General features: G+C 32.7%; 9 protein-coding genes across 16 annotated transcripts; 6 read left to right on the forward strand and 3 right to left on the reverse strand.

Annotated features, from left to right (window-relative positions):
- The first annotated feature begins 3,499 nt into the window (after positions 1-3,499).
- On the forward strand, positions 3,500-8,734 carry LOC105782168 (serine/threonine-protein kinase Nek2). Its single transcript, XM_012606710.2, has 15 exons — positions 3,500-3,734; positions 4,766-4,872; positions 4,980-5,046; positions 5,203-5,268; positions 5,442-5,488; positions 5,571-5,616; positions 5,786-5,866; positions 5,968-6,010; positions 6,096-6,145; positions 6,230-6,311; positions 6,424-6,473; positions 6,727-6,800; positions 6,964-7,015; positions 7,257-7,700; positions 7,849-8,734. The coding sequence occupies exons 2-15, from the start codon at positions 4,787-4,789 to the stop codon at positions 8,518-8,520; spliced, it is 1,860 nt and encodes a 619-aa protein (XP_012462164.2). The 5' UTR covers positions 3,500-3,734; positions 4,766-4,786; the 3' UTR covers positions 8,521-8,734.
- Positions 8,735-9,272: 538 nt separating this feature from the next.
- Positions 9,273-11,386, forward strand: LOC105782175 (protein IQ-DOMAIN 19). Its single transcript, XM_012606718.2, has 3 exons — positions 9,273-10,168; positions 10,244-10,483; positions 10,582-11,386. The coding sequence occupies exons 1-3, from the start codon at positions 9,776-9,778 to the stop codon at positions 11,077-11,079; spliced, it is 1,131 nt and encodes a 376-aa protein (XP_012462172.2). The 5' UTR covers positions 9,273-9,775; the 3' UTR covers positions 11,080-11,386.
- A 1,398-nt stretch (positions 11,387-12,784) lies between these two features.
- LOC105782171 (serine hydroxymethyltransferase 6) lies at positions 12,785-15,375 on the reverse strand. Of its 4 annotated transcripts, none has more exons than XR_001129735.2 (4): positions 15,026-15,375; positions 14,485-14,869; positions 14,266-14,372; positions 12,785-13,334 (listed from the first exon to the last, which is right to left on the reverse strand). XR_001129735.2 is itself a non-coding variant. In XM_012606716.2 (4 exons), the coding sequence occupies exons 2-4, from the start codon at positions 14,809-14,811 to the stop codon at positions 13,304-13,306; spliced, it is 444 nt and encodes a 147-aa protein (XP_012462170.1). In that variant the 5' UTR covers positions 14,812-14,928; positions 15,026-15,364; the 3' UTR covers positions 12,785-13,303. The 4 variants fall into 4 exon arrangements, 2 of the variants coding, with proteins under 2 accessions (XP_012462170.1, XP_012462169.1); XR_001129734.2 differs by having other exon boundaries at positions 14,470-14,869; positions 15,026-15,374; XM_012606716.2 differs by having other exon boundaries at positions 14,506-14,928; positions 15,026-15,364.
- Positions 15,376-15,509: 134 nt separating this feature from the next.
- Positions 15,510-21,224, forward strand: LOC105782169 (zeta-carotene desaturase, chloroplastic/chromoplastic). The gene is made up of 14 exons (XM_012606713.2): positions 15,510-15,958; positions 16,424-16,548; positions 16,763-16,897; positions 17,131-17,203; positions 17,347-17,420; positions 17,635-17,739; positions 17,852-18,096; positions 18,217-18,304; positions 18,428-18,470; positions 18,565-18,721; positions 18,850-18,978; positions 19,202-19,274; positions 19,743-19,907; positions 20,928-21,224. Exons 1-14 carry the CDS (start codon positions 15,838-15,840, stop codon positions 21,093-21,095), a joined length of 1,701 nt encoding a protein of 566 aa, XP_012462167.1. The 5' UTR covers positions 15,510-15,837; the 3' UTR covers positions 21,096-21,224.
- A 524-nt stretch (positions 21,225-21,748) lies between these two features.
- LOC105782170 (60S ribosomal protein L2, mitochondrial) lies at positions 21,749-22,994 on the reverse strand. Its single transcript, XM_012606714.2, has 2 exons — positions 22,794-22,994; positions 21,749-22,499 (listed from the first exon to the last, which is right to left on the reverse strand). Exons 1-2 carry the CDS (start codon positions 22,885-22,887, stop codon positions 21,982-21,984), a joined length of 612 nt encoding a protein of 203 aa, XP_012462168.1. The 5' UTR covers positions 22,888-22,994; the 3' UTR covers positions 21,749-21,981.
- Positions 22,995-23,156: 162 nt separating this feature from the next.
- LOC105782174 (40S ribosomal protein S24-1) lies at positions 23,157-25,123 on the forward strand. The gene is made up of 5 exons (XM_012606717.2): positions 23,157-23,324; positions 23,701-23,742; positions 23,846-24,016; positions 24,645-24,731; positions 24,833-25,123. Exons 1-5 carry the CDS (start codon positions 23,253-23,255, stop codon positions 24,863-24,865), a joined length of 405 nt encoding a protein of 134 aa, XP_012462171.1. The 5' UTR covers positions 23,157-23,252; the 3' UTR covers positions 24,866-25,123.
- Positions 25,124-28,618: 3,495 nt separating this feature from the next.
- On the reverse strand, positions 28,619-41,379 carry LOC105782167 (protein transport protein Sec24-like At4g32640). Of its 2 annotated transcripts, none has more exons than XM_052626125.1 (25): positions 41,238-41,379; positions 40,026-40,806; positions 39,145-39,366; positions 38,894-38,968; positions 38,681-38,779; positions 37,677-37,788; positions 37,226-37,353; positions 35,634-35,690; positions 34,896-34,976; positions 34,368-34,445; positions 34,084-34,176; positions 33,698-33,752; positions 33,068-33,144; positions 32,910-32,981; positions 32,692-32,775; positions 32,278-32,397; positions 32,111-32,179; positions 31,889-31,966; positions 31,626-31,764; positions 31,250-31,414; positions 30,861-31,012; positions 30,572-30,751; positions 29,745-29,833; positions 29,470-29,501; positions 28,619-29,003 (listed from the first exon to the last, which is right to left on the reverse strand). In XM_052626125.1, exons 2-25 carry the CDS (start codon positions 40,776-40,778, stop codon positions 28,894-28,896), a joined length of 3,120 nt encoding a protein of 1,039 aa, XP_052482085.1. In that variant the 5' UTR covers positions 40,779-40,806; positions 41,238-41,379; the 3' UTR covers positions 28,619-28,893. The 2 variants fall into 2 exon arrangements, with proteins under 2 accessions (XP_052482085.1, XP_052482084.1); XM_052626124.1 differs by having other exon boundaries at positions 35,634-35,753.
- A 13,518-nt stretch (positions 41,380-54,897) lies between these two features.
- On the forward strand, positions 54,898-58,098 carry LOC105782794 (bifunctional L-3-cyanoalanine synthase/cysteine synthase D1). 4 transcript variants are annotated; one of them, XM_012607786.2, is made up of 11 exons: positions 54,901-55,174; positions 55,294-55,374; positions 55,471-55,580; positions 55,695-55,752; positions 56,101-56,364; positions 56,443-56,580; positions 56,675-56,726; positions 56,828-56,907; positions 57,324-57,383; positions 57,479-57,559; positions 57,780-58,098. In XM_012607786.2, the coding sequence occupies exons 2-11, from the start codon at positions 55,336-55,338 to the stop codon at positions 57,867-57,869; spliced, it is 972 nt and encodes a 323-aa protein (XP_012463240.2). In that variant the 5' UTR covers positions 54,901-55,174; positions 55,294-55,335; the 3' UTR covers positions 57,870-58,098. The 4 variants fall into 4 exon arrangements, with proteins under 4 accessions (XP_052482041.1, XP_052482039.1, XP_012463240.2 ...); XM_052626081.1 differs by lacking the exon at positions 56,675-56,726 and having other exon boundaries at positions 54,898-55,208; positions 56,773-56,907; XM_052626079.1 differs by lacking the exon at positions 56,675-56,726 and having other exon boundaries at positions 54,898-55,174; positions 56,773-56,907.
- A 4,946-nt stretch (positions 58,099-63,044) lies between these two features.
- On the forward strand, positions 63,045-64,143 carry LOC105782795 (bifunctional L-3-cyanoalanine synthase/cysteine synthase D2-like). The gene is made up of 3 exons (XM_052626082.1): positions 63,045-63,386; positions 63,476-63,585; positions 63,686-64,143. The coding sequence occupies exons 1-3, from the start codon at positions 63,348-63,350 to the stop codon at positions 63,813-63,815; spliced, it is 279 nt and encodes a 92-aa protein (XP_052482042.1). The 5' UTR covers positions 63,045-63,347; the 3' UTR covers positions 63,816-64,143.
- The last annotated feature ends 4,934 nt before the right edge of the window (positions 64,144-69,077 follow it).

Here is a 69,077-nt window from a genome sequence, read left to right on the forward strand (position 1 = left end):
TAGACGAAAAACAAAGGGTATTTTAATAATTTAAATGGAGGGAAAAAACTCGCCGGATAATATGCATCGTGATTGCAGATCAAGCGAAACAGGTTGTGGCCCCACCTTGTCCCCTTTTGTCGGTCTATACTCTTCCTCCACTTAAGTATTTGTAAATTAAAAATATATATCTTATATCAAATCGCTCCATTCTATCCAAATCTCCAAATTTTGATTTAATAAATTTGAAAATTTTAATTTTATTTATAAAATTAATAATTATATTAATCCATTTAAATCCAATTTACACTTAATTAATTTGAATAACTTGAATTTTATTAATAATGATATCACTAATTTTAGTAAAATTTAAAAGTATATTAGGAGTTTGATTTTATTAAAAAATCACCAAACATATGTTTCATTTATTAATTATTATTGTATATTTTTAATTATCAATGAATTCTTAAAGAAAATATAAGAGTCCAAATTTTTATTTTTCAAGGTATTTATAAAAGTGAGTTTAGTAATTAATCATTCACATTCTGTAGGCCCATTAAGAGATTAGATACTGATTATAAGTTTTAAAACTGCTTCATATTCAGGGCGAAGACCGAACTCTCAATCATTGATTAATATAGAAGAGGCTCTTATCATCTCACCGAACTCTTGTAATTTTCCAACCTAAATTATTTGAGGGTAAACTAGGTAAATTAACTATTTAATTTAATACTTATAATAATTAACTCATAGTTACTGAATTTTAATGTGTTATGGTAACTTATTTCCCATGAATAGGATAATATTTTATTAAAATGGTAACATTCGTCAATAATTAATGTTATATGCAGAGTTGAAACATCTGCATATCATTTCATCAAAAACTCAATAATATTTTATTAGGTCTTGTTTGTTTAGTTTATAAAAAAATTAAATATTTATTATTTTCCCACACCTTTAATAATCTGATAATAAGAATTATTTAATGGAATTCTTCTAAGAAAGTGTGTAAATGGTAAGTAAAAATGAGTCATTTATTATCTAATGAATAATATTTTTATCTATTTTATTTCCTTTAATATCAAATAAACTTCTAGAATTATATTTGATTTTCTTTAAATGTTTCTAAAACAAGGATAAAATGTTAAATAAAAATTAATAATTTGAAATTTATTTTATTAAATATTTTAAAATAATATATTAAACATTTAATTTTTCAAACACTTAAATTTTTAATTTATCAAATAGCACATTTGATGAATATTTTTAATTTAAGTTTAATTTGATGAGAATTATAAATAAATAAATAGTTAAAAATACTAAAATAGATATATATATTAATTTTTAAAATGTATCCAAGCACAAAAATAGTGAGAGAGAATGAACTGCATAGAGTGGAAGCCTATTTTCAAAACAATTTCTCGCATCACTCCTAAAATATTAATTATTACATTATTTCGTTTGATATTATGAACCAATCAGACACTTAGATAATGATGAAAATAATCTTAAGTAGTATTCAAAAAGCCACTTAATAATTGGATTTAGGCATAACTGCTAGTAATTAGACAATGCTGACATATTTGGATAACCATTGTAATTGATGGATCACATCAAATTTGATGTAATTGGAGAACTCCAATTACACTTTCCAGTTCTCAAGGTAAGGTGAGAATTGAAGTAATTATGCAGGTAACTACACTCAAATCTAGTTTTTAAAAAAATATTTTTATACAAATTATAAAAAATTATATTACAAGTATAAACACGTATGAGTATTTGGGATGGTTTAACAAAAAAATTTATATTATAAATCCTTAAAAATTGTGTTATAAAAATATTTTGTGTATTTTATAAAATTATCACAAAACGATATATTATTTAAATCTCAAAAATTTCTAAAATTATGACTAAAAAATTATTATAAAAATAATTTTCATGCTATAAAAATATTATAATATATTTATTTATAAAAGGTTCTGACAAAGAAGTATAAACATAACTTATTTATGAGTCCATGTTATATATTATAAAACAATATAACTAATCATAAAAAATGTTCTAATTTTGTTATCTTAACTTATTTACAAAAAAATAACTTTATTGAGTTATGGCAAAACTTTATATTATTTATAATAAATGTTGTGAATTTTTTAAACAATTTATAAAACTTTTTACGAAAATTATATATTATTTTTACTTAATTTAAAATTATAAAAATATATAACCTAAGTGTTTTTGAAATTGAGTTTTATAATTAAAACTATAGACCATTTGGATTGTGAACTAAAATATTGTAAGGTCAATGCTAATTATGTAAACAAAAAAAAGACTTTCTTACACCATATCGCAAGGTACGCCATTTGAGAGAATGATGCACACAAACATCATAAATAACTCACAAACTTTTTAATTTGAGATATTCTAGGTTTCAAAATGTGATTTGAGAAAACATTTGTTGATGTAAAATATATTTCTCATATTAACATCGCCTTAGTATAACACAAAAATAAGGTTTGATTGTACTAACATATTGCATATTTCATGATTTCAATTATAGATGGAATTGAAATGATCCATACTTCAAATTGTATATAGAAGAAAGATATATGGATAATATTAATTATACAAATTCAAATTCAGATAATGATAAAATCGGTCAAGGACCAATAAATAATGATAAGGAGCACATATGCATTAGAACAATCGAATAAAGTTGTATATGATGTTCATTTTTCTTACTATTTTATTTGTAATTATATTATCAACTACTTTTTAGACTAACAATGATGATTTGATTTTAATTTTGTTACTTATTTAGAAATTATTTTTACCCTACCAATAATTTTTATAGTAATGATTAATATTTTTAAAAATATAAATTATGCAATCTAGCGTGATTACAATTTATACCACCAAACATGACCTAAAAAATTACGATGTAACTACACTATGTCACTGACATACGTTAAGAGAATTACAATTCAATAAGTAGTAGTTACTAACACTTTTATTTTGTAAATTATATCATTTCAAGAACATTTTTGTCATTACATCTCTTTTATATAGAAAAATAGAATTATAAATACATACAATAACAAGGCAAAACCTAAACAACAAACATAACTAGTGCAACTTGAACCTAAGCCACATCTAAGGCAATAAACATCCTTAACCATCAAGCTATCACGTGAGGTTATTTATCACATAATTTTTTATTATAAAATAATACACTGATACACTGATAATATTATAAAATAATAAACGAATTAATCTTAACCACGTTAACTAAAACCGCTAACGAATCTTTAAGTAATAATCTGATAATTTTTAATTTTACAGGAGAAATTTAAAAACTGACATATGACTTGTTTTTATTATTATTCAATATCAATTAAAAATATATTAGTGTATTAAATACTCTATTAATGTGTTAAATAATTATTTTTCATATTAATTAAAAAGTAATATATTGCGGTCCAATCCAACTCTTTAATCCCTCGCTTACAATTTTTTTTTGTCATTTTCTTCCTTGAGGAAAAAAAAAAACCAACCCAATGGAGAAACAGCTGCAACAATCAGCAGCTTCCTTTGCTTCTTCATCTCCACCTTGTTCTTCTTCTCATATTTGGTTCTTCTGTAAACACTGTCTTTTTTCTTTAGCTTCAGCTCAAATGGTTAGGTCCACATCTTTCTTTTCATTGTGATCTCTTTGGATCAACAATCTATATACCCTTTACTGCTATCACTCTCAGGTGCATTCAACATTCTTTTTTTCTCTTCTGAATCTTTAGATTTCCTTTTTCCTTTTCTGAATCTCTATTTCACTGTTCAACATTTTCCAAGTTCGTTGCTTTCTTGATTCTTGGTCAAGAAAATTGGGTTCTTGGTGATGCATTGTAATTGTTATTCCTTTATTTTTCTTCTTGGTGTTTTCAACCTAATGTGCATTTTATCTAAAGTTTTGGGCTTTTTGCTTGTTTAGTAAATAAAAATGTTGATTTTTTAAGCTGATAACTATGTGGTGTATAAATTATAACAACTACTTTAATCAGATATTTCTTTTCTAATTTCTTTTCACTGTTCCATTTTTCTCTTCTATTCTGATGTTCCTATAAATAGAAAGGTTTTAAAGCTTAGTACAATTAAAAATGGTTGCTGTGCTGAGCTATCAATTCATGATTTTGACTAAACAAAATAATTTAACTTGATGGGTTGTAGAAAAAAAAAGGGTTTAAAAATTGCAAGATGCTGACATTTTAATCTTTACTGTACCGTGAAATTTAAAACTTTCTAACATTGTTGTCTGAAATATTTTTGAACCATTGCTTATATTAGCCCTCTTTTCTGTCTGTCATATGGTGAATGTTGATTTTCATTTTTGTTCAATTGTTGAATTGGTTTTTCCAATTCTAAAAAGCTGGAATCTTTTTCTTTTTCAATGTATAAATTCTTTGTTTCTTATTTTGTCTATGTTTCATCTATGTTTTGTTGTTAGCGGTTAACTTCTAAGAGTATGCATTCAAGTAACTGGACAGATAGTGTAGCATATCCCTTTGCATCTCCTATGTTACTTGACTTGAGTGTCGGATCCAGATATGTTCCAATTTTATTTTATTTTCCACTTATTTGGAGGATCCTTAGAGGGTCATATCCGATACCTATGTTTACTCTAGCACTTCAAGCAAAATGAAGAGTCTGAGCAAGATACTGCATCTCTATAATTTTGGAATGATTCATGGATATCTAATGTGCTGACTTCTTTTTTGGTCAAATCCGGAAAAAGGAAGTCGAATACATCTACCACATGGAGCAGTATGAGGTACTAGAGCAAATTGGGAAGGGAGCTTTTGGTTCAGCTCTTCTAGTGAGGCATAAGCATGAAAAGAAGAAGTAAGACTGCGAATAAGACACATTGCCTTATGTCAATTAGAGTTCCTTGATTGACTCATCTTATGTCAATTGATTTATCCTTTTCTCTTTTCTTTGGGAATGATAAGGTATGTGCTTAAAAAAATCCGTCTTGCTCGCCAGACCGATAGGTCAAGAAGATCTGCTCATCAGGAGGTTTGTAATTCCCTGATAGGTCTTTTTACTTCCTTATTTTCTTTATGCTTCTTTTATGATCTCTAGTGTTGCTGATTGTAGGCCAACTGCTTGTTTCTCTGGTATGAACTTAGTTTTAATCAATCTATAGACTAACATTTCATGTGGTTCATGTAGATGGAGCTTATTTCTAAAATTCGAAACCCATTCATTGTGGAGTACAAAGATTCCTGGGTAGAAAAGGTATGTTTTATTTTCACTATTTCCTGTAATATCTGCTCTGCTTGGCGGTTTCATTTTGCACTTTCTTTTTATTGTCTCTCATGTTATATACCTCTTGCTGATTTGTCCATATCATCTGAATCTTTGCAGTGATCTATGGGCTAACATGGGTTCTCGTTTGTCTTTGTTTTCAGGGTTGTTATGTGTGCATTATTATAGGTTATTGTGAAGGAGGAGACATGTAAGTTCCTTTTCTTGCTGATATCGAGATATATTTCTGTAAGTTGTTATCAAATCATAATACTATTTTCCTTATAAACCAGGGCTGAAGCAATAAAGAAAGCAAATGGCAAGCTTTTCTCAGAGGAGGTTTGGTTTTTTTTCTTTTCCCTTTCTTTTCATTTTAATTTTTCAACTCGTCTTCCAGTAATTTCTCATTTCCTCTTATGTCGAAGTTTATTGTTATTTTAATCTCTTAGACAACTTTTATTTTCTAACAATTGCAAGTCCAAATTTTATTGTATCGAAACATGTTTAGAAACTGTGCAAGTGGCTAGTTCAACTCCTGATGGCTCTTGACTATTTGCACGTGAATCATATTCTTCATCGTGATGTCAAGGTTAGTGGCATGATGTTGTTCTCATCCTGAATGTATTACAATCTTCTGTAATGCACCGAGTTGCTTTCTACTGATAATATTTTATTTGATCCGTTTTTCAGTGTTCAAACATCTTCTTGACAAAAGACCAAGACATTCGTCTCGGTGAGTGATTTTACTGTTTTCCATTTAGTTCCTTGAAAGAGTTAGAATTTCTCCTCATAAAGATGAGAGTAAAACACTTATGCAGGTGATTTTGGACTTGCTAAAATTTTGACTTCCGATGATCTCACATCCTCTGTAAGTACTTACATACAATAAATTAAGGTCTCTTGATTTTGTTAATCATGATTCTATATCATTAATCAATGCTGTTTTCTTCAGGTTGTTGGGACTCCGAGCTATATGTGTCCTGAGCTTCTGGCTGACATACCCTATGGTTCTAAGTCGGATATCTGGTCATTAGGTAAACATGCTCCCACACAAAAGAGCACTCGCCTTTGTCTGTCAATCTCTATAGAATTCCAAGATTTTAATCTTTATATGTGTTTAAATGACTTAAAAAATATATTTTCCAGGATGCTGTATATATGAAATGACTTCTCTCAAGCCTGCATTTAAAGCGTTTGTGAGTTTTTTTACCCTATCCTTTTTACTTCATAACAATTTGCAGCTTGTTGCATATAAATCTTTTAGGTTCTATTATTGCACATAATCTTGAGTCTTGACATTTTGTTGCATCATGAGCTTTTAGGTATAATTAATACTTTGACATCAGGATGTATTTCTCCTTCAGGAAACTTCGTTTAATGTTTAGTAATCATTTTCCGGTTTCATGTATTGTTTTCCTTTTCCTAATAAACTTAAATCATCTCGAGCAGGATATGCTGGCACTGATAAACAAGATCAATAAATCAATAGTTGCTCCACTTCCAACGAAATATTCTGGGGCCTTGTAAGCTCGTTTTCCTTCCATGACTGGTGTCATTGTACTTTATTTCTTCTTGTTAAGGGGTAGCATAATAATTGGTTTTTGCCTTGTGAATTTCGTTTTCTAATATGCGCATTTTAGAATGATGGGTTATGTTGGTCTAACTATTTCTTGATTTCCATTTCAGTCGTGGTCTTGTTAAAAGCATGCTGCGCAAGAATCCTGAACTCAGGCCAAGTGTATTTATAACTCTCCTCTAGTCTATGTCTTTTATGTTAATACAGAGCATCTATATGAGTTGCCTATAATGTGCTCAAATGTAAATTCATACATAAATGATTTTAGAATTGGATAGAACGAAACTACAGTTGTTTTAGTTGCCATACTGTGCTTTGTGCCTGGTTTTGGGGCATTCATTCATTTGCATGTGCACATTTCTGCAATTTATGATCTTTCTGATCATCATATCCGTTGTAACAGGCTGAGGAACTGCTCAGACACCCACACCTTCAGCCATATGTTCTCAAGGTTCAAATTAAAATCAATAATCCGAGAAGGAACTCTTTACCTGTGAATTGGCCAGAAACCAATATAAAGAAAACTAGATTTTCGGATCCAGTAGAAGTCCGCTTCTCTGGTTACAGGGAGAGGCGTCAGTCGTACAGTAATGATCGGACATTGAATCCGAGCATTTCTGGAGCTGAGCAAGATTCGGTTTGCTCTACCAAAGGAATACATCATGCTGTACCGGGTTATTTAAATCAAAGATTAGAGGATTTGTCTGTTGATAGCAGCCAAGGAACAGTCATTTGCAAGCCAATTACTTCAAAACTTTCTAGTATCACCAAGACTCCAAGAAGTTCTTTGGCAAAAGCTTCTGTAACTGCCAAGAGAAAGACAGAGCCAACAAAGAATCGTGACTCTGTAAGTTCCTTAGAGCTCTTCTCCTTCCTCCCTTTCCCCCGCCTTTTCCTTTCTCAGACTTGTGTTCAACACATTCCTCGAGATTGCTAATAATAACCTTTTTCTAGTTTCAAAAGCTGCGGTTTTACTGTTTATCTTGTGCCGACAGTTTCCTGGTTCTCGCACTCCGATTAAAAAACCTCTTCCAGCAACTCGAAGGACATCCTTGCCACTACCAACAAGAACTACAGTACGAGAATCAGCTTCTATGTCTAAAGCTGGTATTCTTCACCTCATACAATCACCGGACGTTTCAGTTAATGCTCCTCGAATTGATAAGATAGCTGAATTCCCATTAGCCTCGTATGAAGATGCATTCTTCCCCATCCACAAAACTTCATCAATATCTGCACAGGGCTCCTCTGGCTCACCGCAATTTGTTGATCGTTCAATCACAAAAGACAAATGTACTGTTCAAACAAGTGATCGAGCATCCATCAAGCCCTGTTTCACTGATGCATGGCAGGGAATTCAACGCAGCATGTTTAAAGCTGATGGAGAGAATGCGACCGATTCCTCCGATCAGAATGCCACTGCTGGGGCATCAAGCCGTACCTCATCAGACACACAGAGATGGAGATTTGACCCTTCATCGTTCCAGCAACGTGCTGAGGCATTGGAAGGGTTGCTTGAATTTAGTGCAAGGTTGCTGCAGCAAGAGAGGTATGATGAGCTTGGGGTGCTACTAAAGCCGTTCGGACCAGGTAAGGCCTCCCCTAGAGAAACTGCTATCTGGTTGACTAAGAGCTTTAAGGAGAATACCGGTAAACCAGAGGATTAATAATGGTGAACCCTGTGGTCTGTATTATTATCTGTAGCCAAAAACATGTATCAAATTTTTAGAGTCCGGTCCAGGCTTATCTGATTTTAGGCATTGATTCATATTGAGAGAACCTTAGCAATTAGGCATTTTGGTTTTCAAGTGAATGCTAATTGTTAGTTCTAGGTTGTAGTTCCGTTATTTTCTTCGAAATGGATGATGAACATTTCTTCCACGGTTCTACCTATCGACTTTTTATTTATATTCATGACGGATACGAAAAATGGATGATCTTGATGCTGAAACTGGTATCTTTGTTCCTGTACCGAAATAGAACTTCCGGTTTTCGCTTATCATAGCCATCTCAACCAAGATGAGAAAATATAAAAGAGTTACTTTGTGGTGATAAGAAACTGCCCAGGGCTCCATTCCAACCGTTACACAGCCTAACCCAACCACCGGACCATCCTCACTACCCGTCAAATCACCCATCTCAGACACCTCCAAATACTAGTTCACATTATTCCATTCAAGAGGCTCAGCAGAAGGGGGTTTGCAAAGGCTAATGAACAACAGTAAGGAAAAATGAATTTGAACACAGCAAGATTTGTTTGATTGGACATCAAACCATTGAAAGATAATAAATTTTTTAAATCTTGAATTGCTCTTAATTTAAGTCAAACTTAGTTTTTCCTTGGCAGGTAAATGCTTTTCTATGTTGTTCTGGTTTTTTGTTCTTGGTTTTATCCTTTACATTCGACACTCGTATTTGACATGATTACGGAGGTTTTGACTCCTCCAAATACATGGAAAAAAAAATAGACCATACTCGTATCTGATACTTAAACTTGAGTCTAAACAATTATGTCCAAGATAATCTTGTACCACCAAGCTTAGTACTGTTGGAAAATATTTCACTCCAAGCTACAATTTACATCAAATGATTCCAGATTTAGTCTACTTGAGGGCCCATTACTTTAAAGAAACAGAAGTTTAGAAGTTAAGAAAACACTATTAAGTGAAAATGAAACTTTGCAAGAAATCTTCAAGGGAGTGGCAAATGGCTTCACCAGGATTAGGATTTCCATTGCAGGCCTTGGATAATATAATATTATTGCAAAGAAAATATATAAATAAATTCAATGGCAAGAAAAAAAAAATACTAATATACATGAATTAAAAAAGAGATAAAAAAAATACTAGTCAACAACACTAACAAGTTATCTGTATAAATTTATAAGATCTTTGGTCTTTGTTGTCTGGGGTGTGATCAGACATGGGAAAGGCAAGCAAATGGTTAGTAAACTTCTTGCTAGGGAGAAAAGATGATAAAGGAAAAAGGAAGAATTTGTCCATATCTTTTGATGAAGAGAATTTGGTTTCATCCCCGTCTGCAACTCCATCGTCCGCATCTTCGTTTAAGCGGAGATGGAGTTTTGGGAAGTTGTCGAGTAAAGATCGAGCTCATAAGAGTTCCCAGTCACTTGACTCAATGACTGCAACTCCACTTTTGAAGCAAGCTATATTCAATATGGGGATCCGGCATGATAATACGAGGGTTTTCACAATGGCCATGATGAATTCTAGCAGAAGGAAAACAAAAGCAAGATATGCAGCAGTGGAAAATGCGGCAGCGACCCAGATTCAAGCCGCTTTTCGTTCGTATTTGGTAATGATCATATGCTTAAGTTTTTGAATTCCATGGTTGCAGTGGCCTAATGATTTTTATTGATCAATATTGCAGGCAAGGAAAGCATTGCATGCTTTAAGGGGACTAGTAAAGTTGCAGGCATTGGTTAGGGGTTACTTAGTGAGAAAACAAACAACTGCTACTCTCCGAAGCATGCATGCGTTAATGTCTATACAAGTTCGAGCTCGGTTTCAGAGAATTCAGATGGCTGACCAATCACAACTTGATGTAAAATCCCAATCATTAAGATATGGCAGGTTTCTCCAGGAGATGGAGTTCAAAAGATCACAAAGAGTCAGTTTTTTCCATCATTTTCTAAGCAACCAAACATCAATTATTGTTGCAATAACTCCAAATTCAACTACTAATTTATCAATGTTATGTGCATATAGGAAGGTATTAATGAAAAACATGGGCTTGTGAAGAGCCAAAATGGTTTAATGAATCATTCACAAATGGAGAGGATTGAGCAAGGAATCATCAAATATTACTCAGGAGAGATTCCAATCTTAAAGAGGCAACAAAAGCATGAGGAGTCCTCATTCACCACACACAACAGTCCGCGACATTCTCCTCCGATGTCGAAGGTAACGCCTGCTAGATCCTCTTTCAGTTCTCATGATTATCCATACATGCCGAGTTACATGGCAAACACACAATCTTCGAGGGCCAAACTCCGGTCACAAAGCGAACCGAGACAACGGCCTGCATTGAACTTCAAAGCCAAAGGCAAGAGAATAACTTCGGCCGAAGAAATGGATGATGATATTCTTCCACGTTATTCATTTTCACAGTCGAAAGGTATTGCGGATGAACATCAAGATCCGTGGATTGTCAAACTTTATCAATCCACAATTACACCAAAGATGGATACCTCTTCTTACAAATGAGGTAAGTCAAGTGTTCACTGCAGTAGGTTCAAGATTGAATCTTTGTCACACGGACTCGGGAGTAAAAGCTGGATATAGGTATATATCCGACACGAATATATTCAGTAAACTTCTATGTATTTGGAAGTGCTTGAAAGATGATATGTGAAATCCATATCTGAATATCTGGTAGGGTACACAAGTATCCAACAATGATACTTCAAAAAAATTGAAGAATTAGAATAATACAGGATTTAACAGATGAAAAAGAATACAATCTTCTGCTTTTATATGAATGAAAAGATTGCAAATACTTTCAGATTCTAAATTTCCATTGTTCATCAGAATACTGGGTATCCTGTTTTTTGTTTGCACAATCCATCAAAAGTATGAAAGGCAAAAAAGTTATATGAACAGATGATTTAATATGGATTCTGAAAGGAAAAGAAAAGTATACCACAGCCATACAAATATTCATAATCAACATTCAAACTGTGCAGTGTTCATTGTATGGGGAGTCCGGGAGAGCAATGCCGCCCCGAGATTTCAGCTCGGTATATAATTATGTATCATGTACAATAATTGAGATATTTTTATGGATAGAATTATATATTTTAATGGATGGAAACAGTCAATATTTTACAAATAGAGATCAATGGTGAAAAAGACAAAAATTCAGCTATTGCCAACTCGGACAGAAGCTGAATAAAAAAACTTAGGGCACGTTTGGTTCGCTGTATTGGAATAGAGGCGTAATGGATTAGAGGCGTAATAGTAAATCAATTGTTTGGTTGAATATAATGGAATAGAGGCATAATAGCAATCTTGTGTTTGGTTGAATGGAATAGAGGTGTAATAGCATAATGGAAAAAACTAAAATGACTAGAATACCCTTACCATAAATTTGTTTTGGTAAATGATTATTGTTATTGTTATTTAAATTTTAATAAGATTATTAATATCAATAATATATAATTTAATCATATTTAAACATAATTATTATTAAATATATTATAATTAAAATATATAATTTAATAAAATTCTTAATAATCAATATTCTTATATGAATTTACTCAAATCATAATATATGATACTATAAAATATAAATTAACATAATTATTGTTAAATATATTATAATTAAAATATATAATTTAATAAAATTATTAATAATCAATATTCTTATATGAATTTACTCAAATCATAATATATGATACTATAAAATATAATTTAACATAATTATTATTAAATATAATTTAATAAAATATATAATTTAATAAAATTCTTAATATTAAATATTCTTATATGAATTTAATAAAATTATAATATAGAATACTATATAATATAATTTAACATAATTATTATTAAATATAATTTAATAAAATATATAATTTAATAAAATTCTTAATATTAAATATTCTTATATGAATTTAATAAAATCATAATATATAATACTATATAATATAATTTAAAATAATTATTATTAAATATAATTTAATAAAATATATAATTTAATAAATTTCTTAATATTAAATATTCTTATATGAATTTAATAAAATCATAATATATAATACTATATAATATAGATTAATAATGTAGATACTTGCTAAGAAAACATGGATTAAACAAATGTCAAGCATAGGCTTCTTCCAAAAAAAATTTTCTATGAACAATCACATAGACATAAAGCAACCATGGTAAACTATAAAAAAAAAAAAAGATCTATCTGTTATCAAGCAGCAAATCTGTGTTTGTAACTTCTAATATATAAGTTCTGCATGCATATTCAAGAGAAACAACTAGTATACAAATCACTTACCATACAAAAGTTAAACTATAAAGCAGTAAACAGGGTGATATTAAAGTAAACTTGAAACAACCAACACTGACTCATTAAACAGTTTCTTAAGCCTTAGCAACAGCTTTCTAGTGACATTTACATGCAATCGCAGGCTTTGAGAAATGATGTAGACTAGGGTCATTTCTCATTTACAAACATTATGGACAAACATTGCAAGTATTGACAGGTTTTCTATCCACACTTTATTTCATCAAAAACATTGCAAGTATCTCTTCATCAGTCGAGTACAAATTATCAAAATCTGACTCGAACTCTTCATCATCCACATCGTCTCGTGGTTGCACCTCCAATTCATCCATCAATTCATCATTGGTCTCCTCATGCTTCCCAGCTAACTTTCTCCGCAAAATGGCCTCAAGAACTGAAGGGAGTGCCTCTTCATCCCCTTCAAAGTACTTCTTGATTCGGGTTTTCAGCTCTGGCACCAAATAACTAACAAAGTTAAACAACATAACAAAAAAACAAACTATCATGATTTATCCAAACAAATATATACATATATCATGATTTAATTTCCCTTCCTTTCTCAACAACCAAACAAATAATTTCCAAATAAAAAAAAAAGTAAATTCCAGCAAAGAAGAAGCACATATTAAAAAAAAGGAATTTCATCTTATTCAACTCCTGGAAGAAATCATATAAAATTTAGTTTTAGCCTTAAGTTCTACACCAGTAGCATCAGTTGACACATTATACACATAGGCAAATTCAAAGTACTAAGAAAGAGCTAAACATGGTAGTAACCGATTAACTTTCTGATATATTAATGAGTCATCCATTTCAACATCACCAACTACACATAAATAAGAGTACCATAGAGTCGCATTTGCAAGCTATGCTACTCGTACTCGAGTATGTTCAGTTTTTTAAGTTTTTTGAGACATCTTCAAACTCGTATCCGGAGATATACCAAAAAAAGGCCAGCCATGAATACTTCAGGAAAAGAAATAAAAGTTGCAAGTCTAGAATTCCAAGCAACTACTGTTCTAGATGAAAAGGGCATATCAAAGCTCCTTTTCAAAAGCATAGGCAATTTTCCAACTGATGACAACAAACTAATTCTAGAATAAGAGCTAAACTATATACATATATAACTCAAATATATGTGCTACGATGAAAAACAATCGGCTTCATCACCTTTCTCAACATGGTCTACTGTGTTATTAATTTTATGAATTTAAGCAATGAGAAATGCTACCAGAGAAAAGACAAAAAGAAGTTGGAGTCGAAACACCATAGTTGAAGCAGGAAAATCATCTAAACAAAAGGCTTTGCATGTCCAGAACCAGAATGCAGGCATATTATAGCCTTGTGACAAGTATTATAACAAAAAAAAATAACAGCCAAACCTCTTGTCCAGCATCAGTTGAAATGATTGAAGTCGGTGAGAAATCTTCCAATTTAGCAGCCTTTTCTCTTGCAAGAGCAACAACACTTTCAGGAAAATTGGCAAATTCTGCCACATGAATACCAAAACTTTCAGGATAAACAGGTATATTTCAGAAGCTATAAATCATGAATAAAGCCTTAGTGCAACACATAAAGCAAATAACCTATCAAATAATTACAGTTCTTCACAGCTTGCGGACCTTAGCAGCAATAAGTCCACTGATTTGAGCCATATCACAAAGCAAAACAGCACCACACTTATCCGCAGTCTGTCGAAACCTTCCGTAATCCCATTCCCTCGAATACGAACTACCACCACAAATCAATATCTTAGGCCTAAAATCAAGCGCCCTCTCTTCCAACTTCTCATAATCTATATACCCAGTTTGTGGATTCACTTTATATGGCAAACTCTCAAAGAAAATTGAAGCAGAAGATACTTTTCTACCATGTGGGGTATAATACCCATGACTGGTATTCCCTCCTGATGGAGTATCCAATCCCATGATCCTATCTCCGGGCAATAGTAACCCAGTATAGACTGCGGCGAAGATGAAACTAACCCTAAAGAGAGCGTTGATGAAGTGTCAGCCGATTGAGATAACAAATCCATGGAACAAAAGCTTACATTCAAACAAAACCCAAACGAAAAAAAACAATAAAGGAGAGAAAAATTAAAACAGAGAAAGCCGAAGACAATGTTGAAGCAAAGATTCATACCTGAAATCGGCCTCCGATGAAGACAATGTTGAGGATTTGTTATGAAAGCAGAAGAAATGAGGATAGATCTGCAATGCCGATGGAAGAAGAAGCAGAAATCTATGAGGGCAGAAAAAAAAAACGAAAATAAGAAATGGGTAAGGATTCTCTAATCGACGCTGGATGGGGGGAATAGCTATTATGCGACCGGGTGTATTAGGGAAGGAACAGATTTGAGACGTAATGGTAATACAACCAACCAAACAACAGATTACATGGGAATTAAGTGGGGCTAATACACCCAACCAAACATGGTTTCAGTTGTTGTGATAAGCCAAAATTTAGGCAACTAGAACTATAGTGGTCCCTCAGGCAATTCAACTCCGTGCTCTAAGATAATGGAAAAAATGACACCATCCATTAAAATTCACAGTTTAAATTACAGTTATAAAATTGCATCATATCATATTTAATTATAAATATTAATGCGATAATTGAAAACAGAAGTTGGGTTTTGGTTGGTCGATTATAAGTTAGTGGCAAATTCACATAAAAGTCGGCTCCTTTTTCATTCTACATTTTTCTCAAGTCTCTCAACTTCCATACTAAAAGAATTGTTTTTTAGTTTTATAGTACTAAAAAAAGAGAGAACTTTGGAAGTTGAATGCTCCAATAGATTATTTTAACTTCATCTTCCCAGACAAATACTGCTCATTTCGGCATCTTTGTTCTTTAGATTCCTTTTCTTTTTTCTTTTTGGATCAAAAAAGGGTATTCTTGCCTCTAATTGTATAAGGAAAGTTAAAAAGTTGCAAAAAATTTTGGGTTTATCCATGGCTTCTGCTTCTTTTCTTTTTGCAGCCACTGGTTTGAGTTCAGTGGGTGGGGTGAAGTCTCCAAGGCTCTTTGTGAAATCTTCTTTAGACAACAATGTTTCCGACATGAGTGTTAATGGTAACCTCTATCATCCTTTCTTTTTTTATGGTCTTTTGATTTTCATAATTGTTTTGTTTGTTGTGATTTTCTGGGTTCTGGGTTTTATTCCTTCTGTGATTTTATTTTACCGGAACTCTTTTTTTTTTTTTTGGGTGCTCTTTGCCAAAGGTAGTTTATTTGGGGTCTTTTGGATTCTGGGTATTCTTGGTTTTGTAGACAACATAGTGAATTGTAGTTAATTTAGCTAAATTTATATAACAAGGACTTAGACATGAAATTTTGGGATGCTAAAGTGGGGTTACCGTGCAATGAATTGAAGTTAAACTGTAGGAGTGTAGGATATATAGCCTAGAATTCTTGTTTGTTATCATTTAAAGATCTATGGTTTTTGATGTTTGATAATCATGTTTGAAAGTTATTGTTGTAATTTGTAGCAAAATTTCATGTCACCATGGTAGATAATTGGATTTGATTACTTTGCAGCTCCAAAGGGGTTGTTTCCACCTGAACCTGAACATTATAGGGGACCAAAGCTGAAGGTGGCTATTATCGGAGCCGGCCTTGCGGGCATGTCAACTGCGGTTGAGCTATTAGATCAAGGCCATGAGGTTTTTCTTGTCTCTACATACCTATTTTTACATTATCTTAACCAGATTGGCATTTTAATATGATGGGAATTACAAGCAGAACCATATTTGGCATTTCCAGTTTCTAATAATAATAAAAAAACTGATTTTTGGAAATTTCTTTCCTTAGATATACATGGTTTAGTGATTTTTCAATATAGTGGCTATAATTTGATGATTACTTTGGTATCTTCAGGTTGATATATATGAATCAAGGTCTTTCATAGGAGGGAAAGTCGGTTCTTTTGTCGATAGAAGAGGAAACCACATCGAGATGGGGCTGCATGTTTTCTTCGGTTGCTACAACAATCTATTTCGTTTAATGAAAAAGGTGAAGAAGTAAGGCTTGTAATAGTGATAGGACCTTCTGATGGTCATTCGACATATTGTCCCTTCATCTGAATTTTTTCATTGGAAAACATGTTCGACTTAGCAAGGAAATAGATTTCTGAATATGGGAGCTACCTTGAAGCTGGTCCTTTTAGCGATTAGTTGAAAATTTACTTATCAACCTTTTAAGGCTCGGTTATCTGATAGTTTTTGTCTATGTCTACCTTATCCTAGGTGGGTGCTGATAAAAATCTGCTTGTGAAGGATCATACTCACACATTTGTAAACAAAGGGGGTGAACTTGGTGGTATGGTCTATATTTCACCCTATTTAAACAAATTCTGGGATAATTATTTTTATGTTAGAATCTCACTTCAAATAGGACTAAAAACATATTCTTTTAGCCATGCATTCCCACGATCAGTTTCGTGACTTCAAGTTGTGATGCAGAACTTGATTTTAGATTTCCAGTTGGAGCTCCTATACATGGAATGCGTGCATTTTTATCGACAAATCAGCTGAAGGTTATACTCTTTCTACTACCCTTTTCTCGGCAGTGCATTAATATTCCTTGCTTCCGCTGACTGTTATCATGCTTCTCCTGTTTTATTTGCTATAATTGTCAATACTGCTACAATATACCTTTTCTTTTCCTTAATATAAGTTTTTTTTTTTTTTGTAAGCTAAAGCAGATGATGCTTAAGCTAATCATTTCACTCTATATTTTTTCAAGTGTAGACTTACGATAAAGCAAGAAATGCTCTGGCTCTTGCCCTAAGTCCCGTTGTTAAGGCTCTTATTAATCCAGATGGAGCAATGAGGGATATAAGAGATTTGGATAATGTATGTAAAAACTATCCCTTTCATGCCCTTTTTGGATTCTTGTCAATTTTGAGTCTTTTAAAGAAATCTCTTTATGCTTTTCTATTACTTTAAATTCATTCACCTCTTGCAGATAAGCTTCTCAGATTGGTTTTTGTCTAAAGGTGGTACACGCATGAGCATCCAGAGAATGTGGGATCCGGTTGCTTATGCCTTGGGTTTTATTGACTGTGATAACATCAGTGCTCGTTGTATGCTTACGATTTTCTCTCTGTTTGCCACTAAGACAGAGGCTTCCCTTCTGCGTATGCTGAAGGGTTCTCCCGATGTCTACTTGAGTGGTCCAATCAGAAATTATATAACAGAAAGAGGAGGCAGGTATGTTATTAATATAGCCCTACAAACTATTTAGTGCAGATTATGGTTCACTGCTTTATTGGATTTCTTTGAAATGAGTTGACTGCTTCGCTTGTTTAACATCTTTACTTGCCGAAACAGGTTCCATCTAAGGTGGGGATGCAGAGAGATACTTTACGATAAATCCGCTGATGGAGAGACATATGTTACCGGACTTGCCATGTCCAAAGTAAACCTCCCCCAATGTTGCTTCCTGTAATTATTGGAAATTTAGTTGCAATTTATAGATGTTAAGGTTTTTAGTTCAAAACTTTCTGTTTCATGCTTAATTTTAAGTTTCAAATCAATGCAGGCTACTAACAAGAAACTCGTAACTGCTGATGCTTATGTTGCTGGTCCGTAGTTGGATCTTCCTCTTCAAAAGTTCCATATTACCTTTTTATATTATCTCGAAATGATTCTTAATCATTCTTACTCCATTGATGGCAGCATGTGATGTCCCTGGAATAAAAAGGTTACTTCCATCCGGGTGGAGGGAATCAGAATTTTTTAATAATATTTATGAACTAGTGGGAGTGCCGGTTGTTACCGTGCAACTCCGATACAATGGCTGGGTCACAGAGTTGCGGGATCTACAACGGGCAAGGTGATTCTTTCATATGTATTACGGCTGTTTTCAATGGCCTACTAAAGTCTCCCTTTGCTTTTGCTTCTTAAAAACTAACATATCGCTTCGTGTGTTCCATTTCTTGGTTATCCTTGACTCTTCAAAAGGCAACTGAGGCAAGCTATAGGCCTTGATAATCTTCTGTATACTCCAGATGCGGATTTCTCCTGTTTTGCGGACCTAGCTCTCACTTCTCCCGAAGATTACTACATCGAGGGACAAGGTTCATTGCTCCAGTAAGGACACATATTTTCTTACTGTTATTACTTCATATATTTGCTATGTGCAAGGGTTGTCTTCTTCGGTTAAATATTAGTTGATTTTTGGATTTGGATCTGAAGAAAATTGCTATGACAGAGAAATCCTGAGGTTGTGTATTCCTATAAAATTTTTTGATACTTCATCTGCTCCTCAATTGACCAAAATATCTTATTGCTTGTTTGGCTGTTGTCTTTTCAGATGTGTATTGACACCAGGAGATCCGTACATGCCGTTGCCAAACGACGAAATCATTAAGAGAGTATCAAAGCAGGTTGGAAACTTCTAAGGAATCCTTTATTCTTAAGTTAATTGCAACTTTCAAGAGACCGAAATGCATAGTTTTCTTTGTCCGAGTTTAAGTCCATTTCCACTTTCTCAATAGTTAATCCGTGTATGCTCACAAATTGAAGTTGGTCTCAAATAGCTGTGGTTTGCCCATATGTATTCTAGCACCCTATGTTACTTGCACTCAGTTGCAAGTTTCTGGTACGAGTATGTTCAAATTATTCTAAGCTTGTTCATGCATGTCCCAATATTTGTAGAATGTTCAAATAATATTAGTTTGGCTTGTCAGTGGATCTTGTCTGGTTTTAATGGCAGAAGAGAATCAGGAACAACTGGCTGTTGTTAACTTTCAAGACTTTTGCTGTCTCAGGCGACACTTAATGTGATCTAGATGCACTATTATTTACCTTCAATACCTTTGTTTTTTACATCACTTCTCCTGTTCTATTGCCAGGTTTTGACTCTATTCCCATCATCCCAAGGTTTAGAAGTTATTTGGTCGTCTGTTGTCAAAATTGGGCAATCTCTATACCGTGAAGGACCTGGTAAAGATCCATTCCGACCTGATCAAAAGACACCCATAAAGAACTTCTTTCTTGCTGGATCATACACAAAGCAGGTAACTTCTACCTTTCTATTGCCATCTTAGACGGGCTTGGTTATCCAATGCTGACTATTCTTTTCCTTCCAACCCAAGAATTAGAAAAAGGGTGACCAAGTGCCCAACATTTCTGCATTTCTAGGAAGACAGGCTGTTTCTGCTAGTTGAACGAATTTTTTTAAATTGTAGCAAAAAGCCAATGTGGGGGTTACTAGGTTAAGGTTCGAACTAACATCTGAAATCCCTTCTGGATTTCTCCTATTCTGAAGCTATCCCTTCTGGATTTCTCCTATTCTGAAGCTATGGCCGCTTTTGTTTATATATAAAAATGCACGCTAGGACAGGAGACTGCAACATAAGAACAGGGGAAAGCTGGAAGGGGTGTAGATGTTTGGATTTGAACCTCAAACATACTGAATTTCACCTCTTAAAAGTTTCTATGAACCAATTAGGTTAAACACTGGGTTCGTTCTAAAGACGAGAAATTGATAAATCTAGCCTCCTAGAGAAATATATGGGGCTCCATGTATAAACACAAAGGAGGCTGCAGCTTATGAATAGGGGAACGCCAGAAAGGGGTCCAGATGTTAGGATTCAAACTCCAGGCATACTAAACCCTACCTCTTAAAAGTCGAGGTATGAACCGATTAGGTTAAATCCTGGTTCAACCTAAAGACGAGATAGGCCTGAATTGATAAACCTAGCCTCCTAGAGAAATTTATGGGGCTTCATATCAGTCAGCCAATTAGATCATTCCTGGCCTGGTTGTGATAGGTTACCTTAAAACTAAGACCTGCCTAGTTTCATATTGACTCCCAAAACTAAGTTACTGTTTTTTGCTCTTCCTGACAACGACCCAATGTTTATAACTGAACAGTTTTATGTAATATTTTAACCCCCAATCCTGACTCCTAAAAGGAAGGGTTTCTCCGATCTCACTCCAATCCTACCCGAGACATAGTTGACTGTGATCTAAACCTTTCTTAACTAAAGAAAGATGGGAATGATATACATTTAGCATTGTCTTACTGTTTACAGGATTATATAGATAGCATGGAAGGAGCAACTTTGTCTGGCAGGCAAGCATCAGCCTACATATGTGATGCCGGGGAAGAGTTAGCAGCGCTGCGAAAGAAGCTTGCGATGGTTGGTTCTCAAGAACAGATGGAAACTTCAAGTGTTACCGATGAGTTAAGTCTTGTATGATTGTTTATCTGTATAGTAATATACTCAAACCACCTAAAATGGCCGAGACAAGGCGGTTGCTGTTGCCTCCCTTCAACATGTTTTATAACATTTATATAATCAAAGGAAGTTATAAGGAAATTACTTTTACACCGTTCCTATTTCCCATGTACATAATCTCAATAGATTTTTCCCAATGATTTTGTTGTTTTTTCTTGTACTAGAAAAAAAATTACGGATAAAGTAATCTGACTCGATTTTGTTTACTGTTCTGTACTCATTAAATGTGAGTAACATTATCCGAATCCAAATTAAATCACATAACTTTTAACACAGAATTCACTTGAAATCCAATGTAAAACGGTTAGCCACTGATTTCTCAACCACATTATATGTTGTTTATTCATGCTAAAATAACTTACAGGGCAACAAAAGTGAGAGATCAATCAAAAACATAATATCGACTGAACCATGGGTGGAGTAGAAAAGGACTTGATAATCTCGGGTTTAATCCTAGACAACCCCTGCTTCTACTTATCAAAAAACGAAAGGGAAAGAGCATAAACATCAAAGATGCACTCTTACAAAGCTGAATATGCGTATAAAAATTTACCATCAATCTTTTGATGAACATGATTATCTGTAAGGCTTCAAAAAGAATGGGAAAGAGAAACTGTAATAAGACTACTTGACCAGCTGAAATATTGATCCAATGGAAAACGTTCCCTGAAATTAACATGATTATTTTTTAACCTATAGAAGTGCAAACATGAACATCCATATAACTTCAGCAGCTAAATGCCTCAATTCATACAAGGTGTTGTTTAACTTAACAAAATTCAACAAAAACCTGAAAATCAGATTGTTGTAAATGGATAAAGCAACTAAATGCCAAAACGATCCAGAACTAGTTTCTGCGCCTGTTTTTAGCAGTCTTAAATCCACACTTACAAGGCTTACCCCAAGGTGTCCGCGAACCCTTCCCGTAACTTCCACTACTTTTACTCCGTCCCTCACCACCACCATGAGGATGATCGACTGGATTCATTGCGACTCCCCTAACTACTGGCCTCCTGCCCAACCACCGACTCTGTCCAGCCTTCCTAAGCTTCTTAGCTCCATGGCTAGGATTCGACACCGTACCAACCGTTGCTCGACATCGAGTATCAATCAACTTTTCAGCACCTGATGGCAATCTAATCAAACAGTATCTTGATTTCGGTTCTTTGAGGATCTTAGCTGAAGTTCCAGCCGCCCGGACTAGCTTTCCGCCTTGACCTGGGTTCACCTCAATGTTGTGGATAAAGGTCCCAATTCGCATTGAAGCAATTGGCATACAACTCCCAATTTGTGAATTAATGTCAAGATTAAGTAAATCTCTTTTCATATTCTCAATCGTTGATTGATTATGAACATCGGCTGCAACTGCAAAAACAGATGAATTCATTTTTTTTAAGCAAACGATATTTAAAGCTTCCTTTTATTTCGTCCCTTGATACAAGTATTGCGTTAAACAATGAACTCTAGAATTATAATAAACCTAGAAATTACAGAACGATTTTCTATTCATTCCAATTCCTTATTCTGTCATTTTGCATCAAATTTTGAACTTGCAAGAGAAGTAATTTCTCATAACACAAATGGCGCTAAGATCAGACGCCATTTTGCAATATATATTTTAAAAAACGTGAAAAAAAAAAGATAGAGAAAAAGAAGTACCAGAAGAGAGATTGCGATTTGGAGCACGAAACGATTGATGGAGAAGCCTATTGAAGAGGTTCAAAGAAGCTGTGCGACCTCTCAACAAAGCCATTTTTTTTTTTACTTTAGTTATCAGATTTTGTTTTCCCAGAGCTAGGGTTTAGGATTCGGATTTTCCTGGAAAAAAAGACGACGATAAACAAAACAAGAGGCAAAAGTCTAAAACGCTGCGTTTATTTGCCTAACAGGCTGACGGGCTTTATATAGGAGGTCCAAATTTTCGAATTTCAAAATACTCAGCCCAAATAAAGCCCTAAAATAACCAAATCAGCCCAAGAAACCCTAATCCCCCAATCAATGCTATTAAAAAGTTAGATGCCACTTGCGTATTCTTTCACTTCGAGCTTTTGCTGCTGATTTTAAAGCTGCACCCGAAACCAAAAGAGGAAAGGAAAAAGGAAGATTGTTTGTTTTGCGATGGCGGACAAGGCGGTGACGATCAGGACAAGGAAGTTCATGACCAACAGGCTCCTTTCCAGGAAACAATTTGTAAGTTCCATTTCCTCTTTTTCATTCTCCTTTAATTTTCTCGGTAATCAGACATGGGCCAATTTTAGAATTTAAGTCTTATATGGGATTTAGTGTGATCTGTAGATCTAATTAATGAAAGAAAATTGAATAAAAAAAGAGATAATTGTTTAGGGTTTTATTATTAGATTGCAAGTAAGATGATTGATTTAGGATTTTTTTTTTTTTGAGAAACTGAAAATCAAATATGATCATTCAGAGGCATGAGATTTTTTTTTTTTAAATTTCATGTATTTGGAGGATCATACTCTCATAATATGTCCAGATAATATTAAGTTCAAGCAATATAGCTATTGGTTTTTAATTATTTGACTTAATTTAATTGTTTTTTTTGTAGGTCATTGATGTTTTGCATCCAGGGAGGCCCAATGTTGCCAAGGTAAATTTTAATGTTCTTCATTTGTTGTGTATTTTTGAACTGCTGGTAAACTTGGAGAGGTTGTGTTTACATGTATTTTGATTTGTTGATGTCGGATTGTTAGGCGGAGCTGAAGGAGAAGCTTTCTAGGATGTATGAGGTGAAGGACCCAAATTCGATCTTTGTGTTCAAGTTCAGGACTCATTTTGGCGGTGGCAAATCTACTGGATTTGGTTTGATTTATGATTCTGTCGAGAGTGCAAAGAAGTACGAGCCCAAATACAGGCTGATCAGGGTAATCTTCTATGTTGTTTCTATACGTTTTCTCTGGATTTTGCTAGCTTTGCTTGGTATGATGTGATTGTCTAATTCGTAGAATGTTGAAGTCCTTTGTTGATAATATTTTTCATTTTTCTTGAAGTACTAGTATCCGACTCATATCCACATATGATTTTAAGGTTACGACCTTTCAAGGATTTTCTAAATATATAAAAATATTAAAAATTTGAACATAGTCGTGTCAGACACTTATTCGTAATTGACACTCCCACGGGAGTCCAAGTAACATAGCAGTTAATAACTCTAAAAGGCATGTAACTTAACCTTCTCAGTTCTATTGCATTCACTTCTGCTTTTGGTTCCCTATCTATCTGAATTGATGGTGGGTTGTGGAAATGCTCAAAATATTTAGTTTTTCGTATATTTTGAGAGAACTGAATCATATCTATAGTCACGTTCGAGGGTGTCAAAACACGGGTACTCTTTGAAGGAAAAAAAATGAAGAGTCGGAGCGATATAATTCCCTATTGCTTGCTATTTTTCCTTTCCATTGTTAGTTACAAGTTTCATTTGCAATGACATATCTTGGGTCCGGATATGCTGGAAGTGATGTAAGACGCTAATTATTTACATTGCAATTTCAGAACGGACTCGATAAGAAGGTGGAGAAATCAAGGAAGCAAATGAAGGAACGGAAGAACAGGGCTAAGAAGATCCGGGGAGTAAAGAAGGTAAGACTAATTCTTCTTTCTTGATGGCCTACTTGAACTGCTTCCTGTTTTTAAACACTTCTGTCAGACTGAATCCTTTGACCATTTTGCTTGATGAATAGACCAAGGCCAGTGAATCAGCGAAGAAGAAGTGAGGTAAGATGCCCGGAACGGAAAAAGGCGAGGATCGCGCTTATCTTAAAGCCGATGTTTCTCGAGAGCGATGCATAAGTAGTCCGAAGTTTTTAAGTGTTCTTGAACCTATATTTTTGGAAACTGAGTTTGGTGTTATTTGATTATTTAGTTATACGCTACTTATAGTATCTGATTATCCTATTTTGAAATATTTTAGTGTTATGCAGTTTTATTTCCAATAATATAGAAAATAAATAATTTATTATGATTTTATTAAATGAGTAGGTTTCAAGTTGCAGTATGACTATGTACACCACATAAATATTATTTTTAAATTATTCTTTTATATTTGTAGTATCGTAAATTATATTTTAACTGGAGGAAAATTTTTCAAATTCTAACATTGATTAAAAAAATCATTTACACTTATGGTGAAAAATATTCACTTATTTATTTTTAATTTTAAATAAAAATAATTTATCCTTTATTAATTATTTATCCTTTTATTTATTTTTGTTATGTTTAGTTTTTCATTAATAATTTTCAAAATAATAATTTAATCAATATTAAAATTATTTTAATTATCATTGAATTAATTATAAATTACATAGCATTCTAGTATCTTGAATATATATTTTTATTATATGTTAGTTTATTTTAATACATGTTAAATATTTTAATATATATATTCATATATATATTTACTTTGAGAGGATTTTTTTCTTTTATATTTAATATTTTTCATCAAAACTTTCGAAATAATGATAATTAATTAATTTAAGTAAAAATAATTTAATAAACTCATGTCCAAGATTAATATATAATTGTATAAAAATAATTTAAAAAATAAATGATAGATAATAAATATAAAAGAATATAATTATCTTTTTATTTATTTCAACTTTAAGTAATCTCATTTGATTTGTAAGTGAAATAATAATAAAATATCTCTTCAAACTTAAAAGGAAAATAAGTGCATATTTTTCAAACTATAACTAGATCATGTATTTTACATCAAATCTTAACAGTAAAAGATATTTACCCTTATATCAAGATGTGTATTAGATAAAGCAATTAAATATGCTTAAGTCGAGCTCTAGTTGTGACTTATTTGTCAAGTGTTTATTTATTTTAAAAGTAATTTAAGTACAAATTATCATTGTATCAAACAAAATGTCAATCAAATTAAAGAATTAGTGGCGAAATATCTTATTAATTTGAAGTTTTACTAATTTCGAATTTTATTAACTCAAACTCTTTTTCTCTCGTTAAAAAGTGTTTTAAATAAATGAAATATTCTAATAACATAGAATACTATTATTTTGTTCTTTCACAATATGTTTTAATAAATGATTTGGAAGAAAATTTTTTATTTCTATCGAAGCTTTTAAAATTCTAAAAATATATTTATTTATTTTAAGTAACCGAGTATCTATTTATTCATTACTAGCAATGAAATCTTTGGGGACCATGTGGACCATTTCAGGTTGGACTCCTCTTGAAACGGGTTGAATTAAATTCAATTCCGATGGGGTTGTGTCGAGTTTTGAGGAATGAGTTTTTATTGATGGTGTTCTCAGATATTTTAATGCGATTTGGTTATGGGGCTATACAATGAGTTTTGGCAATGAATCAATATTTAAAGTTGAAACAAGAGTGATGTTAGAATGATTATTTTTAGCTTGGGATAAAGGGTTTAGGAAAATTAAAGTTGAGTGCGATAATGCATTGTTGTTTAAATTATTGTTATCTAGTGGAGGAGCTAGTAGTATTTTATTGGAGTTACGACTACTACATCAGGTACTGCGTCGAAAATGGAAGGTTCGTATCCGACATATCTCGAGAAATCTTAATGGTGTTGCAAATCACATGACCAAATGTATTAATATAGGAAGTTCTTTGATACGTTTATTTAGAGCACCACCAGCATTGGTTATAAGATTGTTGGAAAGAGATCATTACGGGTCTAACTCCTCTTAGTTGTGGTTTATCTATTATAATCGCTTAATGCTGTCTTTTTCTACCAAAAAAAATACAAGTGAGGATGATATATAACTTTTATTATTCTAATAAAAAAAATGGACAAATAGATAACTTTTATTTAATTCTAATATATATTTTATATTTCTATAAATCTAATGATGTATAATATATTTTTATATCATATACTTTAAATATTATTATTCTTCTATAATTTTAAGGGTAAACTTTACAAATGGTCATCCAACTATGTTCGTGTTTCTGTTTTGGTCACTCAATTTTAAAAATTTTTAATTTAGGAATTAACGGGTTAATTCATTATTGGTCACCCACGGTTAAATTGATAACGGAAAGCCTTTTTCTAACTAGTATAATAACACATTTAGCTTTCAATCCTTATATATTCTATCAATTTGATCCTACTTCTAAATAATTCAATAAATTTAACATTTTAGATTTACAAATTCTATCAATTTAATTCTCAAACTTCCTAATCAAAGCTTTCAGCTTAGACATTTCACATCTATAAATTTATAAACACTCCCCCCCAAAAAATATTCCAATAAAACAAATGGTAAGAGGTTCTGTATTGGTATCAAAGTAACTCAACAAAACTTTTTTTTCTAATTTACAATACTCAAACTTAAAATTTTATATATTAATTGTCTTGTTCCTTAACCTAACAAATATATGATTGGTAAGCAATACCAGGGACATTCCACGAAAACAAAGACACATTTTTATATCTTGTGCAATAAAATATACTCATGTAATGCACATGCTAAATATGTGTATCAATTAAAATATATTTAATCATTTTATAATTTATAAATGTTAGTTTTGAGTTTTTTTAAGGATAAATTACACGATAGTCATTCAACTATTAGTAAATTTAAAATAATTTAATTTTAAAAAATACCATACTTGAATTTAAAATTTAGACTATGTAAACTAAATATTTTGAAAATAGATTAATAAAAGTTAAACTTTAAAAATTAAAATAGGTTTCTAAAAAATTTAGAAACACCTTTTTTAAAAAATAAAATGTTTATTGCAAATAGATTTCATAAATAAAACGTTAATAAATTTTATAAACACTTTCATATATGTTTAATCTAGAAAATTATATATACTATATACGTATAATAATGATTCAAGACATCAATTTTATCAAATAAGATATTGAGTTACAAAATATACAAAATGATTTAAACTTAATTATAATATAATTATAAAATTTATATAAAACCATAAAATATATTTAATATATTAAAATTGAAAAATACAACCAAGTCCGTGCATCAATTAAATGTGTTTTTATTTCTTTTTAAGCTTTACAAATTTATAGACGTGGTTCAAAAGTTAAAACTTTGATTAGGTAGGATGAACTGATAGAATTTGTAAAAGTGAAGGATGAAATTTATTGAATTATTTAAAATTAGGATCAAATTGATAGAATATGTAAGTATTGTTGACTAAATGTGTTATTAAAAGACTTTTTCGTTATCGATTTAATTACGAGTAACCAAAACAGAAACGAATTCAAACATTAATGCATAAATTGAAAAATTTTAAAGTTAGGTGACTAAAACAAGAATGTGGGCATAATTGAGTGACCATTTGTATAATTTACCCAAATTTTTCTTTCAAATAACACCCTACTATTATCACCGTAAGCCTTTATAAAGCAGTGATTTGAGCTTGGCAGTACTTGTAATTGAAAAAAAAAAGGGTGAAGGGTAGGAGACAGGAAGAGAAAAATTGAAGGGAAAAAAGAGATTTGAGGCAGAAAATATAAAGAAAAAGGTCATAAAAAAAGAATGTTGATGAAAAAAAATAAAGATTAATGTAAAAATGAAGAAAAATAAACAAAACTAAAAGTTGGCATTGGTTCTGCCACTAAGCATTAATCCTTTCCTCATGAAAAAATAAAGAAAAAATGTCGCAGTTATCTTTCAGTATAATATCTGTAGTGTTGGATTCCAGAGGGGAAAAAATATCTTTTGAGTTTCATCTTTGGCCTCTGCAGCTTCGATTGGATTTTTTCTGTTAACACAAGAGAAAGATCTTAAGACAGTTTTGCTTGAATGCTCCGATGGAGATGTGCTAGAAACTCAGAATATGAAGGACCGTCTTTTGGAGTCGCGTCTTCAACCAAATACGAGAAGAACAATGCTCCTGCCAAAAATGCATTCAACAAAACAAAAGCAAAGTTACAGTTTGATTCTCTCTTGAAACTGTTCTTCAAAATTTTGCAGCATGGGTCTCTTAAGACTTAAGCTTCTCGGCTTCAGTTCAAAATAAGCTTGAATTCGGTTCAATCAGTGTTGACTTCATGCTCGAACAACTTTAGCCATTAAGTTAGCTAAATTGTGAGTATTCTAATATTGAAAATCTAAATTTGAACCCCAACTCACGCATAAGCGGTCAAGGTTGAAATGAAATTAAGCTCAGTTTTTACTAAGAAAAAGAGCTTAATCAAGCGAGCTTAAATAGTTTGATTTTTATTTTGAATTGAATTTTGAACCTCAAAATTTGAGTCAAGCTCGAGCTTTTTGCAGCTAAGCCGAGTTTGACTATACCCCTAATTTAGACAAAGAAGGTTGAAAAAATTAGTCACGGAATTAGCACAAACTATACATACCTGATGCATCTCCTTTTCTGCACAAAGTCCATCTGCACAAGCCGGGAAAATAATAAACAAATATCACACAAAATTATACCTAATATTATCAATGACAAAAACAGTCATTAAAGTAAGAAAAGTTCATCTTTCTGAAAGTGAATTTTTTAAAAAAAATTTGCAAGAGAAATTAAGATATCTTGTCAATCTCGTTTGCGGAGCTTAAAAATTTCACTGCTGGAGAGAAATATAATTTGTTAAATCAGCAAAGCTACCAAAAACAACTCAAATCATACCGGAGATAGGAGCAACGTTGGTGCCTTATTTCGTTGACCACATCATTTAGCTTCTTGGATAATGGATTATCATATTGCTGCAGTGCAAACTGTGGAAAGGAATTATTAGATAAAAAAATGCCAAGTTGGCAATTGCGCTTTTTTTACACATTTCTGAAAAACACCTCTTACTGTACAATCCTAATAAGCACAAGTTAGAGAGAACCGCTTAGTTATGTTGCTATGACTCTTAATTAAGTACCCGGTAAATAAAATAAGATCTTTTAAATACTTTTTTTTTTTAAAAAACATGGAAAAATTGAATATATACATACTCATACCCAATGCTCATATCTAGTCCAAATAATATAGCTTTTAGCTACAATGATTAAAATTTCCACTTAAAGTTATCAGAAGAATCTCATACCATTGATCACCTAAAATACAAAATGCACAGTACCCAAATAAAGATGCCAAACAGAGATCACATGAGAGTCTTTAAAATCATTAGAACCGAGTCTAATAGAGTAGGCAATTTTATGGTAGAAAACAAATCTAATTATGTCCCAAAACCAAGGGTTGGGGATTCAGAATTTTGAGATACTGTGTTTCTATCTAATATGTCATATGGCAACTCAAATAATAGAAATCTTATATACGGACATAAATAACAAAATGAGCTCAGTTCCTTTTTCTTGAAAACTTAGCACATTTTATATTAGGAAAAGAAATTTTCAAACTGTTCCAACTGCATAATTTTGTTTATAAAATTAGTAAAATGCAACCCCTTTTTTTTTTTTCAATCTTGATAATATCATCATATGTTTAGATCATTAAAAAATAATTACCTGGGTAGGTGTTTCTTCAACTGTAGAAAAGCCAAATAGTTGTCGCACTATATTTGAATCCACCAAGCTCCCAATGTATATTAAGCCATTAACACCATTTTCAAGAAGATAAATGCCCTCCTCACTCACAAATTCACTGGAAAGAGGAAGTATTGGAGGAATTGCAGATCCATTCTCTTCCTGTCAACAAGCAAAACAAGCATAGGGATTATGTCAAGGATCCTTTTGCAAAAAGGAACCCTCCAAAACCCCAAAGAAATAATAATAGAAGAATGCAAGAAAGGCAGACCTCTTTATCGAGATCAAGGTTGTGAACTGCAATCATCTGAGGGAGCACTAGACAAACTGCTGAAGGAGTAGAAATGTGGGAAACATAATTGATCCAGAAAGACCGATCATCTATTCTCGCATCAGTTTGCAGTCCAGTACTTTTAGTTAGTGCTGAAAAGAATTAGTAAAAGAAGAAAAGGATTATCAGTCCTCAGTCTTAAAAGGTAATCCAACTGAAAGTATTGAGTGCAAAGCATGATTTGGCAGCTCTAAAATCCACCTCTCTCAAACATGCATTTTGAAGGATAAAAAAAAAATTCTAAAAATCAAGAGGATCCAACTTTAGGCACAATGACAGTTACAAGACAGTATAGATCAGAATAAATTAATATGTAGATTGGAATTTACCAAGAGTGTATAGAGGCAACAGCTTTAGTGCTTCAGGAAGAATAAACTGCCCAGAGGATGTTGCTGTGATGCAAAATTTACGGTATGCGAGCAATTTATTGATGCAAATGTTTGTCACTTGTTCCCGTATTTGCAAGAGTGGAGTAAAAGGTATTTCATTTGCAACTGAAAGCAAAAGCAAAATGAAGAATAAGCACATAAAGTTGGTCTTCTTTATTTTGATTTTTAGTAGCAGATTCCAGGGAATAACAACAATAACAATGGAGCCATAATTTTCAGTATTAAAGCCTCAGATCCTTAATGAAAACCTATTGTGAAGGGCAAAAATGTCGTACTGAATAAACCAAGTCAAAGCAAGGAAGATGGTGCAATTTACCTTGCTTTAAAGAACATACAAATTGTGCATCTAAGTCAGTTGCTCGGAACAAGTTAGTAATGTTTCTTGTGCATGGCAAAGACAAAGTTGAAACTCGGATTCTTCTTTGGCCATACACAGTGGTATAAAGAAGAGCACACTTGATAACGAAAGAATGGTAGAGTTAGAGCATATGAAAATTTTCATTCAACAATAAAGATAGTGTGAATGGAAGACATCATGATCCAAGTTATTGATACCCCAGCAAGGAAAGTAGATGCTACCTGAAAAGCACACTCTGATCCATCCTGCAGTTTATCATCATGTTTCAAAGTTACCACTATAGCTTTGTCAGAGTCTATCTGCATAAAGACAAGCAGAGTAAGAAAAAAAGAAACATAAAACCTAGAAATTAACTCTCTAGCAATCTCTAAATCAGTTAGTCAAACAAGGTCAATCTTCATTGAGGACAACACCAATAAAAATCAATTGAAAAGTAGACAGACCCCTGGTAGGTCAACATCTGTCGGAATGCGTTTGCAAAAGTTCCCATGGTATTCTTTCACATCAATGCCCTACAGGAATGAAAACAAAATAAACATCCCAGCATAAAGCATCTTCTGAACATGGAACGGATAACATCATAGCAGGTTTTGGCCTCCAAGAGTAATACCTGGCTGCATCTCACACGCATCACTGCCTCAAAACCTTGAGGCCTTGTAATATTCCATCTAAGATCATTGTAAAGTTTTACCGGATCAGATATGGATGAGAAAGGATAATAGTAATAAACCTGAAAAAGAGTGAAACAAAGTGAATGAAAGAGAAGTAAATGAAAAGCAAGGAAAACAAGAAAATAAGTGAAATGGGGCAGGAGAAAGCTTTTGTGCCAAAGGCATTTTTTGCAAATGCCCAAAGAAAAATGAAGCAACATAAAAGTTTATTATCAAACTTCATTGTCTCAATTTTTGAATTAATCTTACCAATTCATTTCACATGTTTTATTTGGCAAGCTCCAATGCAAGAGCTAATAATTTGCAACCTATTATTAGACAATAGAACATAAGAATTAGACATTCAACATTACCTGCCCACCTGTAGTTCCTGGGATAACAGAAATGGAAGCAATGTCTACGTAAGTCTGGGTAGTGATAAATACATCTACGCAGACCTGGCACATGTTGGAATACAAACAATTTGCTAATATAACTTCTTTGTAGCAACGACTGAATGCCAAGAGGCTGAATTTCCTATTATCTGTGAATCATGGGGTACTGATAGAAAAGAAATTATTGACAAGTTCACCTGGCACTCTGCAAATTCAATTGCCATTGTCTTTAAAGCTTTGTCTGCTGGTTGGAGTGGTTTATGAGGCTCCTAAAATCCAGAAAATAGCATAACAGTTCATTTAAAACCACTAGATTCATAAATCAGAAGAGGATATAGAGTTCAATTGCCGTTACCTTTTCTCCTGCAGAAGTATTATCTCTTCCTTCAGCATCTCGTGCAGAAAGTGCAATCATGCCAACTGATGGTAGGACTGCATATGGTACAATCATTAGAAATCTCTTTCATTCAAATGCATCAAACAACTTTGAAATACTGAATATCAGTATCTAGTTACTGCAATCAATCCACATATTCAAAATGAAATTTAGAAGTACAGTGAAGTTATATGCAAAGAGAAATCCATTTCAAAAATGTAAAGAACAATAAAATAAAGAGCCTCTCACAGTAATTACAACTGGAAAACCAAATCTATAAAAGAAAAATAAAGCCATTTTTTTGTATTAAGGACCCTTAAATTCCTATTTATTTTTATTCCAAAATAGACCAGGTTAAAAAAATACACCAAAACAATTTCAATCAACCCACTTCATAAGAAAACAAAGAACAGAGCATTCATCTTAAAAGGAAAAGAATATCTAGTGAAATAATCTTCTGGTTTATCTTTAAAAGATTTATGTTGATAATGTCTGATTCAAATGATTCTTTTCAGTACCCTTATCTGACAATGTAAACCATTGATTTAAACATTTATAGTATACACTCAAATAGGCTTATTCATACAAATATAAAACATATAGGCTTGCCTGATTGAAATACCAAAAGCTTCCCTCCAGAACTCTTAATTGCCAAGAAAGCAGCCTGAAATAGAATGGAATAGTATAAAATGTCTAAAACTAAATCAATGAATTCTTGCATTTCCAACAGTTGGCTAATATTTACAAGCAAAGCAACAGCAAAGTTAAACAGAGTGTAATGAGTCATTATAAAGTCAATTGTGATTAGAATATCATAATATGAAAGCATAAAACCCATTTTAAGGAAAAAAAATGGCATCTTTGGGCTGCTTTAGAAATGCTTAAAGAAAAGTGTAGTAAAGGGAAAGAAAACTTCTGCAATGCTCTCAAACTGATTTGCATGAACATGTAAAATTTATCGAGGAAGAAAAAGACCTGCTTTATCAAGAGAATACCTTGATTGCCGCAACAAAAGCTGATTCAGCAGTGCTGTTGTCCTGAAACATGGTTGGAATGCTTTCCAGCAATTGCTGTATATGTTTACGACACTAAACCCAAATTCCCAATGGTAAAATGTTAATAAATAGCTTTACTGAATGCAACTCTAGACGAAAAATCAATCAACTTAAAAATAGTTCATTTTTGTCTCATGCTTTAAAGGCACAAACAAAGCCAAACAAACATCACAGCCTCTGTGTGAGTGTGTTGTGTGTTGGAAATATAAAGATGAAAAACCAACCTCCGAAAGCTGAACAACAACATCAGTTTCAAGAGGAATATAAACATCTTGGACATCTGGAACAATTAGCATCAGTGGCTGCAGTGTAAGTTGAAACTTAAATTAGCCTGAGACTTGTTAAGAGTGTATAGGTAAAATATTTGTCAAAGCAACAAAGCATAACAATCCAAGGTGAAGAGATGGAAACCAATCCAAATATAGTAAAGAACTTCAGCTACAAACTCCTCCAGGCTGAAATTATGTAGATCACAAAGGAAATGCAGTAATCAGTGGTCCTACCTATCTCTTCCATGTGCTACCATTCATCTAGAAATATTAAAAATAAACTTATGCTTATTTTAAATTTTATTCAGCAGGAAAATGCAGATATATCTCATTTAAAATTTAGGGAAAAGAAGGAAGAAAATAGAATCTGAGAGGTTGAAACTTGAAAGTAATTGTCAATTCCATAAAAAATTCTTAATAAAAAGGAACAAAAAACACTAATTCCCTTTGAAAGAACTTAATGCAACTAAAACTAAGTATTACCTGATGCAGTACACGTTTCAAATTATAAAAATGAACAGTTGAGTCAAATGTTGCAATTCCCAACATTGTCCGAGGACCTTCCTGCAATAACAGAAACATCAAAACAATAGGTATCCCGTCTTCACACTGAATAAACACAGATAGATCTTATAAATACCAAATAACTAACAAAACAAATAAATATAAGCAATATATTTTGCATTCTCAATTTAGACCTAAATTAGTTTATGAACATTAAGAAGAAAAGGATGTATTTTATAATGTATAAGTTTGAAGATAAAATTTATGTTTATTTAAGCTTTTTTAGGTCATTTACATTATTTTATATTAATTTTTATTTTAGAAATACCCTAGAAATTAGAGTTTGAAGGTTAATTACTACTTCATGTTTTATTAGTTCAGTTCTAAATACCTAAGGTTAATAGTCTACGGAGACTTTTGATTATTAAATTATTAAGATCTCAGAAAATAGTATTGAGTTACTTGTCCAGTTGTCCTACATCAATGTCCGTTGTGGTTGCCATATTGCAGCAGGGATGCCAAAATGAGACATCACTTGATTCTTAGAAAATAAATTAAGGCGCATAATCCCAATTACTAAGAGTTCATCATTGAAGATGGTAACTCCACAATTTTAAGACTGTTAGCACAGTTCTATGACCTTAAGTAAGTTTATGAATGCCAACTGGATACCCAGAACAAATACAATCACATAAATAAACACGACTAAAAACTCACTGGAAGGTCTGCAATGACTTGGCTGATTGCAGCACATGCTGCAGCAGTTGCACCAGTCTGTATTGCATTCATGGAAACATCGATGAGAAAGAAATACACAGCAGGCATTGGATCTCGCATCTGACAATTATGATAAATGTAATAGAGAATTACATTGTTGAAGAGCCAGAAAAATTGAATAGGAGAAGTATGAGAAACAAGGCGATGTTGTTATAAACACAAATTAAGTAGTAAATGTTACAACCATAGAGAGGCTATACACAAAACCAATAGCTAAAAGGAAAGGCTTTTGAAAACCATACCAGCATGTTGAGAGGTAATGGACACCATCGCAGGATCAAATAACATGAGTGAAAAAGTAAAATAGATATTTCATGGAGCGAAAATTCATGTTGACAGGGAATAGATCTTTTGTTCTACTCTTAAACGGTTGAGAAATGCTAACTGAACTTGAAAAAGAAAATGAAACTCCCGCTTGGTTTCTGACAATATTTTCTGTTTTTATCTTTAAAAGTAATTTTTATTTTATATTTTTGAAAATTAAAAACACATTTGGTAAATAGAAATAAAAATTATTTTTAATGATAAAAATATGAAAGTATAAAATTTTAAATAAGGGTTAAAGTGCAAATCTGTCATCATACTTTAGGTGAATATTGAAATTTGCCACTATACTTTGTTGTCATTGATATTTGCCATTATATTTTGAAAATATAAGTAAATTTTCTATTCAACTCTTATGTGATTGAATTATACTACTATGCTTTGAATCTTAATAAATTTTGCCACCAACTTTGATTTTTAATTAAATTCACCCTCAATATTAATTTTGATGATTTGAAAACATAATTTGATAAAAATTAATAAATTAAATTAGAATTTATATTTAATGAAATAAAAGCTTGAAAAATAAAAATACAATATCATAAAAGAAAATTAAGCTTATTTTTATAAAATAACATTTTATTAAATTATAATATTATATTAATTAACTTATTGTTGTTAAATATTAAAGAAAATATAAAAAATTATAATTTATTAAATTTTGTCTTCAAATTATTTTAAATTAAAATTGAATAACAAAATTCAGTAAAAATTTAACTTTAGTGGCAAAATTCTAACATGTGGTAAATTTGTCTCTAGTTCATAGGACCAATGGCAAATATCAATCAAAGCAAAGTATAGTGGCAATTTTCAATTTCCACTTAAAGTATAGTGGGAAATTTGCATATTAACCCTTTTAAAGAAACTTCAATCCGAGGCAAGAGATTAGATGTTTAGTAATTTCTGTAAAAAAAGAAAAAAAAATACATGGGTTTGAACCAAGGCTTATTCATTATTTAAAATTTAAAGTCAAAAACCCTTATTTTGAACTTTTTCAGTTTTAAACGAAAATAACTTTTATTTTTTTTTAAATCTTTATAAATGTTCATTTTTCATAAAATCATTTTTAAATTTTTTCAATCAAACACACTTTCTTCAGCGTTTCCAATTTTCAAAAAAAACAAAAACAAAAATGACATCTATTTCCTTAAACCAAATGGAGCATTTAATTTCTGGTACTGTAGAGCCAGCAAATTTAATTAACTAACCATATAATCCTTCGTGGCAACAAATTCAACAGTGCCCCTACATAGCTCAGGTCTCTCATCAGCATCTCTACGCCTACCATCAGGACCTAGATTGCACTGATACTCATGGGGAGTGGAACCAACACACCCTGGAATAAAATAAGGAAATGTTAAAAGCAAAATCCTGAAGTTCAATTCTCAAAAACAATCACAGCAGGGATAAGAGAGCAAAATCGACATAGGAGTAATCTTAACATGTGCGTGTGTGTAAAAGGGTTTTGAGGTTATTATTGATATCTGTACATAACAAGATTCTTTACAAAATCAATCTCCCTATTGCCAATAACAACAAAAGATTCGTACTGACCAAAGATTCATTGAGGTTATTATTGATAACTTTAGAATGCAATATGTTCCAAGAACTACAATATCTTGACCAAAGAACAAAACAACAGCAACATTCCATACTGACCACAAAAGTTGCAGATGAACTGCCTGCCATGATCAGTAAACCTCATGAAAGGGTTTATGTAGCCTTTGCAACGGGAGCATCGAATTGGACCACCTTCACCAAAATCCACAACCTATAATAAAGAAAGCTTCGATAAATATTTATATGTATGTTTTCAGCTATTACTTTATTCAAAACTGTATTAAACTCGGAGGTGATCCAAATCTGTCCCCTAGTTACCAATCATAAACTCTTCTTTTCTTTAAGTTTCCAACAAATTGCAATGAAATTTTGCATCTTGGTACCAAGTATCATATTGCAGAAAAACATTCATTTCAAAACCCTAGTCTGACAAGGTAGCTTTTGCTACAGCTGAAATCAGTTTCTTGAGAACCATTTTTTATCAAAGAAAATAAAATTTGTTTTGACTACTTTCTTTCCCATTATGTAATTTATTCAAATCTAGAGCAAACCTCATAGTTTTCACTTTGACTAATTATGTAATTTAATCAAATCCCTAGCTACAAGAACATTAGATATTTAATTAACAAAAAGGAGACAAATCTGCAACCCCTGTTGAGTGGAAGAGAGTTTCATTGTAAGATTTGAGGTTAGGTAAGACTTTAGGATAAAAGCTTTCATGGCAAACAAGAAAGGTGGAGATAAAATCACCCATGAGACAAGTCAACAACCAACATGCAAGTATATACAAACACAAATAGCCTAAAAGGCAAGAAGTCCTTCCAGAGAACAATGTGGAGGTCCTGTCATGCACAAGTACCAAAATTCACTGCATCAATAAATTTTCAATAATTGATGAGAATGGGAGGTCTTTTAACTTAATTCAACAGTCCCTAGTTGTTCGTGAGAAATTTTGTGTATGGTATTTGTGCCATGAAACTTTTCATAAGAGAAATAAATAATGGCTTTCTATTTAATCCTCTGAAGAATGAATTAAAAAAAAACCTGAGCTACAGAAAATACCAGACATAGCACATAAAATTTCAGAAGAAATAATGAAATACCGGAATGGGCTCTTCAGATGGGTGAAGAGGGGCCAGAGGCTGAACCATTAAGGCTAATTCCATCCCACAATTGGTTAAAAGGTCTGCAGTACAAGGAATCTGTCAACATAACAAAGGATATCCAAATTAGTGATAAAAATAGTGGCATCAAACATTCTTATTAAAAGAAGAAATTAATTGTCAGCAATTCAATATCAGAAGTTTGACTGTAACCTGATGGATTGTGCATCTCATATAGCGTGGGCTGCAGTTTCCAGTGTCCTTGACAATGTAATCACAAGAAGCAGGCTTTTCAAGGAAACAATGTATCCATAATGGAAAAACATCAATAGATTTTTAAAAAAGAAACAAAAATTACAGAAAGGAGAAAGGGACGGGAGGAATCTAATAAGATTACTCAACCAAATTGTAACAACAACAATAATAATAAAACCTCAATGCTTTCTGGGAGATCAGTGCAATACCGGAGGAATATTGGCTTGATTGCCTTGGCGAGTGTCATACTGAATTACAGAATAACTTGTAGTGGGCCTTGGAATTTGATTTGAATTAATCTTACGTGCATCTTCCAGGCTAGCACCACTTTGATCAATGGCAGGTAATGGTTGGTTTGGTTGTGGTGGTGGCATTCCGAACATTCTAGGCGGTTGAACAGCAGCATTAGGTGCTGCTGTAGGTGGAGCAACCTAAAGAAATTCAGAGGACAAAAAAGAAGAATTTAACTTAAAGAAGAAACGCCTCTTTTATTTACAGCAAATACTCCCATCAGAACATCCACAAATCTTGATGTTAAAAGAATAATCAATGCAGTACCTACTTGTTGATAGTAGAAAGTGTACAACTATCAAGAAGATACCTTACATGCCACTTCATTATCTTTAACAATAACCAGCTATGCAATTTAAAAAACACCGCCAATTCAATTATAGATATTAACCCTGGCAAGTAGTGATGCCCTGATATGGCAGAAATATAAAGTATCCTTCCAAGATTCTGGAAGTTATCTAATATTTACTTGAGGTATATTTTATGTTCATCAAACCACAAAACTGCTCAGTACCATAATATTTTGTCCTAAAGAGTCAGTCTGCAACTATATTCTGCTACCATCTATTTTAAAAATGGAAAGTCATATATCCACATTTTTTTACTTCTATATTCCCTTTATTATGCATCCATTTTTGCCACATACACACACCTTCTTGGCAAACAGCAGGACATAAAGATAAAATTCGTACTTCCTGTGGACTATGTTTTAAGTCATCCAACAGAGAAAGAATAAGAGAAAACTTAGATTTTAATTCTCTCAGCAAGTTACTGATACAAACAATGATAAGAAGCTCACCTGACCAGGTGCCCATGTCTGAGTCCCAAAAGGAGCAGCCAGAGGTGCTGAAAAAGGCGGAGCAGATTGCGTAGGAGGACCTGGCTTATGACTGGCCTGAGGACTCCCAACAAAAGGCCCCATACTAGGAGCCGGGCCAGGAGACCTACCACTCACCATCATTGGTGGAGGCACCCCAACAGGTGGACCGTTTCTAATCGAACTACCAAAAGCACCTGGTCGACCACCAGGTCCAGGTGCACCTGAACCTCGTGGACTGATGACAGGACCACCACCCATTGAAGAAGGTAAAGACCCTGGAGGTGGTCTAGTCCCAAGAGGCGAAGGCGGTCCACTTGGTGGCCGAAAAGGCGAAGGCGGTCCACTTGGTGGCCCAAAAGGCGAAGGCGGTCCACTTGGTGACCGAAAAGGCGAAGGCGGTCCACTTGGTGACCGAAAAGGCGAAGGCGGTCCACTTGGTGGCCCAAATGGCCTAACTGAACCAACATTTGGAGGAACATTGGGTCCAGGAACCACCAATGGAGGTGGTGCACCAGGGCGGGAATTTGGCTGGGAAGGAGCCGACGTGGAAGAGCTTGGTGGTGGTCTTACTAATGGAGGAAGCGTTGGGGCTGAACCGGGCAACGGAGATGGCTTATTTGGATTCCACTTCTGTAAATTATCTGGTAAAGATTCTTGTTTTTGCTGGAAATTTGGATTGTGAGTCTGAGGCGGGGGTTGCCTTGGTACCCCCGATGGCATAGGAGTTGCCATTTCCCTCCCTTTTTGTCACTCTTTTCAACTTTTTTTCCAAACAAAAAAGAATTCAAATCGAAGCATCAACAAAATAATAAATAATATACATAAAACAATAATCAATTCCTTTATGCATTTTACATCTTTTTATTTATAATAAAATCTTCAACATGATAAACCTCAATTCATAATTTATATCAAAATAATAATAAAAAACAGAATTTTACAAACTTATTTATGCAATTATTATAAACATGACAATCTAATCAAACCTGAATTTTTACGTCAATCACACGAAACAAACATCATTTTCCTATAACTTCCTAGATTTTCAAATAAAGAACATGCTCTATCATTCAAATTTAATACGTGTAATTAATCTTAAAAGGCATTGTTTTAATTGATTTTATTATAATCCATAATACATGCAAATGAAAAGGAGAAAATGATTAAACAGGAAAAAATGTAGAGTAAAACCTGAGATTAAAGAGGACCAAAGAATGGTGATTAAGGTTTTGGATCAGGATAAATGCAGGTTAGGGTTTTAAAAAGAAAATTGAGAAAAATGGATTAGGATTTGGGGATGAAAATTTTAATGGCGAAATGTTTTGCAGAAACAAAAGGCGCGTTTTTCGTATTTTCTCGGAGTGATTGAAAGTGTCCGTACGAAGATATATACATAGGGATCGTGCCACGTCATTTTGAAAAGTGGAGGTGTTCCAACAATTTACAGTTTCCCACGTGGGAATTTATATGTCCACGTCACTAGTACCTTTTTTAAGCTTTTCTTTAAGAGTTAACTGCACCATATCTCCCCAAACTATGACCCTCATTCTAAATCTATCCCTAAACTTTAAAACGTTTTAATTATATTTTCAAACTATTGATATTATATCAATCAAGTCCTTCCATTATTAAAATCATTAATTTAACTATTAAATTATAGTAAAATCTTATGTGACGAAATTTAAAATGAAAATTAAAAAATTAAAATGTTGTTGTATAATTTTAAAATTAAAACTAACAAAAATAGAGTGAGTGATAGTTTTGTAAAAGCTTTGAAATCTCAAAACAAATATTTTCACAACATCCATTTTCACAATATTCATTTTCTTTAAATTTTTCATATTAAATTATGTGACATAAGAGTTGATGTCTCGTTTAAGGGTTAAAATAATTATTTTAATAATGGGATGACTCTATTAATATAATATTCAAATTTGAAGGTGTAATTATAATGATTTAAAGTTTGAGAACTAAAATAAATAAAGGTCGTGATTTCGGGATGTTTGGTGAAAATAACTATTCCTTTAATTTTCTTTGGATTTTTCGTAAAACTAAATTGATTCCCGAGCTTCACGTTGGGAATTTCATCCAAGTCAAGGACAATAATTACATAAATGTATTTAACACCATCATGTACTTGTCGAAAGAATAATGGTTATTATATTTTTAATATTTTAATATGATCAATAGTTTTATATTTTTCAAATTGGTCAAATTTAGTCCCTTTACTTTTTCGAATTTTGAAATTTTAGTCCTAACCCAATTTGTAGTTGTTAAATACATTTGGTTAATTTCAATTACTAGTCCTATATTATTTGTACCATTATAGATTTGGGTTATATTCTCCAATTAAATCATTCTAAGTTCTTATACTTTTCAATTAGAGTAACAAATTACTCAGTGACAGATTGTCAGATAACAATTTCAATGTCTAATTCAGATCATACAGACCCTACGATAGGTCTACGTTCGATTCAAACGACAATTATGGCCCTTGAGAAAATTTCTGATTTTTGGCCCATACGCCCGTGTGGATTCACATGGCCTGGGTAGCTGGCTCGTGTGGTCCATACGGCTGTGTGACTCAAAACAGTGAGTTACACTATCTGGCACACGACTAAGCACACGCCTGTATCCTTAGCTCTTGTGACCCTAAATCCAAAATAATGAGTTACACAGCCTGGATACACGCTCGTGTGCCTCCAATTCGAAAACAGTGAGACACGCGGACGTGTGGCTCATATGGCATATGGCCTACCACATAACCATGTGGCGTCGAAAGCCATGTTTTTCGGTGTTTGCAATTCGTAGAAAATCGGGTTTTCGTTACACACCTAAGGCAAAATCGACTTAAAAGCAACAAGAATGACTTTGGAACCTAACAACGAACAACCAATGACCAATTCAACAATTAATTCCCAAAAGAATGCTCAAGAAGTCGAACAAAAAAAGTTATGCCGAAAACTTTGACGAAGAACACCAATCTCAAAAAATTTATGCACTCACCTCGTACAAAATAGTGATATACCGAACTAACCCGTTGAGGGAACGCTACTTTCAGGATCTTCGCCTAAATAGGAATTGAGCAAAAATAAATAGGAAACAAATTCTTGGCAAAAACGAACAAAAAGCAACAATTAACCAAATTCCAACCCAGAACTTACAAGATTAACCTTACCGTTGAAAAAAGTAACGAGACGAGCCAACAAAATGACCAAACGAGAAGTAAAAGAGGGGAAACAAAATGATAGGAAACAAAAGGAAATAAAAGAAAAATAAAGAATAAGAAGAGGGAAAGAACAAAGAAAACAAACATAGGGGAAATTAGGAAACTTAATTTAATAATAAAATTAAACAAATTTTCCAGAATAGTAAAAATATATCCCTGTTTTGCTTACACCAAGACTCAAACACAAGACTAGAGGCATACAAAAACTTAGCTCATTCTTAACACAAATTAACACATAAATAAACTTAAGCCGTCAGTTCAATTATAGGAGTTATGCCAAAATAAGTTGTAAAATTTAAGAGGATAGACTCAAACCCCCAATCTCAACACATAAACAAAGAACTTAACCACTGATACAAACACTTACTTATCAACAAAATTTATCAAACAATTGTTTAAATTTTGGGGCGTTACAAAATGAGCTAGAATTCAACTTTTGCAAAACAATCATTAAGATCGATCGATTTTTTAAATTAAATTGTACCTTTGGAAACACACTAAGTTTTTCTATTAAAGTAAGCAAATATTTTTTAAAAAAAGGCCATTTCAGTGACCAATTTAATCTTCTGAATTTGGCCGTAACGTCTTGGCCGAGTTTGGGAGATTACATATAACATCCCTACTTTAAAAAAAAAAAAAGAAGAATAATATTTATGGTAGAAGTCCTTGAATAAGTGATCTATAAATAAATAGTAGTATAATAAATTGTGATCATTTTTAGAGAAAACTATCGACATGAAAACACAGAGGATTATTAGTAGAATATGTGGCTAAGTTAAAAATTGATATCGAGTTCAGGATTAAATTGAATAAGTTAGAAAAGTATAGAGACTAAAGTGCAATTATCCTATTTTTATTTTGATGGAAAAGACTTAATAACAATTTTTCCATTACTTAAAAAATCAATGGTTTCATGATGACTTTTAAATGATATTTTATTAAATAATAAAATTTTATTAATTAATATTATAATATATATATATAAGAGAAAAAAAAGAGGAAGAAAACATTTTTCTCATCTTCTTTCCTTTTCACGTCAAACAAATGGGGAAAAGAAAAAAAATCTTCCATCACTTCCTTCAAATTCAAGTGTAATGTATGGTTTTCTTCAAAATTTTTTTTTAGATTTTGAATATTTGAAGTTTGCTTTACATATACATATACGTATAGTTTTGATTTTATCAAGTATTTTGAAAGTTGTCATTAAAGGACATTGATGGAAGCCTAGAAAATTTAAGTTGTCAATATGAATAATCATGCATATTTAAGTTTGTTTTATTAGTTTTAGTTTTAGAATGGATAAATGTGTTGTTTCAGAATGAATTGCTTCTATTGTAGCTAAAAACAAAATGAATATCTTGAAGGAGAAAGGCAAAGAAAAGGAGTAAAGAGATAAAACTTCGGTTTGTGCTAAAATCTTATTTTTATTACATAAAGCTTTAGAATATTTAATTTAATATGACTAGTTATATTTATTTTATTTTATTTTTATGAGTTTTGGATGAGCTTGAATAATTTAGTTAATATTTATAAAATTATGTTTCGAGATGAATATTATATTTTCATAAGACTAAATTAGTGAATTCATGGTTATGATTTGGATTTGTGTATTATGATTTTAGATGATTGAGCAATAAAATATTTAATATGTTTCAATTTGGAAGCCTATTTTACATTAGCTGATATGTGATTTGAATATGAAACAGAATTGGAATGAAATTATATGAAAATAGAATTGAAAGGGATTATGAAATTTGGTTTTTACCCCGTTTCACTAAGTCAAACTAAATCATATATAGTTAGCATGCCATAGAGTATTTATGTTAGAGAATTTAAATCTCCCCAATTCTCAAAGGGTCGAGGGAGAAAAGGCTAAGTGGGTCAATTGTTATTATTGTTAGCCCCAACTCCCAGAGGGTCATGAGCAGTCCCAATTCCTAGAGGGTCGTGGACTACTCTGATAGCCATCGTTGCCGAACAACTCGGGGTGACGGATTTGTGTATCTGGTTATGAGTCTAAACTTTAGTATGGGGTCTAAATTGAAAGAAAAGCAAAAATAAAACTTGAATTTATTTGAATTTCCATATTGTGCAAATTAAATTAATTCTGCGATTTTGAATTTAATTAAAAAAGCTTATTTTCTTTATTCGATTTGTCAATATCAAAATATTAAAGTTTATTAATATTAGAATTTTCTTTTATTGTGTTATTAATGATATTTATAATGATATTAAAGTTTATTAATATTTATAATCATGATTTATGTGATATTAATACTGTTGACACCATTTTTTGGATGAAAACGGGGTCGACTTGGGTTTTGAAAATGAAAACGAAAAAAGGGAGTCGCCACCAATCCTTTTTGATAAGGTGTGATCGGGTCACCTTGAAAAGTGGTTGTTTTTAATAAATGATTTGATTTTATTAAAACAACGGTTTTGGTCCACGAAATTCAGAAAAACAAGTTCGGGAGTCTGTTACGCACGAGGAAGGATTAGCACCCTCGATACGCCCAAAATTGGTACCTAGTTGATTAGTTAATGTCTTAATGTCGAAAATTAAGAACTTGGAAAATTTTAAAATACGATCCTTATATTAAAAAGAAAATTTTTGGGAAAAGTAGCATATTTCACGTTATTGGAGAAAGAGAATAATATTCAGTAAGTTAGAATACAATATCTCGTATTCCGATAATTCGAATGAAAAATGCTTATTTAAAAGATATTTAACTATCTTGGATTAAAAGGATCACGACCAAGAAATTAGGACACGATCCTTTATAAATCCGAGATCATTTAAAACTTGAGTTTTGAAAAGATTCATGCATTTAGATTTATCAAGAAAATCGAAACCCAAGAAGTTAGGCACGCTTTTTCGAATCCAAACACGAAATGCCATTTAAAAATTTATTATATCGAGTAAAATAAAACACAAAATCATAGTGAAAGCAAATTACATTTTTATGCATGGCAAAACCATAATGAATATGAAAGTATAAAAGCGATACGAGCAATAGCAATCAATATAAACGGTTAAACTTACAAAATAATAAAATATAAAAACGAATACAATTTAAACATTCATTCAAAATAATAACGAAAATGAAATAAATAAATAATCAATACACTTAAATATAAAAAGATATACATGGACATAAACTAAAATATGTGTATACATAAATTAACAAAATGTATAAAGTATATTTTAATATATAAAAGAAACAATAAATATGTATATATAAAAATATGTACATATATATAGGTGTATAAAACTATGGAATATGAAAATAATGAAATACATATAAAAGTAAGTACATATATATGTTGAAAATAAAAGAAAGTATGTATGTACAAATTAAAGTTTAAAAATAATGAAAATATACATATGTATACAAATAAATACGTTAATTTATATACATGTTAGAAAATATATTGAAAATGTATATATATATTTATGTAAATTAAGATATGCAAAATATGTATGTACGTGCATATAAAATATATATACTTATAAAATAAAAGGATATGTATGTATATAAATTAATAATAATATGTATGTATATACGGATTTATAAAAAGGGTATGTTTTAAACTATAAAGATTATATATAAATATGTATATATTTAGGAAAATGAAAATATGTATATAGATATATAGATATGTGCATAAGTTGTAAAATATATAAACTATATAAGTATATATATATATATATATGTTATAAAACAATGTATGTATATCACAAAATATATGCATGTATATATATGTACCGAAAATTTAAATAAAATAAATACAAACAAATAGGTAATAATAATAATAATAATAATAATAATAATAATAATAATAATAATAATAATAATAATAATAATAATAATAATAGGACTAAATCAAAACGGAAACGAAATCTGTATTTGAAATCAAAATGAAATAGAGTAAAGGATTAAAATGTGAGGCGCGAAAAGGAAGGACTGAAAAGGAAATATTCCTAGTCCTAGAGTGCAACGTTTCAACGCGAAGGACCATACATGGTCAAAGGACCGATTGCAACGGAATCAAAATTTGCAGCCCAAATCTAAAAGAAATAAAGGGTCGATTGCATCTCAACGCAAGATGGAGGGATTAAATGCGTAAATTACCCATTAGGGCAAAGCATGCGCAGATCCCCATCGACGGCGCCGCTTCAATCAACATAAAGCTAAGAAATTTATCGCTTTCTAGCAGTTTCATTTTGCCGCAAAGAACACAAATAAAAAATAAAAATAAAAGGGAGAATCCTTTTTCTTTTGGGTTCTAAGGCTAGAAGCCCCCCGCCAGAAGCGCCTCCCACCGCCTGGTGGTCTGAGCCTCGCGAGGCGTCTCCCACTAGCGCTTTGGGAGCGCTCAGAGACCAAGGCTCAAACGGGAAATGGAAAGCCTCGCCTTCCTAAACTCGCGTCCGACGACGGCGAAGGGTCGACCACGATGACGGCTTCAGGGCCGATTCAGTGAGTCTTTTCTTTTCTTTTTTGATTTTTTAATTACTTTAAAATAGATTTGCGAAGAAAAAAATAAAACAAAATAAGATAAAATAAATAAATAAAAAACAAGAAGAAATAGTAAGGATTCAACCTTTAAAATTTCTATATCGCTTTTGATTTGATGTGGGTTTTACAAAGAAAAATCCCCAAAATACAAATGATGAAGCCCCTTTACATTGTTTTTCAAGGCTTATAAAGCCGAAAATCAACCCATTCTCGCCTTTTGTCGCTTCTATTCCCTTTTTATGTTGCTTGGTGTACTTGACGGCAAGGCGAGGCGTGGCTTGCCGCTTTGGTGCTAAGCGGTGGCTAGGGTGTCGGTGTAAGCCTCGGGACGAGGCACGGATGGTACGCTTGAGGAGTAGCGCACATGGGCGAGAGGGCTACGGCTGAAAGGCGTGGAACCCTAGGGTTCCTCTGTCGCTTAGTTTTTGGGCCCCAATGGGCGTTTTAAATTTTGGGCCTTGGGCTATTGGGTATTTGTTTTGTAATTGGGCCTCGGGTTAATATTTTTGGCACTAGGCCCGGTAAAATTGGGTTTGTACAAATACCATTGAGTATAAAATTGCTCAACAGACGGTTTGTCTATTTTTCCGCATGCAGTAGTTAGATTCATTAGATCATTTCAAGAGCATCCAAGAACCAAAGTTCACTCAAACAATGTTGGTGAAAAGTTTACTTTATAGTTGATGTAAATGGCATGTACATAGGCTTATATATAATATTATGTCGCAAACCTAATTAAATATTTTATTATGTTTTCTTAGCTAGTATTTTATAACTAATATTTTGATAAAATAGTAAAGCATAGAAATCTAGTTTATTGATATGTTTTGAGAAATCGTAGTGCTGGGAATTGATTTGGGAGGTAATTTGAATGTGGATATTTTGTGAAAATCTAAAATTTAAAAAGGTTTTACGTAAAATAGGAAGAAATGCTGCCGAAATTAGTATAAAATAATTTTACCACTATATTTCTTTTTCAAAGAAAAAAAAAGGGAAAAGTGAGTTGTTTCGGCAACGAAATGTGACATTTTATATTCGGATCCAACAACTGAATAGGGTATAAGGTGTCACATTTGAGTGGTATTAAAGCTATCCGAATTTGATACAAGATGTGTAGAAATGTGATGTAATATGTATAGTGAAGTTTAGTGTACATGCCATTATTAAATATTGAGTTTGAGCTGAAATTGGATGCTGAAATTGTTTTGTTTAAAATTTTGTATAGTAATATGTCTGAGGAATCGAGAGATAGTATGGAACGAGAAGTAGAAGATAAAAATAGACCAAATGCACCTGGTGAAGAGGGAACTAGTGTTCATCAGTCCCCGAGAACTTCTGGACAAAAACAGTTGGCTCAAAGTGATGATCCATTATTGCGTATTGTTGCTGATTTGTTATAGAGGGTTGTTGGTATTGCACCTCAGCTTGCACCTCCCGCTAGACAGAGAGGTTCTTTGATTAAAGAAGTAAGAAAACACGGGGCCACTGAGTTTAGAGGTGTGAGAGGTGTTGATCCTTCTATTGCTGAAGAATTGTTAGAATCAGTTGAAAGGATATCAGAACAATTAGAATGCACCCCAACTGAATGTTTGAAGTGTGCTGTGTCTCTACTGCAAGGAGATGCCTTTCATTGGTGGAGAACAGTGGTTCGTCCCCATCGTACAGTGCAAATCGAATTAATTGGGAGTTGTTTCAGACCAAGTTTAACAAGAGGTATGTTGGAGAATTGTATCTAGAAGATATTGAGCTAAAACAGGGAAAGATGAACATTATCGATTATGAACAAGAATTTCTTTGCCTGTCCAAGTATGCTCCAGAATTGGTTCTTACTAAGGAAGCTACTTGCATTGGTGGCTCTTCGTCAACTTCTTAATTTGTTTCTATTTTGAGAATATTTTAGAATAATAAATTATTTCACATGTCGATTTGTACTGCTTTTATCTTAAGTTTTATATGGTTTTTTTGTTTGTTTTCCATTATTTAATAAGTTTCAATTTTAGAAAATTTTGTCTACTTTTATAGTACGTTTTTTAGTCTTGCTTATGCATGCAATTTTAGTTTTATAAGTGATTTTAGGGATGGTTTTATTGTAGAGTTTGGTGAATGTTGGATTCTTTTGTCGATTTTTGCTCGCTGCTTTGGACCATCCGTGACTGATTTCCTTATCATGTTAAGTCCTTACAATCATTCCAAATATGTCATGCTTGAGTTGTAACAAAACTAATTATCAGCGTGCCATAATGTTTTATTGATATTGAGGTTAAAACTTTTGTCGTGTTAATGAAACTTATCTTTCATCTACGACAAATGTTTACTATTCTTTTTCTCAAATATATTATTCCATTCATTGAATGAATTAATGAATTTAAGTTTAAAATAAATTTCTATTTTTTAGCGCTTTGGAGCGCGTTCAGAGACCAAGGCTCAAACGGGAAATGGAAAGCCTCGCCTTCCTAAACTCGCGTCCGACGACGGAAAGTCGAAGCAGCGATGGCGGCTTCAGGGCCGATTCAGTGAGTCTTTTCTTTTCTCTTTTGATTTTTTAATTACTTTAAAATAGATTTTGAAGAAAAAAATAAAACAAAATAAGATAAAATAAATAAATAAAAACAAGAAGAAATAGTAAGGATTCAACCTTTTAAAATTTCTATATCGCTTTTGATTTCGATGTGGGTTTTACAAAGAAAAATCCCCAAAATACAAGTGATGAAGCCCCTTTACATTGTTTTTCAAGGCTTATAAAGTGAAAATCAACCCATTCTCTTCCCCTTTTGTCGCTTCTATTCCCTTTTTATGTTGCTTGCAGTACTTGACGGAAGGCGAGGCGTGGCTTGCCGCTTTGGTGCTAAGCGGTGGCTAGGGTGTCGGGTAAGCCTCGGGACGAGGCACGGATGGTACGCCTTGAGGAGTAGCGCACATGGGCGAGGGCTACTGGCTGTTGAAGAAGGTGGAACCCTAGGGTTCCTGTCTGTTGCTTAGTTTTTGGGCCCCAATGGGCGTTTTAAATTTTGGGCCTTGGGCTATTGGGTATTTGTTTTTGTAATTGGGCCTCGGGTTAATATTTTTGGCACTAGGCCCGGGTAAAATTGGGTTTGTACAAATACCACTGAGTATAAAAATTGCTCAGCGTACGGTTTGTCTATTTTTCCGTGCGCAGGTAGTTAGATTCATTAGATCATTTCAGTAGCATCCGAAGAACCAAAGTTCAGCTCAAACAATGTTGGTGAAAAGTTTACTTTATAGTTGATGTAAATGGCATGTACATAGGCTTATATATAATATTATGTCGCAAACTGAATTAAATATTTTTATTATGTTTTCTTAGCTAGTATTTTATAACTAATATTTTGATAAAATAGTAAAGCATAGAAATCTAGTTTATTGATATGTTTTGAGAAATCGTAGTCTTGGGAATTGATTTGGGAGGTAATTTGAATGTGGATATTTTGTGAAAATCTAAAATTTAAAAGGTTTTACGTAAAATAGGAAGAAATGTCTGCGAAATTAGTATAAAATAATTTTACCACTATATTTCTTTTCAAAGAAAAAAAGGAAAAGTGAGTTGTTTGACAGCGAAATGTGACATTTATATTCGGATCCAACAACTGAATAGGGTATAAGGTGTCACATTTGAGTGGTATTAAAGCTATCCGAATTTGATACAAGATGTGTAGAAATGTGATGTAATATGTATAGTGAAGTTTAGTGTACATGCCATTATTAAATATTGAGTTTGAGCTGAAATTGGATGCTGAAATTGTTTTGTTTAAAATTTTGTATAGTAATATGTCTGAGGAATCGAGAGATAGTATGGAACGAGAAGTAGAAGATAAAAATAGACCAAATGCACCTGGTGAAGAGGGAACTAGTGTTCATCAGTCCCCGAGAACTTCTGGACAAAAACAGTTGGCTCAAAGTGATGATCCATTATTGCGTATTGTTGCTGATTTGTTATAGAGGGTTGTTGGTATTGCACCTCAGCTTGCACCTCCCGCTAGACAGAGAGGTTCTTTGATTAAAGAAGTAAGAAAACACGGGGCCACTGAGTTTAGAGGTGTGAGAGGTGTTGATCCTTCTATTGCTGAAGAATTGTTAGAATCAGTTGAAAGGATATCAGAACAATTAGAATGCACCCCAACTGAATGTTTGAAGTGTCTTTGTCTCTCTGCAAGGAGATGCCTTTCATTGGTGGAGAAAAAGTGGTTCGTCCCCATCGTCTGATGCAAATCGAATTAATTGGGAGTTGTTTCAGACCAAGTTTAACAAGAGGTATGTTGGAGAATTGTATCTAGAAGATATTGAGCTAAAACAGGGAAAGATGAACATTATCGATTATGAACAAGAATTTCTTTGCCTGTCCAAGTATGCTCCAGAATTGGTTCTTACTAAGGAAGCTACTTGCATTGGTGGCTCTTCGTCAACTTCTTAATTTGTTTCTATTTTGAGAATATTTTAGAATAATAAATTATTTCACATGTCGATTTGTACTCGTTTTATCTTAAGTTTTATATGGTTTTTTTTTGTTTGTTTTTCCATTATTTAATAAGTTTCAATTTTAGAAAATTTTGTCTACTTTTATAGTACGTTTTTTAGTCTTGCTTATGCATGCAATTTTAGTTTTATAAGTGATTTTAGGGATGGTTTTATTGTAGAGTTTGGTGAATGTTGGATTCTTTTGTCGATTTTTGCTCGCTGCTTTGGACCATCCGTGACTGATTTCCTTATCATGTTAAGTCCTTACAATCATTCCAAATATGTCATGCTTGAGTTGTAACAAAACTAATTATCAGCGTGCCATAATGTTTTATTGATATTGAGGTTAAAACTTTTGTCGTGTTAATGAAACTTATCTTTCATCTACGACAAATGTTTACTATTCTTTTTTCTGAAATATATTATTCCATTCATTGAATGAATTAATGAATTTAAGTTTAAAATAAATTTCTATTTTTTTCAACATTTTCATTGTAACTTTATTTCTTAACAAATCAACACTTGTATAAGGTTTTATTTTTCTTTTGGTTTTCTTTGATCCACTCCATTTTACTTATTTGAAATATTTCTTTTCTCTAAAGAAACCCAACCCAATACACCAAACTACTTAGATTTAGACTTGATGAGAAGAGCCACAACCATTTGGTTGAAATACGAAACATTGTTGATTAAAAATTCATATATACCTTTTGTTCTGATCGAAAAACTCAATTTGTAATAATCTCTCGTGCTATCACTAAGTCAACTTAAGATTTCCAAGATTAATTTATATGATACTACAATAAACTTTTTAATGATATTTAAATTTGAGACTCGAGTTTTTTACTCGTTACGAGTTTATATAATTTTGAATTTTAACTAGTTCAATATTTAAATCATTTTAGAATATTTGTTGAAGCCATTTTAGTTTAGGAATAAAATAATTTAGGGTTGAAATCGTATTGATTTTAGTTAGTTTTGGGTTTAAACCAATTTAAGTTCAAATGAATTTAAGTTGAAGTTGAATTGGTTTGTTAACATTTTGTTACCATACCAAAAGTCATATTCGGATTGATGGAATATCATAATTGATAGATTATATTTAAAACGTCATATCATATGTAATATATAAATATATTAAGTAAAAAGTCGATTAAATTTTAGCTTAGTTGACATCGATATTATTGTCCGTGTAGAAGGATATGAGTTCAAGCATATTGAATCACATTTATCCTTCTATTTAAGGGTTGGGGAGGGATTAAAAGTAGTTTTAGGCAATGATTCAAAAAAATATATTAAGCAAATAGGGTTAATATAATTTTTAGGCCCTGAATTTTGTAACTAGGTTAACTTTTGTGCTTGTATTTTTTTTTCTGCACTAGGTCCTTAAACTTGGATTCTATCAAAATTTGATGATGTGATCCTCAAACTGCGGTATTGATATTTGACATAATCTCAGAATGTCATGTCATCAATTCTTACTTAAATTAAAAGTGAGTAGTTCTAGGCGTTGTATCAAAAAAAATATTAAGCAAAAATGGTTAATATAGTTTTTAGTTCTTGAATTCGGTAACTATGTTCACTTTTGTACTTGCATTCTTTTGTGCATTAGGTCCATTTTGGTCCTTAAGCTTGGAACCCATCAAAATTTGATGATGTGGTACTCAAATTGTGGTATAAATGTAGCATAACTTCAGAATATCATGCCATCAATATTTACTTTTATAAAAAATTTAGAGATGAAAATGAACCCAAATACCAAATTCAGATACCAAAATGAACTTAAAAATAGTACATATATTAAAATAGACCAATTATGGACTAAATGTTAAATTTACCCTAAACAACATAGAGGTTGAGTAATAGAACTCAATTTCCATGTTCAATAGGCAACTTGGCTTGTACTATTGACTTGAAACAAATTTTATTTATTTTACTAAGAAAGTGGGCAGACAAAGCAAACCGATGAGGATGGCAGGCATGAAAGGACCACAAGCCATTCACATAAATTTGGGATTCATAAATGAATTGATTAATTGATTCAATTTAAATTAATCAATTAATTTTATATTATCTAATCACATAATATTTTATTTTGTCTAATCATTAATTAATGTTTATAAGAAATTAATCCTTATTTTAACCGTACAAGTATATTCTTTTGAAATAATAAACGTGTAAACTTGACATTCTTTGTAATCTACTGAAATAAAAGCAAATTAAATAACAAAATATAATAATTGTAATTGTTAAAATATACTATCAGTATTTTTACTCTTTACAAATTTAAAATTTAATTATTGTATTTTTAACTTTAGGAATTTAATCCTTTTATTTTCCAGATTTTAAAATGTAATTGCAATTCTTAATATGATTAAAATTTATTTATTAAAGTTGTCAATGTGATATTTTGAAATAAAAATTAAACTTACAGGATAATAAAAATAATACTGTAATGAATTTAAATTTAATAAATTTAAAAATATTAATAATTTAATCTAATTTTAACATCTGAAAAATAAATTTTTTTTACTCAATTCTATGAAAAGGGTTGCAATCTGCTAAGCTTAACTTTGAGAATTTGACCACAGTAAAGTAAAGCAAGAATATAAGCAGAAGTTGCTTAATTTCAAGGCAAAGTGTGATGGGAGTTGTGTAATATCAATGCATAATTGGTCTTCTTGTTCCTTGTTGAAACATCCAAAGGCTTAACCGCTGTTTTCCTTGTTTTTATTATATACTAATTGCTTTTATTAAAAAGTTGTCTTTTTCTTTATTGTTGAAATATCCAAAGCTTCCCTCTTCTCCGCCCACCATTTATTTTGATATTTGATTCTTTGACATTTTTGGGTGTTTTTTATTTTCTGTTTTCAGTTAACCATTTGATTGAAGAACTTGGGAAACAAGTATTTCTTGCCTATTCCTCTGTCATCTCATCTGGTTGTTTATACCCTTTATAAAGAGTTTCAGAAGCTTGGATTTTGCACTAAGAACCACTTGTTGTTTTCCTTTTGTTAAATTGCAGGGTCTTTTTGATTAAATTGAGGAAATTCAGTGGGAACCGGTCATGGAGGGCAAATGTGCAATCAAGAAAGATGTTACTGAAGTAATGTTTCTTCTTCTCAGTCATTTAATACTGTTGGTGTTTTAAGCCATTAATGTACAGCAAACTTGTTTTTAATCTCCTTGTGGGTTTATGCAGTTAATAGGTAATACCCCTATGGTATATCTGAACCATATCGTCGATGGCTGCGGTGCTCGAATTGCTGCCAAGCTCGAGCTGATGGAACCTTGCTCCAGTGTTAAAGACAGGCATATGCTCTTTTTTTTTCATTTGCATTTTTGATTTTGTACATTGTTCACAGCATCTTGGAAAAGTGTTGCCTGCAAATCAACACCTTTGGTCATTGTTTTATCTATGTGCAGGATTGCATACAGTATGATTAAAGATGCAGAAGATAAGGGCTTGATTACACCAGGGAAGGTATGGTTCCATCTTTCGGATTAATGCATATCAAGTGATTGTTTGATAACCTAACCAGGAAGAAATATAGATCCTATGATCTAATATAGTATGGTCTATTTTTCTGTTTTGCTTGGTATGGTACCTTATTCGGTTTAGCTTTCGGGTTAATGCGTATGAAGTGATGATAACCTAACCGGGGAGGAAGTATAGATCTGCGAACACTTAAATTTTAGATTGTTTCGTAAGATTTTGTTATCATGATATCTTCTGCAGTTTTGCTTCAGTTCACTTTTGATCCAATGAGGGGTATTTAAGCTAACAAATTTCTCATTTGTTCTGCTTATGTTGAAATAATATTGGTTAAAGAGTATCCTTATCGAGCCTACCAGTGGTAATACCGGCATTGGATTGGCTTTCATTGGAGCAGCTAGGGGTTATAGAGTTATTGTCACTATGCCAGCTTCTGTGAGCATTGAGAGGAGAATCGTTCTTCGAGCTTTTGGAGCTGAAGTATGCCTCACAAACCCAGCCAAGGGCTTTAAGGGGGCATTAGACAAGGCTGACGAGATACTGAAGAACACACCTAACGGTTACATGCTACGGCAATTCGCAAACCCTGCCAATCCTCAGGTAGCATCTTTACTGTTGTAACATTTCTATTGTTTCATCAGGTGATGTTTAAAAGAAGTAACGAATTCTTTGTTTAAGATTCATTACGAAACCACCGGTCCAGAGATATGGAAAGACTCGGAAGGGAAAGTTGATGTACTGGTTGCAGGCATAGGGACTGGTGGTACAGTAACAGGTGCAGGGAGATTCCTCAAAGAGAAAAACTCAGAGATCAAGGTTTGTTCCCCATTCGAGACCGAAATTTAGACAAGGAGCCTATGTCCTTGTTGTTATATTCATAAGAGCATATTCTTCTTTTGTCAAAGTATAGGTATATGGGGTAGAACCTGTTGAAAGTGCAGTCTTGACTGGTGGAAAACCTGGTAAATTTTCAAGTCACTTTCTTCCTTTTTTATGTGGTTCGTGCAGTATCTGGTACTTGACTATTTCCTTCATTGCATTGCCTGTGTGATGCATGTCAAAGGCTCTCATCTGATCCAAGGAATTGGTGCTGGTATCATCCCTGATGTTTTGGATGTTGGCCTCCTTGATGAAGTTGTCCAGGTAAGTCTCAACAGCATGTTCAATATTTCAAACAGCTCTTGGAAACTCTGCAATTGGTTCGATTTCTGAAAAATTAATGAACTTTCGTTTTTGTCACAAGGATAGTACTTGTTTCCCTTCTAATAATCCGTTTTCCTTTGCCATGGGAAGCACCAATCGTCTGATCCATTGATTATCCTGTATGATGGCCATGGTAGCTTCCTAGAAACAGTCCAATGAAACTTTGCACATCAATCACCCGATCCATTGATTCTCCTGTATGATGACCATAGTAGTTCCTAGAAACAGTTCAAAGAAACGTCGCAATCGCTTCAGTTTCTGAAAAATTAATGATTTTTTCATTTCTGTCATGATAGCAGTACCATTGATTCTCCTGTATGTTGACCATAGTACTTATTGCTGTTCTAACTTCTTAGGTATCTAGTGAAGAAGCCATTCAAACTGCTAAACAGATAGCCTTGAAAGAAGGTTTACTGGTATGTTTGTAATCGTTAATCAATTCTTACGACCCTCTAGATCACTTGTTCTTCTTTTGTCCTTATTCTCTTGATCATATGAATAATATTGACAGGTTGGTATATCATCTGGTGCTAATACAGCAGCTGCAATTAAGTTGGCAAAGAGGCCAGAAAATGCTGGCAAACTCATAGTTGTGAGTTACATTCCCTTCTTCAAGTTTATCTATATCTTATAGGCTATAATAATTGTTGATATTTTTCGGATTCTTCATTTTTTTCTATACTATTGGTGATATATACTTGAACATAGGCATGAAACATAAGCAGGAGATATGACCCAAAATGCTCATGTTTTTTTATTTGTTTAATTGGTTACATACGACTAACACTTGAGCTTCTCTGTTTTTATATCAGGTAATTTTTCCCAGTGCGGGTGAGCGTTACCTGTCGTCTGCAATGTTTGAGTCCCTAAGGCATGATGCAGAAAACATGCCCATTGATTGATGCCATTGTTATCCTCAATCACAAATTCCTTGTACTTAGCATTCCACTATGAACTATGTCTACCTCTGCCTTTTTCTTTGTATTTTGTGTTCTATGTTATTCGGGTTTAAGATAAATATTAAATACGGGTACGTGTATGACATGTATAAGCTCAATTTTTTTTTCGTTTTTCTTTAATTTCCATATTTGAATATTTGGAAGGTTGTCAAAGAATCATATTTTTATACCATATTTGAATATATGTGGATATCGAAACATGAATATTTCTAGAAAAATAAAAGAAAATTTAATATGATTTTTTCTAATATAATAGAAAAAATGTGGCATAAATTAAAAAAAAATTAAAAATTAAACAAGGTAAGGTGATTTGTAGTTGCAGGGTTGCTCAGAGGGTTGAAAGACATGGGCGGAATGGGATTGGTAGCGTTAAACGATGTAGAATTCTGTGTTGTGGGGGCATTGAGGAAACTAGCGAAACGAGAAACAAATGGATCAGTAAAGGTTGGAACAATAGGAAGCGATTATGAACTCTTTTTTAGCAGGTTTTGATAATAACCAAAATATGGAAATCCGAGGATAAGGAGAATAAAAACTCAAAGAAGAAGCCTATAAGGTGTCCGTTGAGGAGGATGTTAACACTGCAAAGGTGAATAACCTGGAGCAACTTCTCATGACATTTTCTGTTTGGCAGAAGGCAGACTTTTGCATCCATGGCAAGAAAATATAAAGGGAGAAAATCAGATGTTATGTTATTTCGATTCTTTAATTTTTTCCGAAGTATTCACGTTTGATATATTTGGATATCAGTATGATTGTATTAGGATATATATAATCCTATGAAAAATTTTAGGCTTGCTGGTTATATTAGGTAAGTTCATACGGTATATTTGTGTTAAAATTTTATGTATTTAAAATTATAGTTGTAAATATGTTTAATTGAAATTTGATCGTTTACACTTCGATATGAAGAGGTGAGGTAAGAGATTAAATTGAACAAAATTGAAGATAGTATAATTTAATAAATTAAGGAATTGACTTTGAATTGGATTGAAATAATTTATGTTATGTGATAAAGTGATAATTCGATAAAAATAAGTTAAATTGATTCGATTTAAATTGGTTGTATGTGAAAAGAACTGAATTGAACAGATTAAAAAAATATATCAAATATTATTTGAAATGTGGAATTATACAAATGTGGTGATGAGCTATGATATATGTATGAAATTCTTGATTTGATTGATTGATAGTAAATTGAGTAATGAATACCCTATTAAGTTCGGGCAGAGACATATATAGTTGGCATGTCATAAGATAGGAAGAGTTCAGGGTTACTTCGACGACGAGTCGATGAGGCACTGGGTGCCAATTTGCTTCGATTTAACTGATGAGACACTGGGTGTCAAACCTATTTATAGTGCTGGACGCAACTATTTGCTTCAAGTTTATCCGATGAGGAACTGGGTGCCAAACTGATGTGTTGGTTGGATTGTGTATTTGTTCGAGTCCGAGTCGTGTTAATAGGGAGATAAAAGATAAAAAAAAATGATGATAATGAATAAGCATTTGAAATCCATGAAATCATAAAATTGAATGTGAAATGTGGTATTCGTTATTGAGATGGCAAATGGATAAGAAATGGAAGAAAAATGCGAAATGAAATGTTTATTTGTGACATGTGATGATATGATGATCGATGATACATATACATATTGATAATAGGTTATATAAGACCGTGGAGCTAATATGAAAACATGGTAAATTGATGAATGTGATTCAAAATTAGTATTATGAAATAAAGTAGTGATTGATATTTAATTGACATTCAATATATATTTGGTATAAAGATGGATTTCTATGTTTTGAATTGAGATTTCAAATAATGAAATGAAAATCAATGTTTGGCATTAATTTGAAATGAGATATATTGTAGATAAATAGATTGTATGAAAAGTTAAGATAGTGAATTGATTTAAATGATAATTCTTCCGTGAATAGTAATGAAATGTTGAATAAGTGAATTGAATATTATATGATTGAGTTACTATATGGTTCGATAATTGTCGAACTCACCTTTTTTATATGTAATTTGCCATGATAGACAAACTTTATCAAGCTAAGTAGCAAGTAGTGTATAATTAAAACTTGAGGTAAGTTACTTGGTTTTAATACATGTGAACTTACTAAGCAATTGTAATGCTTACTCCCTTATTTCCTTTTTCCCTGTAATGTCAACTTGTGGAACGTGTTAGGTGGATCGTCGAGAAGCTCACACTATCCTGGTATTGATTCAGTAGTCTTTCTATCGTTTAAAACTCAATTCTGTGGCATGTATATAGGTGAATCATTTTTGGTTATTCTTGAATGTTAATATTTTGGTTCTTGATTGAGGTTTGTGTTTTAAATGGTTATATGATATGCACATAGGCTATTTTGGATTGATGGTTTAAAGTTATAAGTTGAAGTTGTAATTTGTTATAATGGTTGCCATGCATAAGAATGAATTTAATGATTACCATGGTATGTATGAAGAGTAAATGATGATTGCATGTCTGGTTGATGGGTGTCGAATCCACCAATATAAACCTACGCCTTAGTTTGCAAATTATGCAGTATAGGGAGTAGGGTCGATCCCTCAGAGACTGGTTTACTATAAACTGTTGCTCGCTTGACCAGATTTATGTCGGGGCAGCTGTCGTGCCCAAGGCGTTCGGGGGGATAAAAATTTGAAAACCTGAAATTAACAGAAAAATAACGTCAAAAGTAAAAGTTGAAAACAGAATAATAAAAACCGTGAAATAAATATTAAGGAAAATTAATTAGAATGAGCTCAGCTTTAGACACGAATTTTCCTCGTCTTTGAACCGATCCTCGAAATTGGACGAACTCCTCTTTTCCAATAAGCTAGTTATAGCTACCAAGGACGCCTCGGACACCAACTCTTCCTTGTGTAAATTAGTTATGGAACGTTCAATAACTAATTCTTACCGATCGAACAACCACGAAACGTTCGTGATTTAGAACTCCGGCAGCTTTGCGTTCTAGAATAGCCTAGCTCAAACCAATGCCCTCAACCGCGTGGGACATTTAAATCCGGTTACTACTTCCCTTGACGGAACCAAACAACAATCTCCACTTGGCACGCCAATGTGTTCACAGAAAACCAATTAGAAACGTTCCTTTCGGAATTCCAACTGTACGTCTAACCACACTAAATCAAACGACGTCTTTTTTGACTTAGTGTTGATCTGACTTTATGAGTTGACAAAATCATACTCTTAATCTGGAGAAGTAATAAGTACTGAAATTTTAGGAGTTAAATGGCTCGGGTTCGTAACTCACGGATTTTGACGAGGCTAATTTCGGCCTAAAGCTGAAAATGGGTTTAGTTGGCTAAGGTTTGGGACATGTTGGTGTTTGATAAATTAAATAAGGTAGAAATGGTGAAAAGATGGGTGATGTGATTAGTATGGGGGTTGGAATATATTAAAGTGGGGTGGTGGACTATTTGGAAAAAAATTGAAAAAGGAATTGCAAATGGCTTGATTTGGTGATTAGCTACTGGAAATTAAAAATTGAAGGAAAGGAAACTAAAGAAACAACAATGCTATGTGAGAAAAGAGAGAATGTATTGAAAGACAACAGCTAAATGTTTTTTGATTGATGAATTGATGAACAATACATGCTCTATTTATACTAGAGGATTTACTAATTTAGGAGCCAACTAGTCTAGAAAATCAAGGAAAAATAAAAATAAAAATATTCCATGACAAAAAATATTCCAAAATAATCTCCCCCACAAAGTCAACAAAATTTTCAGCTAATTAATATTGGAAAAATTCTACTTTGGCCCTCCTTCTTTGCTTCTTTCTTCAATTTGCCCCAATTGTTTCCTTTTTCTTCTATTTAGCCCCAAATTACATTCCTGCACAAAATTCAATAAATATGACAAAATTAGTGGTGCATTCTCATAAATTAACCAAATTAATTACATAAAATATGTAACTTTAGCATTTAATCACTGGTGTTGGTATGCTTGATTTTGGATCATGAATTAGTTGAGAAATGGTAATATTGGGTGAAATGTATGGTACATGTATATTTGATAGTTGTAGTATATGCATTCATTAAATTAAATTGTTTCAATGATATGGTAAGTTTTGAGTATGTACAAAAGGTAAATTGTACTACGATGATACATGCTTGTGTGTATAATTGAGTTTAAGTTTTGAATTTGGTTGTGATGGTGCCAAATGACATAATAGTTAGTATTAGAATTATGGTACCTAATTGCATACTTAGTTATTAATTATAATAGGTAAGATAATTCGTAGATCATGGTTGAATCATGGCATGTTTGTAATGGATTGAGTGAGTTTTATGCACGTCATATGTGTACCTATTTGTACCTATGAATTAATATATAGGTTTGGGCATGAATTGAACTTTCAAACTTGATATTTTTGACTATCTGGATAAAAGTATCGATACCAGGGGCCAATGTATCGATACTTAACCAAATGAACAGTGTTTTCAAATTACAGAATGACAAAATGGTATCAATATCAATTTTAGTATATCGATACCTATCACAAAAATATCGATACTTATTTTTTTGGTATCGATACTTAGTTCAAAGTTTTGAAAAAAATTTACAGTTTGGTCATTTTTCATGCCCGGATCTAATCTATTGTATTTTAAAGCTCAATTTAGTTCCGTTTTCACTTTTTTAATAATTAATGTGTGTATTTATATGATAATTCAATATTTTGATTTACATGTGATTGTTTCGAATTTATTTGTAACATTTCGTAGCTCTGGTCCGGCAATCAAATCGGTTATGAGATGTTACACCACTATAACGTTTAAATCGTTATTTATGCTATCAATATACTCATGTGTCAAATGCGGATATTCAAGAAAAATAAAAAAGAAAATGTTTTCCACATCAGTAGGCAAGTGCATACACTGTTGACTAGAACCATGGAAACACAATACATTATTTTAAGAATGTAACTAGAAATACTATTCTTTGTAACCTAGTGAACAGGGGCCACTTTAATGAGTTATCGGTGAAGTGGCCACTTTACATGTTCTTATATGTTATCTTCTTTTATTTTTTTCTTGTTCATCACTGATAACTCATTAACCATGTAAAGTGGCCACTTCACTGAGAACATGTTCATCTTCGTTTATTTTTGTCTTCTCGTTTATTGTTGGAATATCCAAAGGCATCCCCACCAACTATTGATTTGTTCTTTGATTCTTGTACATTCTTGGGTGTTTTCTATTTCCTTTTTCTCATTACATGTTTGACTGATTCTTCTGTTTCCACGGCTTGGGGAACAAGTATTTCTTGCCTATTCCTCTGTTATCTAAGCTGGTTGATGCCCTTTATAAACAGTTCAGAAGCTTGCGTTTTGCAATAAGAAAACCTTGTTTTCCTTTGTTGAAGTGCGGAAATTCTGAGAATCCTCCATGGAGGACAAATATGCAATCAAGAAAGATGTTACTGAAGTAATGTTTCTTTTCTCAATCATTTAAGTGTTGTTGATATTGCCATTAGTCTTCTGCAACTTGTTTTGATCTCATCGTGGCTTATGCAGTTAATAGGTAACACGCCTATGGTATATCTGAACAATATCGTCGATGGTTGCGGAGCTCGAATTGCTGCCAAGCTTGAGCTGATGGAACCTTGCTCCAGTGTTAAAGACAGGCATAAATTTCATTTACATTTGATTTTTACATTCTTCACAGCATCTTGCAAACTGTTACCTGCAGAATAATGCCTTTGTTCATTGTTTATCGATCCCCAGGATTGCATACAGTATGATTAAAGATGCAGAAGATAAGGGCTTGATTACGCCCGGGAAGGTATGGTGCCGTATTCGAAGATGCTTTGCTCAGTTTAGCTTCCCAGTTAATGCATATGAAGTGGTTGTTTGATAACCTAACCAGGATGAAATATAGACCCAAGAACAGTTAAAACTTCAGATTGTTTTGGAAGACTATCGTAATATCTTCTGCAGTTTTCAATTGACTTTTGATCAAATGAGGGCTATTTTCAACATGGAATGGTCCAGACACGGAACATTTAAGCTAACAAATTTCCCGTTTCTTCTGCATATATTGAAATAATATCGGCTATAGAGTGTTCTCATCGACACTACCAGTGGTAATACCGGCATTGCAATGGCTTTCACTGGGGCAGCCAGCCAGGGGTTATAAAGTTATTGTCACAATGCCAGCTTATATGTTTTATGTTTCATTTATATTATCTAATCACATAATATTTTATTTTATTTTATCTTATCTAATCACTTAATTAATATTTATAATAAATTAATATTTATTGAAATAGTACAATTAGTGTAAACTTGACATTAGAAACTAATTGTTTATAAATTATTCATTAAGAAACGCAACTCATAACTATTCTTTGTAATCTACTTAAATAAAAACAATTAAATAACAAAATATAATAATTGTAATTGTTAAAATATACTATTAGTCCTTTTACTTTTTACAAATTTAAAATTTAACTATTATACTTTTACTTTTAAAATTTAATCTTTTTATTTTCAGATTTTAAAATGTAGATTCAATTTTAGTATGGTTAAATTTATTCATTAAATTTGTTGGTGCAACATTTTGAAAAAAAATTGTATTCATTAAGTAATTTAAAAAATTAACGTTGTAATAAAGCTACATTTAACAAAATAATTTTAAAAGTATTAATAATTAGACTTAATTTTAAAATTTAAAGAATAAAGTAATTAAAATTTTTAAAATAAAATATAAAAATTAAATTCTAAATTTACCAAAAATATGGAATATTTTAACATAATATAATATACATTTACAGTCTGCTAAGCTTGACTTTAGAATTTGACCATAGTAAAGTAAAGCTGGAATATAAGCAAAAGTTGCTTACTTAAGTGTGATGGGAGTTGGTGTAATATCAATGCATAATTGTTCTTCTTGTTCCTTGTTGAAACATCCAAAGGCTTAACCGCTGTTTTACTTGTTTTTACGGGGAATATAGCCTTATTATTATTATTATTATTATTGAAATGGGTCAAGTAAAAAATTAATTATCGGAATGACCCTATTTCCCCGAAACTGTATACACGTCAACGCATTGTTAGGTGACGAAGTAGAAAAACGCTTTCTTAAGGAAGCGTTTTCCCCGTGCCTCCTGCTAGGATTAGGGTTTAGGGTTTAGGGTTAAGGTTTTGAGGGTTTTAGGTTTAGGTTTTTAAAGAAAAAATTAAATAAATAAGGGATTAGGGTTCAGAGTTTCTTAATTAAATTAATTATAAAATTTTCAAAATTAGATGTTTTGTGTTTATGGTTTTTTTTTAAAATCAATTAAATTAGGGTTTAGAGTTACTTGAGTAAATTAATTAAAAAAATTTAAAAAATTAGATTAGGGTTTAGTGTTAAGAGTTTTTAAGGAAAAATCAAATAAATTAAGGTTTAGGGTTACTTGAGTAAATTAATTATAAATTTTAAAAAAATAGCTTAGGGTTTAGTGTTTAGGGGTTTTAAGGAAAAACTCAAATAAATTAGGGTTTGGGGTTTAGAGTTACTTAATTAAATTATTTGTTAATTTAAAAAAGCTCCCATGTAGACGCTCTTTTGCTACAATAGCTCCTTAAAAAATAATTTCGAGAAGACGTTTCTGAGCAAATAGTGTCAAAAACGCTTTAAGCAGGATGCATTATCAGCAAAAGTACTGAAAGAAGCTCCCACGTGGACGAGCTTTTGCTACAGTAGCTCCTGAAAAAATAATTTCGAGTAGACGTTTCTAAGCAAATAGTGTTAAAAACGCTTTAAGTAGGATGCATTGTCAGCAAAAGTACTGAAAGAAGCTCCCACGTGGACGCGCTTTTGCTACAGTAGCTCTTGAAAAAAAATTTTAAGTAGACGTTTCTGAGCAAATAGTGTCAAAAACGCTTTAAGCAGGATACTTTGTCAGCAAAAGTATTGAAAGAAGCTCTCACGTGGACGCGCTTTTGCTACAGTAGCTTCTGTTTGGCCTGAGGCTATAAATGAGGCAAATTTTTTTCTCAGATTGCATAAGTTACAGGAAAAAAAATTTAGAGAGGCTAAGAAGGATAGAAATTGAATATGAGTGAACGTATTAGTGTTGTTATTTACTATGATAGTGAGGTTCGTCACACCGAGAATGGTGTTATTTTTTTATCAGAGAATACAGTGAGACTGGTCTTTAACCAGAACATAGATTTGACAGAACTTCGTAAAAGAATTAGGCGTAAAATATTTGGAACGACGCCAATAAAAGTTCTATCTATTACGTATCGGTTTTATTCTTCTATTGATCCAGTGACATACGACTCGTTCGACATAAAAAGTGCTCGTAGCTTGGAGGTAATGGTGCAGACTTATCTCGCTAGTGGAGCACCCTATATTGAGTTATATGTACAATTTACATCGCCAAATGATGCACTTGCGACTGCTGTTCGAGAGGTATACACGACCCCTGCTCGACAGTCGGTTAGTGGGTTAAAAACACGGAACAACCCATGTTTGGTAGCGGTATGAAATACGTAACCCCTGCACGACACTCTGTCAGTGGATGAGACATGCACCTCGGTGGGTCGATGTTTGATGTTGGAAATACGTACTGGGGAACGGTATCAACTTCTAGTGGTTGGCAATTTACATTCAATTGGGGACGTTATGAAACGCCCAGAAGAAGGGATGATGTACTCCCTATGAAATCCACTGGTGAGGGGACCTCGTACGTTGTAGATAATGGTGGGTTATAAGATGACTCCGATATGGATCCACCTCGAGAGCTAGGTCCCGATGGTGCAGAAGTTGCATTATTTTCAGAACCGGAGCCTATTCCAATCGAACCTGAAGATGTTGAAGGGGGTTTAGATGATGAAGAAGATCCACGATTCAGGGCATACTCACCTCTAGCCTACATGCATAATGTCGATCTATCTGTAGATGATGTGTTAGAGTTTCCAGATCTACCACATAGGTTACGTGATCGTACAAGTTCGCTACTGGATTAAGGTGAATTTGAAGTTGGTAATAAGTTTTCCAACAAGAATAGTTTTATTGGTGCATTGAAACAACATAGCATCAATAACGGCGTTAACTACCTCGTGGTTAAATCTAAAGCTGATAAGTTTGATGCGAAGTGTGCAGTGCAAGATGGTACATGTTCATGGAAAATCTACGCCTCGTTGAGGAAAATGACAGGGTTGTGGGAGATAAAAAAGTACACAGGTCCACATATATGTGATGAATGTATAGTATTTAGGGTTTCTAAATAATACTGTTATTATGTAATGTTGCATTATTTAATGTACTCCGTTGATAGGTATTTCACAAGATCATCCAAGATGGATTCAGCTATGTTAGCTAGCTTGATACTACCCACGGTGAAGGTAGATCCCAAGACTTCAGTGCCGGTCTTAATTGCCAATATTCGTAGCCAAATGGGATACACGCCCTCTTACCGCAAGGCTTGGATAGTTAAACAGAAGGCGTTGGAAAAGTTGTATAGTGGGTGAGACGCTTCATATAATGAAATATGGCTGTGGTGTCAAGTGCTAGAGAAATACGTCCCAGGTTGCATAACAAACCTTGAAACGGAACATGCGTATTACAACGGCCGGTTGCTACGTGGATGCCAAGTGTTCAAACGCCTGTTTTGGACCTTTAAGCAATACCGAGACGCATTTTCATACTGCAAGCCATTAGTAGAAATTGACGGTACCTTTATGTTTGGTAGATATACCCATCAGCTATTGTTAGCAGTGGCATAGGATGGCAGTGAGAGAATTCTTCCAATTGCGTTTGCAATAACACCGGGGGAGTCAGCTGATGACTGAGATTTCTTTTTATCTAGGTTAAGGAGGCATGTGTGCCCCCAACCTGATATCTGTGTTATTTCAGATCGGGGCACCAGAATACTAGTTGCAATTGATCAACATGGAAGCTTACGGCAGTGCATTCACCATCAGTATTGCCTAAAGCACGTTGCTTCCAACTACTACAGGTAATATCCATCTAAGAGTGAATGACGACAAGTGACCAACATGGGTATTTAGTCTCTATTAGTGTAATTTTGTTTGTCATTTTGAATTTATTCTAAATGAAAGAGTGGTACGTAATATTCGCTATGAACTTATATTAGCAGGGTATGAAATAAATAAAAACTGTTTTCATGAGATGTTGGCAGTTTTACGTTTAATTAACGGCGAAGGTACAGACTACCTTTGTAACATACCTTTCGAACAGTGGGCACAAGCATACGACGGTGGCCTACAATATGGTCATATGACCTCAAACCTGGCTGAATGCATAAATTCTGTTCTAAAAGGAACGCGCCATCTACCAATAACATCGGTTGTGCGAGAGATATTTTCGTTTAGCGGTGCTATTTCCAAAGCGAGCAGCGAGTTATGCAGGCCAGATGTAGGGAGGTCATGTATGGTGCAGTAAGGTAGTGCAAGAAATTAACAAGGCCAAAGCACGGGTGAACATCATGCACACAGTGTGTCACGATTGAGACAACTTATGGTTTCGCATGACAGAGTTTGACAGACCGCACTAAGATGTTATTGGCGGGCAATATCGTATACACTTGCGAAATAGGACTTGCGACTGTGGGATGTTTGACGCACTTCGTTATCCATGTGTTCATGTAATTGCAGCTTGTCAGAATCTCCGTCTAGATTCGATGAGCTATGTCGACGAAGTTTACAAATTAGAAAACATGTACAACATCTAGAGACACATATTCCCACCGGTCCCAGATGAACGTAAGTGGTCATCTGTATCGCTTGCTCCCTTTAAGCTGTTACCAGATAGAGAATTGCGTCGCAAACTAAAGGGTCAACCTTGCTCGACTAGAATACGTAACAATATGGATATCTGAGAAATAGCCAGTCAACAGAAGTTGTGCGAATGGTGTAGGAACCCGGGCCATACAAGCCGATCATGCCCAAATCGCAATAGTTGAACGTTATGGTAAAAAACTTTGTATTATTTATATTTTTAAATCAAATAGTATAAAAATATTCAGAATACTGACTTATTTAAAAGAAAATCTATTTTATTAAAAATATTAAAGTAAATTACAATTACTTTATTCAAAACAACGTTTTATTCATTAAATGAAATAATATAGAAATATTCAAAATATTGTGTTATCTAAAAAAA

Source organism: Gossypium raimondii, chromosome 13 (genome assembly GCF_025698545.1).
Source record: "Gossypium raimondii isolate GPD5lz chromosome 13, ASM2569854v1, whole genome shotgun sequence".
NCBI lineage: Eukaryota > Viridiplantae > Streptophyta > Magnoliopsida > Malvales > Malvaceae > Gossypium > Gossypium raimondii.

Coding starts and splice junctions, on each gene's coding strand:
- LOC105782168 (XM_012606710.2), top strand. CDS start 4,787: ATGGAGCAGTATGAGGTACTAGAGCAAATTGGGAAGGGAGCTTTTGGT. Junction 6,146..6,229: donor CCGATGATCTCACATCCTCT/GTAAGTACTTAC, acceptor TGTTTTCTTCAG/GTTGTTGGGACTCCGAGCTA. Junction 7,016..7,256: donor ATCCTGAACTCAGGCCAAGT/GTATTTATAACT, acceptor CCGTTGTAACAG/GCTGAGGAACTGCTCAGACA.
- LOC105782175 (XM_012606718.2), top strand. CDS start 9,776: ATGGGAAAGGCAAGCAAATGGTTAGTAAACTTCTTGCTAGGGAGAAAA. Junction 10,169..10,243: donor CCGCTTTTCGTTCGTATTTG/GTAATGATCATA, acceptor TCAATATTGCAG/GCAAGGAAAGCATTGCATGC. Junction 10,484..10,581: donor AGTTCAAAAGATCACAAAGA/GTCAGTTTTTTC, acceptor ATGTGCATATAG/GAAGGTATTAATGAAAAACA.
- LOC105782171 (XM_012606716.2), bottom strand. CDS start 14,811: ATGGGATTGGATACTCCATCAGGAGGGAATACCAGTCATGGGTATTAT. Junction 14,373..14,505: donor GTGGACTTATTGCTGCTAAG/GTCCGCAAGCTG, acceptor TTCATGTGGCAG/AATTTGCCAATTTTCCTGAA. Junction 13,335..14,265: donor CAACTGATGCTGGACAAGAG/GTTTGGCTGTTA, acceptor ATTTGGTGCCAG/AGCTGAAAACCCGAATCAAG.
- LOC105782169 (XM_012606713.2), top strand. CDS start 15,838: ATGGCTTCTGCTTCTTTTCTTTTTGCAGCCACTGGTTTGAGTTCAGTG. Junction 17,740..17,851: donor ATATAAGAGATTTGGATAAT/GTATGTAAAAAC, acceptor CACCTCTTGCAG/ATAAGCTTCTCAGATTGGTT. Junction 18,979..19,201: donor GGACAAGGTTCATTGCTCCA/GTAAGGACACAT, acceptor TTGTCTTTTCAG/ATGTGTATTGACACCAGGAG.
- LOC105782170 (XM_012606714.2), bottom strand. CDS start 22,887: ATGGCTTTGTTGAGAGGTCGCACAGCTTCTTTGAACCTCTTCAATAGG. Junction 22,500..22,793: donor AAATCGCAATCTCTCTTCTG/GTACTTCTTTTT, acceptor CTGTTTTTGCAG/TTGCAGCCGATGTTCATAAT.
- LOC105782174 (XM_012606717.2), top strand. CDS start 23,253: ATGGCGGACAAGGCGGTGACGATCAGGACAAGGAAGTTCATGACCAAC. Junction 24,017..24,644: donor CCAAATACAGGCTGATCAGG/GTAATCTTCTAT, acceptor TTGCAATTTCAG/AACGGACTCGATAAGAAGGT. Junction 24,732..24,832: donor AGATCCGGGGAGTAAAGAAG/GTAAGACTAATT, acceptor CTTGATGAATAG/ACCAAGGCCAGTGAATCAGC.
- LOC105782167 (XM_052626124.1), bottom strand. CDS start 40,778: ATGGCAACTCCTATGCCATCGGGGGTACCAAGGCAACCCCCGCCTCAG. Junction 38,969..39,144: donor ATCAAGCCAATATTCCTCCG/GTATTGCACTGA, acceptor TTCCTTGAAAAG/CCTGCTTCTTGTGATTACAT. Junction 30,752..30,860: donor ACCTTGATCTCGATAAAGAG/GTCTGCCTTTCT, acceptor GCTTGTTGACAG/GAAGAGAATGGATCTGCAAT.
- LOC105782794 (XM_052626081.1), top strand. CDS start 55,336: ATGGAGGGCAAATGTGCAATCAAGAAAGATGTTACTGAA. Junction 55,581..55,694: donor TGCTCCAGTGTTAAAGACAG/GCATATGCTCTT, acceptor ATCTATGTGCAG/GATTGCATACAGTATGATTA. Junction 56,581..56,772: donor AGAAAAACTCAGAGATCAAG/GTTTGTTCCCCA, acceptor TGGTTCGTGCAG/TATCTGGTACTTGACTATTT.
- LOC105782795 (XM_052626082.1), top strand. CDS start 63,348: ATGGAGGACAAATATGCAATCAAGAAAGATGTTACTGAA. Junction 63,387..63,475: donor TCAAGAAAGATGTTACTGAA/GTAATGTTTCTT, acceptor TGGCTTATGCAG/TTAATAGGTAACACGCCTAT. Junction 63,586..63,685: donor TGCTCCAGTGTTAAAGACAG/GCATAAATTTCA, acceptor ATCGATCCCCAG/GATTGCATACAGTATGATTA.